Source organism: Dama dama, chromosome 21 (assembly GCF_033118175.1).
Source record: "Dama dama isolate Ldn47 chromosome 21, ASM3311817v1, whole genome shotgun sequence".
NCBI classification, from domain to species: Eukaryota; Metazoa; Chordata; class Mammalia; order Artiodactyla; family Cervidae; genus Dama; species Dama dama.
In genome coordinates, this window is record NC_083701.1 from 24077879 (window position 1) to 24149967 (window position 72089).

At 41.2% G+C, this 72089-nt stretch overlaps 2 protein-coding genes across 2 annotated transcripts; one reads left to right on the top strand and one right to left on the bottom strand.

The window, feature by feature from the left end:
- Positions 1-7087: 7087 nt before the first annotated feature.
- BPNT2 (3'(2'), 5'-bisphosphate nucleotidase 2) lies at positions 7088-27672 on the bottom strand. The gene is made up of 5 exons (XM_061123344.1): positions 27030-27672; positions 18204-18366; positions 17032-17127; positions 14564-14725; positions 7088-12947 (listed from the first exon to the last, which is right to left on the bottom strand). Exons 1-5 carry the CDS (start codon positions 27414-27416, stop codon positions 12676-12678), a joined length of 1080 nt encoding a protein of 359 aa, XP_060979327.1. The 5' UTR covers positions 27417-27672; the 3' UTR covers positions 7088-12675.
- Positions 27673-47999: 20327 nt separating this feature from the next.
- LOC133042295 (large ribosomal subunit protein eL13-like) lies at positions 48000-49382 on the top strand. Its single transcript, XM_061122817.1, has one exon. The coding sequence runs from the start codon at positions 48027-48029 to the stop codon at positions 48693-48695; it is 669 nt and encodes a 222-aa protein (XP_060978800.1). The 5' UTR covers positions 48000-48026; the 3' UTR covers positions 48696-49382.
- The last annotated feature ends 22707 nt before the right edge of the window (positions 49383-72089 follow it).

Genomic DNA, 72089 nt, shown 5'->3' on the forward strand with positions numbered 1-72089 from the left:
GTGGAAATCGCGTTTCATGATCGGAAATGTGGTTTGGGAAAAAAACCACCCTGCTCTGTGTCCAGTGGGATGGGGTCCTTTGTTTCCTGATGTTCTCATGTAAGTCCCCGAGGCAAGGTTGACCGGCGAACAGCGCTGACTGGGGGAAGGCCCCAGAGTCCTACAGAGAGGATGCAGATCATGTGAGGAACTGGGCTCCACCAGCGAACTGTGAGTCATGTTCTCTCTCCATTCGCTCCAAGCTTCAGACTGTCTGAGCAAGACAAATTCAAATGTTGGCAAGTGGCAGAAAACAAACATCAAAGGAATCCAATATTATATGTGAAATGTCATGAGGTCGCAGGATCACTCCTCTTGAAGGAAAGCTTGAATCCATGTTGAAGCACTTTGCAAACTCCAAAATGATATTCTTGATAAGAGCCGCCAAAAGACTTGAAATTGAGGGAGAAATCGTCTTTGCCGTTATTAAGCAGCTGAGACATTTAAGGAATGGTTCTGTGCTTTCACAATATTCCGATTTTAGACGTTTTTTTAATTTTTATTTTTTAAAATAATGATCTGGGGACATCCCTGGTGGCCCAGTGGTTAAGATTTCAGCTTCCAATGCAGACAGGGGCTGTGGGTTCGATCCCCGGTCAGGGAGCTAGGATCCCACATGCTTTGTGGCCTAAAAAACAAAATATAAAACAGAAACAATATTGTAACAAATTCAATAAAATTTTTTTAAATGATCTATATCCAGAAAAGTCTTTAAAGAAATTAAAATAATGGTCTACATTCCAATTTTTAAATTAGGGTGTGCCATGCCATGATCAGTTGTTTCAGTCGTGTTCAACTCTTTGCGACCCCATAGACTGCAGCCCACCAGGCTGCAGGGATTCCCCAGGCAAGACTACTGGAGTGGGTTGCCATGCCCTCCTCTGGGGATCTTCCCAACCTAAGAATCGAACCTGCTTCTCCTGCGTCTCCTGCATTGCAGGTGGGTTTGCTTATTGTCTATTTATAAGAACAAATAAAAAGCATCTTGAAAAATCCAATTATGAATTTATTTAATATCCTTGACTTATGCATCAGTAATTTCTAAGACCCTAAGTCTCCAAAATGCAAAAATATGCTAGAGTGTCATGTCCATAACCAATAAATTCTTGGAGGCACCCCTTCTTACCTATTGTGTAGGAATATTCTTTTAGTTGGAGAGATACTTTTGTGGCTTCTTTTGTGGATCATCTCAACCTGTAGACAGACTAGTGACCTGGCTTTGTGTTGGTTTCCTAGGGCAGTGGTACATTGCTATAAGTCCTCTGAATGTTTTCTCCCTGACACCTGACTTCCCTCTCAGATGTATACACCTTAGTTCAGAATCCCCTCATGCCTGTAAGGCACATATGTCTCCACCCGTCTTCAAATCCCTTTGTTGACATGCTGTAGAACAGGGGAGTCAGGGGTAATCTTATTTCATTATTTGAATTGAACATTTGAGGCCACAACTTCTCCAGAACTTTCAGTGTGTGAGAAAGGATCGGGAATCGCAAGGCTGGGACAGGTCACAGGCCAGATCTCCACATCTGAGCACTGGACCAGGACCCAGAGCTGAGCAACAGGTGGACACCAGCCCCCAGGTGGACCCATGGAGCCGTCCCTGCTGATGGCCACAGGGGAGATCTCATAAAAACTCCTCAGATTAAATCCCACAGGTTCAATTCATTTTTTATTTTGGTGGCAATAACAGTAGCATTAAGAATAGCCTTACAAACTCTCAACCTCTCAGGGGAGAAAGCTATGCAGTTAGAACCTTCATAAATACTTGTGGTCACTTGGTACGGATATGTTAATTCAGAATACTAATGTTTGTAAATACAGAATTGTCACATGTATATATTTTTACAAGAGGATGGGGGAAGCTGGCATTACAGAATTTTAACATAAAACCAAATTAAAACCCAAATATGCATCAGTTGATGAATGGGTAAATAAAATGTGGCATATCCATTTGTTGTTGTTATTGTCGAGTCACTAAGTTGTGTCCAGCTCTTTGTGACCCCATGGACTGCAGTCTGCCGGGCCTCCCTGTCCCTCACTATCTCCAGGAGCTTGCCCAAGTGCATGTCCACTGAGTCTGTGATGCCATCCAACCATTATCCTCCACCACCCTCTTCTCCTTTTGCCTTCAATCTTTCCCAGCATCAGGATCTTTTCCAATGAGTCGGCTCTTCACATCAGGTGGCTAAAGTATTGGAGTTTCAGCTTCAGCATCAGTCCTTCTAATGAATGTTCAGGGTTGATTTCCTTTAGGATGGACTGGTTGGAACTCCTTGCAGTCCAAGGGACTCTCAAGAGTCTTCTCTAGCACCACAGTTCAAAAGCACCAATTCTTCAGCACTCAGGCTTCTTTAAGGTTCAATTCTCACATCCATACATGACTACTGGAAAAACTATGGCTTTGACTATACAGACCTTTGCCAGCAAAGTGATGTCTTTTCTTTTTAATATGTTGTCTAGCTTTGTCATAGTTTTCCTTCCAAGAAGCAAGCGTCTTTTAATTTCATGGCTGCAGTCACCATCCACGGTGATTTTGGAGCCCAAGAAAATAAAATCTGTCACTGTTTCCACTTTTCCCCCTTCTATTTGCCATGAGGTGGTGGGTCCAGATGCCATGATCTTAGTTTTAGTGTTTTAATAGTTATTTGAGAGATGGGATAATCAACTACAATTAGAATCCCTCCAAATAGCACTTATGGTTGTTGGATATGATTAACACACGTTACCTAAAGCTTCTGTTTTCGTAGGGTAGGAAGTGGTCCTTTGAGAGTTATTGTTATTTTCATAAAGTCCCAAACTGAATCACTTCTAGTTATTGTCGCATATCAGTATTTAGATCATGCATCTCATGTAAGCACTTGAGAACAGATGCAGTGTGCTTCCCATGTGGCCCTAGTGGTGAAGAACCCACCTGCCAGTGCGGGAGATGGATGAGACACGGGTTAAATCCTGGGTCAGAAGATCCCCTGGAGGGGAAAATGGCAACCCACTCCAGTATTCTTGCCTGGGATATCCCATGGACAGAGGAGCCTGGTGAGCTACAGCTCGTGGGATCGCAAAAAATCGGACGTGATTCAGTGACTGAGCACACTTCAGTTATTTGCTGTCTTAAACAACCTTTCTTACATCCAGGGCATTCCAGCCTTTATTAATTTCTTTCTCCATTTAAGTCAGTGACTTTTTCCCCAAGAAGTAGACCTTCAAAGTTCTTGACTTACTCAGAGATCTTGTTTCCCAGGACTTCAGGACTTAACTGCTGGAGTTATTAAACATTGTCTCTGAGTGAACAGAAGATGAAAAATAGTGTTCTGGGCAAAAATAAATTTATTCTTTTCTGGCTGAAAACACTTTTTATTCCCTTCACAAGTGATGGAGCTCAAGCACAAATTTGATTGTTACTCTTATTACCATATAAATAGCTTTTAAATTCAATATACCACTTAAATTCATGCAAATTTTAAAGATAGGGGAGGTTCTTCCAGAAACAAAAGACTAGAATATAAAATTTCTTACACTTCACTGACGAAATAAATTATGTGCATCATAGTAGTCCTGACATTTTGATTAGGCTACATATAGGTAATCTCATAAGTACATATTAATTCTCAAAACAGTGATCATCAATTTTAATTCATTATAACTCTCTTGATCATTTATAGTGTTAAGGGAAAGATAATGAACAGACTGCTATATCTGTAGATCATGCTTTTTGTCTCATAACTTTCTGATGTTTTGTAACAACCAAACGGTAAAATATCGATATCCAACAAGATAACTAAAAATAATTTAAATAGTATGTCTTCCAGAAATTGTGTGCCCTCTTACACTAACTTAAAATCGTGTTTTAAAAATTCTTTCATTGCTCAAGATATTTATTTTCTTGAAATCAAAAGGTACTAAAACATGCAAAGAATAAGGAAAATAATACTTAGAAGAAAAAGTAAACCAATGGAAAAGACCCAGAAATGACAGTGTTGATGGAATTATCAGATATAACTTTAAAACAGACATTATGTTCAAAAATAAAACATGAGTAAAATGAGGAGACAGATGGAAACTATAAAAAATAACTAACAGGAAACTTTAGAGCTAAAAATCACACAGAATAAAAAATTCTCTGGGTAGACTTAACAATGGATTAGATACTGCAGGAGTAATAACTCTTGCAAAGGCAAGAGTTGCAAAGGCAACAGAAATGAAATGGGAGAAGGCCTTCCCTGGTGGTCCAGTGTCTAAAACTCCGAGCTCTCAATGCAGGGGACCTGGATTCCACCCCTGGTCCTCTGGGACTAGGTCCCACATGCCACAGCCAAAGAACTTACATGCAACAACTAAGACCCAGTGCAACCAAATTAATTTAAAAAAGAGAGAGAGAGAAATGAAGTGGGAGACGTGACAATAAAAACTGTAGAAATTGAAGCACAGGGAGAAAAAGACTGAAAAAATAATGAGCAGAATCTCTGTGGCCCTGAGCAATAGTAAATAATCTAATGTAACAGTTGTTTAGTCGCTAAGTCCTGTTTTGTGACCCTGTGGACTGTAGCCCTCCAGGCTCCTCTGTCAGTGAGATTTCCCAGGCAAGAAAAGTAATTGCAATCTCAAGAAGGAGATTGTAGCCCTTCTTGGAGGGCTGAATATGATTTGAAGAAATAATAAGCATAAATTTTTCAAAAGCATCCCATCACACATCTAAGAATAGGTCATTACACCTTTTTTTTTTATGGAAAAAGCAGATTGCATATAGATTTGAACATGCTGAATCTCAGTGAAAGATAGGCATTTTGTGTGTTTTTTTTTTCCCATTTATTTTTATTAGTTGGAGGCTAATTACTTTACAATATTGTAGTGGTTTTTGCAATACATTGACATGAATCAGCCATGGATTTACATGTGTTCCTCATCCAGATCCCCCCTCCCACCTTCCTCTCCATCCCATCCCTCTGCACCAGCATCCCTTCCCAGTGCACCAGCCCTGAGCACTTGTCTCATGCATCCAACCTGGGCTGGTGATCTGTTTCACCCTTGATAGTATACTTGTTCCAATGCTATTCTCTCAGAACATCCCACCCTCGCCTTCTCCCACAGAGTCTAAAAGTCTGTTCTGTATATCTGTGTCTCAAGATAGGCATTTTGAAATACCAGTCCAGAATCTAGGAAAGATTCAAACTGGGGTCTCGTCAGTCTGTATGCAGTGGGAAAGATGTGGAACCCAACCTCCACCCCTCCATGATCCACTGAGATTCTCCCCCTTCACCTCCATTTTCCCCTTTAAAAACTGCCATGGCTGAGCAGAATCTTCAGGGTTGATCTCAGAACATGAGACTCCCTTCTCCCCAGCTTGCTAGTTTTTCTGATTAAAGCAGCTTTCCCTTTTACTGACACTTGCCTCTTGAATGACTGACTTTTGAGTGGTGAGCATCTGAACCTTAGTTCAGTAACAGGCATAGCAACAGAAATACCAGAAACGACCTGTAACACTCCTTAAAATTAAAATGTGCTGTGAAGATCACTAGCAACCATGAAAGTGCCTGGTATTTTTTGGCTAGATGTCTTCAGTTTGAAGTGGATACCAGGGATTTAAATTTCATCTCTACAGTGATTTAACCAAAAAAAAAAAAAAGAAAGAAAATGAGAGGGGAAGAGTGGTGCTAGATAAACAAAGCACACCCTTCACTCACTGCCCTTCCAGAGCCAACCACTTACAATAATAAATGCAATTATTAAGGGATATTGACAGAATATCTAATATGAACTCAATACTGCAAATGTCTCAGGGTAAAATCACATGTCTCAGAATTCTAAAAAACGTGTCTAGAAGTCTTTTGCTCCTTTCAGTATTCAAACAGGTATTTTCTTCCTCTTATATTTAATTGTAGCCTAGTGAGACCAGCTGGGCATGGAAGGAGTGGTAGAGAATTCCCAAACAGGCACCACTCAGAAATTCCCAGCTGGGATGGGGCTTACCCGTTGGAGAGCAAGCCCAGATATCTACCCGACCCTGCAGTTTCTGCGCTCAGTTTTGTCAGATGGGAAACACCAATCTGCAGATCTAATATTTTTTCAAGAAATCCTACGGAAACTTAACAAGCAAAATTTCCAAAAAATCATACTTTTGAGAAAAGCCATGCTTTTCAGAAAAAAAAAAGGATTTTGAAAGTGTTGAAAATGTTTTGTTTTTTTTTAAGTGTAGCTATAGAAATTGAAATAATGTTAACAAAAAGCAGCTAGAGAGTCAAGCAGTTTGCCAGTGATGGAATGAAGGGGCCTGCCCTCCTCCAGCCTGATTTATTCATCTTCCAAAGAAACCAGATTAAAAACTAAAACATCTCAAAGCAGGTGGATTACATCATTTTATCATTGACAAGACTTGAAGAAAACAAGCATCCTGGTTATCTTTCTCATCAGATTTTTCCTAACACTACTTCTCTGCCGTTTTGTTCTTCTTTAGTTCTTTCTATCCTCCCTTCATCTTAGTTAAAAAAAAAAAAAAAAAACTTAACATTCAATTGAGAGTTTTGCTAGAGGTATGTTTGTCATGTACGCCCATTTTCAAATAGATGATTTTTTGGTAAATGGTGACACACAAGAGAGTCCCATAAAATTAAGCGCTCAGACAGAAAGCAGGAGAGTTGTTACCAGGAGTGGGGGATGGCATGACTGTCCAGTGGGTAGAGGCTTCTATTTGGGACGAACAGGTTCTTCAAATGGACAGTGATGATAGTGTGTTAGTCGCTCAGTCATGTCTGACTCTGCGATCCCCTGGACTGTAGCCCACCAGGCTCCCCTGTCCCTGGAATTCTCCAGGCAAGAATACTGGAGTGGGTTGCCATTCCTTTCTCTAGGGGATCTTCCTGGCCCAGGGATTGAAACTGCATCTCCTGAATTGCAGGCAGATTCTTTACCATCTGAGCCACTAGGGATTGTAAATGTAAACACTACTCACTGTACACTTTTAAATGGTTGAAATGGTAAATCCGTTATATATATTTTACCACAGTAAAAATTTTTTAAAAGATGAAAAAAAAAAAAGTACAAGCAGCACACCATCTTTCAGACATGACCAATTTATTCAGAAAATTCAAATTTCAGTTTGGCAAAGTATATCCAGGGGCAGAGTTTGGGATAATCATTTCATTCAGAGGCAGCTACATTTTTCTAGAGCTAACTGGCCATGGGGTAGTATTGGAAGGCAAGAAAACAAAACTTTAAAAAATAACTTAGGGTGTATGGGTGATAAACACACGTATCCACAGCGGAAACCAACAAACAAGCAGCTTACACAACTGAGGCATGAGAAACACTGATGCTAGTAGAAATCCTTTATTCCACTTAGTTTGACATACATGAAGCACCTAATTTTTTCCAGATACTGGGCTAGCTGCCGGGGTCGAGGTGGAAATACAAAAATCACCAAGATGTAATCCCTGTTCTTAAAAAGTTTACAACAACCCATGTAAAAATGAGGGCAACAAGGGAGGTGCCAGAAAACTGCTCAAAAAAACTGGAAGGAGGAGGGCTTACCTCTACTTCGCAGTAGAGGCTGAAGCCGGGACCCTCTTAAATTAGGTGATATGCTTGAGGCAGGGGTTGCATGGTGAGTAAAGAGAACTCTAGTGTTGAAGCATGTCTTGGCAACAGGAATGGTCTCGCTCCTCCACAGCCTTCCACGTGTGAGAGGGTAGGCAGTTTTATTTTAACCCCTCTCATCATTAGCCCCCTATAAGAGATTGATAAGGAAGTGAAAAATTATTAAAAAAAAAAATATCCAATTTGGAAGAGGCAGGACATAGACAAGATATACCATTTCTTTGTTTTAATGTAAACTCAACTGCATATCGAGGAACTTAAGTAAAACCATTGAAAGGGGGGAAAAATCCCTCTGGCAGCACCACAGTTCATTATGGCAGAATGCTGTCTCTCCTGTTAAGACTATGAAGCTAAGCTTTGGCTACTGCCAACGGTGGATCCAAGAGTACAAAGGACACTGAAGTCCGTATTTTACACATAAATTAACGTCAATAAACAATTCCACCGTAACTGAACACAGATGATGAAGACGGCTTGGAAGAGATAATTGGGGAAGAGAGGAGAAGTCTCTCTGAAGGCTAACTGATCTAAAAATGACTTGAGATGCTGTATCTCCTACTCTATACAAGAGGAACAACTGCGTAACAGTCAACTATGTATATAACATACATCCCCCAAAGAATTCTAACACAACATACTACTAACCGAACATCACAGTTTCTGCTTTTGCAATTTACACAAATTACCTGAATGTAATACTTTAGGGAACCCTTACAAACACAGTATACATGTTATGATATTATGTATCACCCTTAACTTATGAAAGTTTGATTTATATTATCTCAAAGGAAAACTAGTATTTATAAATCTCATTTTCCCACATAATTCATTACTCATTTTAAAAAATAATTTTAAAAAGTGGCTTCCCTGTAAGCCTTTATCAACGGTAAATTAGAATGCAAACACCTGCCTGGCTTTGATAAAATTAAAAACAAACAAACAAGAAAACAAGTTTTATGACCAGCACCTCATAAAACCAAAAACCTCCCTTTGAAGTATAAAGTTCAATTCTTCTTGCCTTCTTAGTAAATGTTAATCCAAACCCTCCCCAATCTAGGAACTGTTCTGGTTAGTTACATCACAAACATATTTTTTAACATTAAGAAATTTCTGACTTGGTATCATAAATAAACAGCTAGCTTTTAAAACCAAAGTGACTCGGAGGTGACTCGGAGTTCTAGAACAAATATAATAGCACACTAAAATGGTTTAAAAGTAAAATTAAAAATCAAAATCATGGTCTTATTAATTCAAATTAAAAACCAAAGGATTATGTATCATTTCAGACTTATATACATCAAGATGCCAGTTCTTATAAAAAAGTACTTCAGTTGTAAATGCTAGATTATGCAAAAATAATTTTATATTAATTTTATTTAACTTTAATGATTTTCCCCAACTCTAATATTAAAAACATGAAAAGAACTTAAATTTTAATGGCAAAAGTTACTGTTTTCCCCATCTACTAAAAAATTTTTTTTTGTTTTCCCTTATTAACATACAATGCCCTATTGTTAAGGCACAACTTTTTTTTAGAATAAAAATGAAACCATCAATTTATTTTACACAAGTTACAAGGCAGACGTTTTTAGGCATACGCTAAAAACAAATAAGTCTTAAATTAAACCAAAATGAAATATCGTTGCTTCTACTCACAACCAATCGACACACAGCCAAGGTGAGTGGTTGTGGCTAGATTCTAAACAGTTCCCGTTTTAAACCTGCTTAAGATTGTCTCCAGAAAGCCATTTTCAAGCTGTTATCAAGGAGAGGCAAGTTGGGTACTTTCTTTTCTGAGGAATAGGGAGGGGGTGGCATGCCAGCTTTCTTTACTTACGTTGGGCAATGGGAGACAGTCATCACCTGCAAAGCCTGAGTCAAATCCAATTTCTGAATTAAACACCCTGAGACAGGGCAGCGCTTGCCTGGCCTCCCCCTTCCCCCGCCTTTCCTCCTCCCGCTCTTTCCTCAGCCACCGCCCCTACTCAATTTGCACAATATTCAAAGGAAGCACCCAGCAAACAGGAAGAATCTGCACAACTGCTACTTAAAGCACACAAACCACATGAAGCTTATTACTTCATTACATGGCCATAAACTCAATATTTAGAAACAAAGAAAAACACTAAAATTGGGGAAAGGGGACAACTGAATAACAAAGATAAATAGGACATGTCTTGTGGTCCTTATAATCCCAACTGAAGTAGGGATCAATTATGAAAACTAATAGAGATAGCAAACTTTCTCCAGCAGGCAACGCACTTGTATTTTCTGCACTTTCATTCTTCCAAGGATGGGTCAGAAAGGCTTAAGACAGAAGCCTTGGGTTATTCTTGACAGTTACTCTGTGGTTTTAAAGGTTACTTTCCTTTACTTTTTGAGGAGTCTTTAAAAAGTAATAGTCACCTTGGGCTCCGTCAGTATTAATCTCCCCCACTGGAATCCTAGTCTCAGTTCTGCCCTAAGATTTCAGCAGCCAATCACAGAGACACAGGCCTATGAGAGAATTCCAGGGTTAAGTGTTGAGGAAGGGTATATTAGTTAACAAAGAGAAGTAGAAATAAGATAACATATATTAACAAGTTAGGGAGACATGGAACAAGGTAGAGAGAAAGAGGGGCAGAGGAAGGGGACAGCTGATGGATCCTAAGGTTATTTATTGGTGCTACTTTCACTAACTGATGCAGAAAACTCAATTTTAATGGAAAACCATCCTCTAAGGGCAAAGATGAGGGAAAGGGAGATCAGGTGTTGGGTAGGTGAGAGTCACTAAGAGTAAACATTTAAAAAATACTTGTATTTATGGGAGATGTTATCTGTCTCACACAAGAAGGTATTTCTCATGGGTGTGTCCTGGCACAATATCCTACATAAATAAATACTGTTCTTTGAACTTATGTTAGTTCTGTAATGTATACTGACTTTTAGAAATGAAATGTTTTCAAATGAACTTCTTATAAAAGCACTTAAAATCATTAGTACTATGCTATACTCAACAAATCACAAAAATAATGCATTTGTCAGCCAGTATCCTAATTTTTGCACATGACACAAGCTCTCCACAAAGTCATTATCTATGTGTGGTTTAATAAAATTAAAAACTAAAGCCAAAACACCATGCTTGCTAATATGAACTAGTCCCATTTCCTAATATCCTAGTCTCTTTCCCCGAAGTTTGACACATCACAATTAGAACACACACCTACACCACAGGACTCTGGAAATGGCATATGCCTCTGCCATCTCTCCTGAGGAAAAAGATCTCCTCATCTCATTGCAAAGTAAAAAGATGAAGCCACTGGCAGTTGGCTCAGAATTCCTAAAAGTCCTGGTTAAACACCAGGTACTTCAACTGCTAAAACTTGGAATGAATTCTGATGAATGAAACCCTAGCTGTTGAGGCCCACTCCCCTGCAGGACTGGTGGCTGGTTACTGGGTAAAGGCAATGTGTGTATCACACTAGGGCTGATTCCCCAACGAGGAGTAAGGACCTCAGACGGTGTGATCTGCAAGCCTAAAGTTGTAAGCACATTCCACCCGGTGAGGATGCCTGCCCTTCCTTTGGTCAACTTTATCTCCAAGACAAGAAAATAAACGGAAAGTTGACCAAGGGTTAAAAACTGATCTAGGGTTAAAGAGAGACAGAGACGAGAAGAAAAAAGGAAACCATGAAACCCTAAGAAATCCCTCTCCTTATCAGTGTGTCATGGAACAAAACTATGGCAAGGTCATGTGAAATGACGGTACTGTTAAAGTGAAGTTTCTGACTATCATGCCGAGAGAAATCAGACATCCCAATGAGAGACGGCTCACAAGACAAAGTTCGAATTACAGTGACACTGCAAATATGTCACCTTTTCCAAACAGATTGTGCACACCTGAATAGGAAAAAAATTCATCAAAAAGCAAGATCAATCATCATTTTTTTAACCCGAAGGGAAAATACAAAGTATCTCAGGTTACTACTTTGAGAGCTTGGTAAGATTAGATCCATTTATTAATGGCAAAAGCCACCTTAACTTACTCTTGATAATGAGGAAATCTCTACAGACATGGCAAATTTTTTAAAAAGTACTAAAACAAGGCTTTTAAAAATAATGAAGGCTAGTTCAATTCACGTAACTTCAAATAACTCTCAGTTAATAACAGAATAACATTATATTTTTATAACGCCTTATAGCATATTTTACCCCTAATGAGAAAAAGTACCAAAATTCTAACGTTAAACCCTGAAACCTTAATCCAAACCTTACAAGTTAAAGATTAAATGTGGGTCAGGAGGGAAAGGACAGAACCATGCACCGTCCACAGGACAAGTGAAACTGATCATCAAGATGACAAAAATGTTGAACCCATAGGTACAAATACACGTCTCTATAAAAACAAACCAAAATGAAACAGAATATACACACACATAGAAATTACAATGCAACCATCATATATCCATATTCTCTACTACCTGGTGAACCTGTTATTAAAATTTCAAAGAAAAAAACAATTTAAGCTTTTTCTATTTTAATCCATAAGAAATATTCGGTAACAGAGAACTTGTTGCATATTAATGAATTTGCAGCTTCTTGTGCTTTCTATCTGAATTAGGGGTAAAAACCCCCAATTATTTTATTTTCAATGAGACATAACTGTATAGTAGTATTAAACACCTACACAAAACAATCCTTTCTTCAGCCCAATTCTATATGAAAGTATTAACAAACTGAAGATTCATGATATTGTGTGAAAATGGTGACTCATAACAATGTAGACTCAGCTATAGATTTTAATTCACAAATATATATATATGCGCCTTGTGTATGACAACCATACGAAAATAGTCTCAAAAATAAAGACAATACTTGAGACACGAAGCAACCCATTCTCCCTGATCCTGCATCCTATTACAGGGAAAAGAAGTCTCAGATGCTTCATAAATACTTTAAAAAGTTCGGGATGGCCTAAACCATGCATAGTCTCCACCGCTGCTTTGAAGCCTCAGCACGTCAGGCCGACCGTTCAGCTCCGGGTGGGCTGTCACCTGTCGTCAGCTTGGCTTACTTATGTCCCGTCTTCTCCAGGTCTGGGAGCTTTCTGACTAGAGCCTGGTGGTTCATCCTGATGCTGGCCAGAAGCCCCCCTTCAATGCCGTCGGAACCAGTGTAGCTAATTTCTTCACCACTCAGGGTGGTCATGTGCCCCCCGAGGGCTTTCAAGATGGCGTTGCCAGCACAGATATCCCACTTTTTGATGTATGTCACATGGATATATAGATCAGCTTTTTCTTGACTCTTATCAGGCACATCCAAGAGCGCTAAAACTTTATAACCTGCAAGAGAAACACAGGGTTCAGGCTACTGTCTGGAAGAGAGGAAGAAAGGCGTGTGCTGTCTTGGGGATGCTGTTGGCACCAGCACAGGGTATCAGGAGCTCGCTACGCTATCTCTGCAACTGCTAGGTCTAAACTTGTTTTTAAAAGTAGTTTTTTAAAGTCACAGTACAGATGTAAAACCCAAATGAGCAAAACAATACTGCAAAGTATGCAAAGTAGTTTATTAAGCTATTCTCAAGTATAAATAAACATATGCTTATAATTTTTTAAATTTAAATCTACTTTGTGGTTGTCTTCTGAGAGGTGATACCTTCAATACGAATTGTTTCCTATGGACTATACACTGAAGCTAAACACCCCCAGGTCTCCCTTGAGCGTTTAGGAAGAATGGATTAGAAAGGAGAAAGCACAAGATAAAGTTACCATCTTAAGTCTTTTGTGTAATGAGGCAGAGTTTTAAAAATAAAATAACGAAACAAACCCAGAAGAAACTGGGTCAAAAACCTGTTTTATTCTATTCCTGTTGGAAATTTTAGATATCACCTTTCCTAACCAACCAACCAACTATAAAAAAACAATGAAACCATGTTAAGAAAGACATGTATAGGTCAGCAGTAAACTAAAACTGTTAGGCTTAAAAGTTAAAAGCATTACTTTTCTATTACAGTGCTGAAAAAGGTTTTTAAACACAAATGTTTCCTACCATACTTCGCAATTTATTTGAATTAAAACACTTCTGTCATTAGCAAACAACATTTAAAACAGAGTGGGTTAAATCCAGACATGGCCTGTTTTCACACAGCCCTCAAGCTATGGGTATTTTTTGTATTTTTAATCCATGGCTGATTCATGTCAATGTATGGCAAAAACCAGTACAATACTGTAAAGTAATTAGCCTCCAACTAATAAAAATAAATGGAAAAAAGAAAAAAAAAAAACAAGGTGAAGAGGAAGTAAAGGAATATTTAGTGTTATGGAGACAGTGTAAGCAAGGATTATAGAGATGAGAATCAATATTGTATGGAAAAGGGAAAATGATTCAGTGTTGAATTGCTTTACAAAGACTCTGACCCTCCAGAAATATTAGTCATCTCCCTCTCTTTAGCCCCTGAATTCGGTCTTATTAAAATTCAAGAGGTTCTCAAAAAAAATAAAATAAAAATTGAAAAAATAAATAAATCAATCTAGTAACACTAGCCCTTAGCTGTTCTAATAACATTTAATGATGGTTCCTGCCAGCCCCTGCTAAGTACAGGGTTGTGATGGCTGGATCCTTCTTTCTCTCCGTGCGATGGTCATTGCTACACTAACAGCACAATCATTTAAAAGTCAGATCACGTATAACCACCACCAATGTCGGGAAGAGACTTGCATACATTCCAGAGTCAGAAACCGCTGCTGTGAGACTGTTTCCTTTGTGAGGCTGTCTGTACCCAAGAGGCAGGTGTGCCTGAAATCCCGCTCTCGAGATAACCAAGCAGGACACCACGCCTGTCCTAGAAGCCCCAGTGTCCACTCCCACTTCTTTCCAAGGACCAGACTCCAGTGAGCCTCCTGACGTGGGCGTGGCCACGCGGGGCACAGGGCGGGGCCCACACAGAGCAAGAACGTACCAGCTCCACCCGCTGGGATGATCGTAGTCTGGTTTCCAAACGTCTGAAGAGCCACCTGTTTGACCATTCCTGAATGCGAGCGAGACACGACAATCCTTGGGGTCTTCTCATTGTAAGAAGTGCGGGCTTTCACATTTGATCCACCGTCTACCATCGCCCAGGCTGGAAAGTAAATGTAATAGCTAGTAAAGGCACCAAGGCTTCTTAAAACCAACATACCAGGAGTGACTGGAAAAAAACTTCCCAAGAAATCTTTTATCTCCAAACAGGGAGCTTTGGTTTTCCAAGTACAAGGATCATATGTTTATTTTTTACAACAGGCACATATTAAGACAAAACTACAAGGGGCTAGACAACCATGCCCAACCAGAAGAGAGACTTGTAGGTCCTTGCTGAGGAACACCCCGGCTCTAGAGCTCCCTGCAGGGCCGCTGTCAGTCTTCACTGGACCACACTGCAACTCAACTTCCCACCTCCTGCCCTCCCTCCCACAAATCTGACCCCAAGAGATTTCTCTAGTAAACATCCTGCAGATAATAATCACAAGAAAATAATAATCAGAAGAACCCAAAGGGCAGGATCTTCTGTGATAAGTGACCTGATCTCAACAAGTCAATGTCATGGGGAGAAAGGGGACTGGAGGCTGATCTAGGTTCTAGTCTAAAAGAGCTTAACATAGTGACCTAACAACCAAAAGAAATGCTTGTCACTAAACTGGACTGTGGTCTCAGTTAACAGGTTATAAAATCCACTTCTTGAACAACTGGGGGAAATGTGACTATTGGATAAAATTGCTAATTTTATTATTAACAGTACTGTTGTTGTTTAGAAATATGTTCTTTTTAGAGATTAATACTGAAATATATGGGGTAAAAGGTCATGATCTTTGTGATTATCTCTAAAGTACATAGAAAAATAAATGAATGAATAAATAAAAGCAAATATATAAAAATATCATCAACTGTTTATCTAAAGTACATGAAAAGTCATTATCACTTTTTGAAATTATTTGTAATAAAAGTGAAATAAGAAAAGAGAAACAAAAAAATCCTCAATTCTTTTTGGAAATGATCAAAAAACACACAATTGTATCAAGAAGTGAATTTGCAATGCTGTATCTCTAGAGGTCAGTATTGTGTAAGAGAATAAAGAGAATACATCTCAGTAGATAGTACCAGGATAATTTAGATAAGAATCACTGATTTAATACTAAAAATACATATTTCAGATCACATAAGCTCAATGCATTCAATCAGAGCATTTATATGGACAAAATTATTTCAAACACCTTAAAACACAGTTACGTATTTAAATAAATATATGTGAATGATGATGATAAGGCAGTAGTGATAAGCTAAAACAACAGCTAACAGAATGTGTTCAACACTCCATCTATAAGACATGCCAACAGAAAGTCCGGTAGGAAATAATAAGCGGTTGGTACTTTGCTCCACACACTTCAGACACTACAACTTCTTTCTACTAGCTGCAGATTTCCACTGAGTGGATAGACTGTGTCCACATTTATACATCACTTCAGTAAAATGTGTACTATTCAAGCATCTCTTGCTTCTAAGAATGTCCCTCAGTGAATTAATTTTAATTAAATCTGGTAAGATTTTGATCAGCTCTGTTCTAACTGCTGCCAGCAATAATAATACCTAGCTCCCACTATAGTCAAGTATAGCTACATTCTGGTAAATACACAATAGTTGGCAGTTTGTACTGGGCAACAGCAATATGCAGCCTGGATCTGAACATCACTCCCCAAAGAGGGCACAAGCCAAACAAACCTTCGATCCAGGAAAGGAAGGTCACTCACACCTAATTAAGGGCGTACTGATTCTTTTGCAATGTTTGCTGACTAGTAAAAGCACCTTATGTTACTAAGCGTATGGTTGGTGGGTAGATTATATATTTTTATGGAATAAAGGTTTTTTAAAAATGGACACTTTACTATCCCCATTCTCCCTCCTAACATGAACAGATATGGAAACCAAGACCTATCTGCCTCGCTGGTATCAGCTTGCTCTACATTTTTTTTATTGCAGTTCTAATTATCTTTGGGCTAAAGCCACTTCACAGCAGATCCCAGAATGCACACAACCTCACGTGGAAGAGCCCAGGACCGTATCCCCAGCAACAGGATGATGGAAACAGAGAGGACCACAGCTGCTGGGTGTCCACGCCCAACTGCATTCCCTACACACTAAGGATCACTCGTCTTCATTTAACAGTTTCCATCCTCTAACCAAGTTCAGAAAGCTATGCTTTGTCATACATTACTAGTACCAACACTAAAATCCTCACTGTATCCAGTGAAGGGTGAGGTGGGTTGACTCTAATAATTGTTGAATCACAGCTGAAATTTCCACAGGACCATAAATAATACAGGAAATGACTTAATAACATTAATTCTTGGAAGCTCTAGCATATTTGTTTTTTTTTTTTCCTAGCATATTTCTTACCTGTATATTCAGAAAATGGCTTATGTATCACTCCTAGCACAGGTTTACCATTTACAGCCACACACACCATGGTAGTAACATACTTCCGAAGATCCTCTACAAGAAAAAAAAAAAACAACAACCATCCAATAACAACAATTATTAAAATAATGTTAGGACTGAATATGAAAATTGAGTCTCAGACACTCAGAAAAGATCCTGTACAAGGGATATACTCACTAAGTATTGTCACCACTGTATCAGCAAATCAATTTCAGTCTAGGAAAAACCGTTTATAAAGGAAACTCTCGATAGTCCATGTTTCTATCATCTGTTTCTGGAAACTTCTGTTTTAGAATTTGTTACTACTAGATACACATGTGTAGTGCCTTCTCCCTGTTCTCCAAGTAGTTATCCACTGAGTGTCTATTTTGGGTCAATTTCCGAGCTTAAGCACAAGAATACAAAGGAGAAAAAGAAGCCCCCACACTCAGAGAATGTACCATTTAGTTGGACAAATACATAAGCCATCAACTTTTATATACCAAGAGAATAAAGAAAAGGCAGAAATTAGATAACCTCTGGGTAAGATATAAGGCCTGGAAGAAAATCCACAGAAATGAAACAGGAGCTAGAGCTGGATGAGACAAGACAGAAATAGGAAGTGGGGGAAGTAACTCTGATTTTGCCACTTACCTTCCCTGGGTGCCTAGGATTTACTATTTTTAATTCTAAGACTAGATGCGTATGCAATAAAATCTAAATTCCCAAAATCACAAGTCAATAGCATATGGTTTATCTAAATAAATAACTCAATAATGCACACCTCAATATACAAATCAATACATAAACAAACACTTCGATAGACAGGTGTCCAATAGGAACCATTTTGTTGCTGTGACTGCCAGAAACTTCCCTTCACTAAAGAATCAGTCACACAGTGAGCCACCGTCACTGTGAGGAGGATGCCACAATATAGCGCTCAAAAAAGCTTGACAATAACTAACTGATCCACCCCAGAAGCTTCAGACCACAGTGCTTTAACCCAGCTCTCTGTCTTAAATCTAACTGGACAAGTTGTATCCATCTGGAAAAAATATTCACCACCAGGAATATACCACCTGCCCTTGTTCTGGTTCTCTAATACATAAAGGCAATATCCAGTCTGAGATCAATTTTAACTGAAAAGTCACCCGTGTATTCCTGCGTGGCATCCAGTGGGTCAATCCAGACGGTGACGCTCTCTGCCGGCACCTCCTGGGGAGTGGCTATTTCCTTTAGGATGTCTTCAGGAATCTTCCGATCCCACAAGATCACCTCCTGATCAGCTGCATCCACATGTTCCTCCGTATTGATCTGTATCAATGGTTGAGAATGGTTGACAGTTTAAAAGGTTTTAAAGAAAAAAAATCACTACTTGGAAAAAGCACAATAGAGAAAAACAATTTAGACAGAATCTCCCAAATTGAAAGCAGATAAATCAGTATTTTTATTTCAAGGAAATTCTTTGCCAATGAAAATATATAAGAAATTCCAGATATGTTGTCTTCCAGTGCTTTCCAATTGAATATTCGAACTTAGCTTGTTGTATAAGCAGGACAGAGAATCTAGAGAAATATAAAAAGAAACTAAGCATCACAGAAACAAGCTATTTAAAACTTAAAGATATTTAGGGAAAGAGATACATTTAAAAATGTGACAATGGACTGACAATGTTATGGAAAACTGAATACAACAGTAAGAGAAAAGTGATAATGGATTTAAAAGCAGGCCTTCAAAACAATGATAAAGACGTCAATTCTCCCATCTGCAAACTGTAGATTTAAAGTAATTCCAATCAAAATCCCTAAAGGTTTTTTTTTTAATCTCTTCTTAGAAATGGAACAAGCCATTTGGGAGAAAGTAGAAAAAAGAAAAAATATATGTGCATGTAAATGTCATGGTGGGGTGACTTTCCTTAACATATTTTGGCTTTTTCCCCAGCGTCACTGAGGTATAATTGACAAAGCTGAATGTATTTAAAGTATACAAGACGAGATGATATACATGCACATTGTGCAGTAAGTACCACAATTAAGTTAATTAATGTATCTACCACTTCATGTATTTCCGTGGTGAAAACACTTATGATCTACTCTCAAAGCAGATTTCATGTATATAATACAATAATGTAAACCACAGTCACCTCGATGCACATTAGATGCTCAGAACTTACTCATCTTAATTATAAAATGAAAGTGCATACACTTGACCAACATCTCACCCTTTACCCCATCCCCTGGAATATGGTAACCACCATTCTACTTTTTCTATGAGTTTGACTTTAAAAAAAAAAAAAAAAAGATTCCACATATAGGTGATACCATACAGTGTTTTTCTTTGTCTGGTGTATTTCTCTTAGCATAACACCTTCCAAGTCCATCTATGTTGTCCCAAATGGCAGGATGTCCTTCTGTTTAAAGCCTGAATAGCACTCCATCGTACGTGTATCACATTTTAAAAAATTAATTTATGCATAGATGGACACTTACCTTGGTCTAGCTAAAGTTTTGTCAATTTTACCTTTTGGAAAAAAACCAGAGACCTGTATTGCTGGGAGTGCTCACGGGCCACTTGAGGGGATTTAGGGGTGGAGGGGGTTGCAGGTAAGGAGTCAGTGGCTATGGCAAGCTTCCTGACGGCATTTATGAAGAGGTTGCTAGCAGCCCTCTGCTGAGTTCTGAGTCCTGACTTAGGTGCTCCCATGGCTCCCCCCAGCCCTCAGACACACAGACCACCGCAGTCAGCCAGGTGAGGTGAGAAACGAGGCGGCCTCTTGAACAGTGTGCAAGGTGTACATGTACACACTCTTGTGAGTGGAAGCACAGTCTGAGGGGTCTCTCCTGGCACTGAGCTGTACTACCGTGACAGAGGGGCAACGCAAGAGAAGTCAAAATATTCCTCTTACTCTCTTCAACGCATTTTTGGATTTTTTTGCCCCAGCAGTGTGTTGAAACATCTCTGCTATACTCCCAGACTTCCATAAAGGAACTCTTATCCATGGGAGACTGCCAAAATCAATGTTCTATGAGGGAGTGACAGCAGAGAATTCCTCTTCTGCCACCTTGCAGATATTACCAGAAAGCATTTGGGCTACACAGCCCACATCTTAATGACAACACTAGGCCACCTTGGATGATGCAAAAACCACAGAATATACTTAAAACAACAGATGTGACTCTGGGAAAAGAGAAGCAGTTCCTGGGTCTCAATCACTACTTTTGTTGTTGTTCAGTTGCTCAGTTGTGTCCAATTCTTTTCAACTCCATGGACTGCAGCACCCCAGGCTTCCCTGTCCTTCACCATCTCCCGGAACTTACTCAAACTCATGTCCACCGAGTCAGTGATGCCATCCAACCATTTCATCCTCTGTCGACCCCTTCTCCTCCTTCCTTCAATCTTTCCCGGCATCTTGATCACTATAGTTTCACAAAAATGGTAGTGCCAAGTCTGAGTGGCAACCACTGTCCCTTATGATTAAGATCTCTGCCTACAGTTCATCAGCTTCTTCATATTCTTTCAACTGACTATGTGCTAAAAAGGTACAGAAATGTGCTTGACAAAATCTTCACTGAGAGTCAGGTTAGGGAGAAACAAGCAGAGTAAGCGAGTAAGAACATAATAGCACAATTACCTGACCTGCTTTTGAACAAGAGCTATTTGTTACCTGCTACTACCATGCCACACTGACAAATTTAACAAACCACTCCCACCATTATAAACAGCCTTACCAACTCAATTCCTTTCCATGCTCCACCAGCTAGTTAAGCCCTAGAAATTCTACCTCCCAATTCTAAATAACTGTCATTGTGCTTCCCAGGTGGCTCATATGGTAAAGCGTCTGCCCACAATGCAGGACACCTGGGTTCGATCCCTGGGTTGGGAAGAGCCCCTGGAGAAGGAAATGGCAACCCACTCCAGTATTCTTGCCTGGAGAATCCCACGAACAAAGGACCCTGGTAGTCTACAGTCCATGGGCTCACAAAGAGTCAGACACAACTGAGCGACTTCACTTTCTTTCTATAGTTAAGAAAATTCTACTTTGAACCCTCTCTCACTTGGATTTCAAAAATAGCCTTGATTGCTCTTGCCTCCAACTGTGCATTCACTGAAGCATTCATTCATTCAATAATGATTTAATGACTACATATCGTAAACTGCTTTGGGCAATGGGATATAATAATGAACAAAACAGACCAATTATTGCCTTTAGGAGGCTTTCCTTCTCAACCAGGCAACCTGCTATCTTCCTAAATCAGATGGTGCCGCTCCCTGCTAAAAACCTTCCAGTGACACTCACAGTGACCTTTGCAAAAGGGCTGCCAAGGGCTGCTGACCTGAGTCTGAGGACTGCAGGGGAAACAGTGATGGAAAGCGCCCACTCTGGCCAGACACCAGTGTAACCATTTGCATGAGTTATTTTACAACAGTAGGTCCCATGAGGAATGGGAAACAAACAAGCCACCACCAATTGAAGAATCTAGGAAAGGTTAAAAGGAAATGCCACATGTCTTACCAACCTCCCAGGATCTTAGGGTCTTGATTTCTTGTTCCTCAGTTCCCTGGTGAGGGCTGAGACAGGCAGTAGTGATGAGAGTAGAAAGTGGATGGATTCTTGCTGGAATCCATCTTGGTTGAACAATGCCTGCGCCACCAGGAAGGACCCTGAGCCAGTACGACTGGACAGACAACCCAGAAAATAATCTTATCACCATAAAACCCAAGACTGTGAGCCATGCGGCAGACCAGTCCTCCTTAGTTTCTTTACCCTCTTGCTCTCTGCCTGGGCACCCTTCCCAATAAAGTCTCTTGCTTTGTCAGAAAGAAAAAAAAAAACACAAAAACCCTTCTAAACCCTTCTAAAGGTTTCTCATTACACAGAGATAAAATCCAGACTCTTAAAGTACATCCAGGATGATCCGGCTCCAGTACCCTTTCTCTATCTGCACCTTATTTACTCCATCCCAGACTCACTTGGCTTCAGGGAATGTCCTCTCCTGTTCATACACCTTTCCTCAAACCTCTGTATGGTGGCATGCCTGCTTTTCATCGTTCAGTTCTGGGCCCACAGGAAAGTGCCTCAGAGTGGCCTTCCCTGACAAACATGGCCAAAGCAGAACCCCACCCCACAATGCCAGCACTCTTCCCACGTGATCTTATTTATTCTTCTTCAAAGCCCTTGTTAGTATCTGAAATCAACATGTTTGTACATTTGTCATCTACCTTGACCCACTAGAATGTAAGTTCTGTAAATTTAAGGTCAGCTTCCTTCATTACTATAGCTCTGTACTCACTGCCCAAACCAGGGCCTGGCACAGCAGATGCTAAATAAATACTTCGTGATTGACAGCACCAGCCTTCATCAATGTAGTTTCATTTCTTCCCTGTAACACTTTCTATTCAATCTACCTCATCACCCATTACTGTCTGGGTCTCAGTCTTCACCAGGGAATTGGAGAATAAGAAATCAAGACCCTAAAATACAGTAAATGCCATTCATATGACAGTTCAGTTACTCTGGGGCCAAAGAAACTTTGGGTCAATGCTTTAAGAAGGCAGTATTTACCGTATTTCTCCATAGATCATTACATCCTAATAAGTGTTTAGATACACTGTGCTTTCAGTAGGCATTCAATAACTATTTTCTAAATGGATACACAGGGTTCTCCAGCTGTCTTTTTTCTCCTTCCACTGGACAGAAGCCTTTTACTGTCAACTACTACCTCTCAAATATATCCCTAACAAATAATTAAACATGCTCCTGTGTTACACCTTAAAAACAAACATGAAACAAAAAAATCCATAGAACCTTCTCTTGGCTAGAATGTAACACTCTAGTCAAGTTCCTTAGAGCCCAACTTCTTGTCTTTACTTAGTGTCTCTATTCTCTATTTCCTTACTTCTCATCTTCTTCTGCTTCCTTCCCATCAAGAGAACTCTCACAGAATTTACCTATGACCTGCATACAGAACCATTATTAGAAGTATGTGGTCTATCACCACACTGCCTGAGTCCATTCCAGCTCCTCGTTTTACTTGATAGGTGACTTACCTATGTTAGTTACTTCATCTTTCTGAGCTCCAGTTACCTTATTGCTAAAAATGGATGATAAATATATATTCCTATTAGGTTCTTTGGGTGAATCAATGAAATACTCGGGGTAGTGCTTAACCCAGAGTAAGCACTTAATAAAAGCTGGCTGCTATTATTCTCACTGTTTTGAAATTAAATGACTGTTTTCAGTTTTTTGTGATCCTCGGTCCCCAGGCCCTCATTTACCCTTTCACACTTCTCAAGTGTGTACTCCTTTTCTAGCAATTACTCCTGTTGAGAGAGAAGAGTCTAGCTCTCATCTCTGAGGTCAAGGATAGTACAGACCCAAGACTCCTACCAGCTAGGAGTATCATGCTTTATCATCAAATAAATCACTGCCAAAAAGTTTTGACAAGTCAAGGTCAGGAGCCCCTCAAAAAGAGAGGTCCCTAACCAGATCTGAGACACGTGCACCCCAATGTTCATCGCAGCACTGTTTATAATAGCCAGGACATGGAAGCAACCTAGATGCCCATCAGCAGATGAATGGATAAGGAAGCTGTGGTACATATACACCATGAAATATTACTCAGCCATTAAAAAGAATTCATTTGAATCAGTTCTAATGAGATGGATGAAACTGGAGCCCATCATACAGAGTGAAGTAAGCCAGAAAGATAAACACCAATACAGTACACTAACACATATATATGGAATTTAGAAAGATGGTAACAATAACCCTATATGCAAAACAAAAAAAGAGACACAGATATACAGAACAGAATTTTGGACTCCGTGGGAGAAGGCGAGGGTGGGATGTTTCGAGAGAACAGCATCGAAACATGTATATTATCTATGGTGAAACAGATCACCAGCCCAGGTTGGATGAATGAGACAAGTGCTTGGGCCTGGTGCACTGGGAAGACCCAGAGGGACTGGGTGGAGAGGGAGGTGGGAGGGGGGATCGGGATGGGGAATACATGTAAATCCATGGCTGATTCATGTCAATGTATGACAAAAACCACTAAATATTGTAAAGTAATTAGCCTCCAATAAAAATAAATGGAAAAAAAAAAAAAGGGGAGAGGTCCCTGTACTTTAAATCAAAACTATAAGCAGCAGCTCAGTGGCTACAAATCCATTGCAAAAATCTATCTTCAGTCTTCATTCTCATCATTATCTAGAAGGATACAACAAGAGAGAGTGCCACATAAATGGCTGCAGTTACTTTTATTTCTATACTGAAATCAGAATTGCCGATGAGTTTAGGAAGAGGAGGAATGCTGCCCTGAGGACTCTCCCAAGATCCCAAACGAGAAAGGCTGAAGACAAAGGGAATCAAGAGGTCCTAGGTCAAACTCTGAGTTTTCTTAGAACGTGCCCTGCTTTGGAGTGGGGCTTCTCAACCTGAACACCAATTGAAAAATCAGGCCAGATCATCCCTTATGAAGGAGGAATGTCCTGTGCATTCTCAAGACTTTACCCTCTACCTACTGGATGACAACAGCGTGCTGCCTCCAGCTGCAAGAACCCCAAATCTCCAGACATTGCTACATGTCCCCTTGGGGCAAAACTGTCCCCAGTTCAGAGTAAGTGACACCTGCAGTATCTCGTTACTAAGGGGTGAACAGCAGACAGGAGCGCTCAAGCCTCTGACTCCATTTGTGTAGCGCATCAGGGTAAAAAGAGGATCTGAGGCTTCTCAATGCTAATTTTCCCTAAGGACCTAAACTAAGTGGTACTCAAGATCGTCACTGAAAAATTTCAGTGAAATTTTTGAAGGTGAGGCTTCAAAAATAACTCGACATTTAAGACTGTACTTCTGGGTGTTGAAGGAAGAGAAAGAAGAAAGGAAAGAATCTAGGACTGAGTCACTACCTAGACAGCTACATCTGGCCTCTAGTCTAACAACATACTGACAAAAGGAGACAGCTCATCATGATACCATCCTACTCTGATTTCGTCTAAATGAACCTAACTTCCTCTATTCCAATCACCATCCAACTAGAACACAAAAGAAGGACCCGCAAACATTCAGCCACGAGAAAACAAAGCTATTTTACACAAAGGCAGACATCAACATCTGTAAAAAGCTTAGTTTTTGTGTTTAACAAAATGCAGCTTGTCACTCTTGGCAGCAATTCCCTTAGCATTTGTTAGTAAGAGAGAAAACAAATGCAGAATCCTGTGGAAGCTACCCACAGGATTAACGTTTTGGTAGAGGTGGGGTGGGATGGAATTCATGTTTGAACACACATGTACATATGGCTATACATTTTCAATATTTAAAAATATTTTTGAACTGATCTTTTTTTAAAAAAGTCAACTCTACTGTTATATTTCACTATTATTGCTTTCAAACTTTTACAATTTTACATTTTCCCAAGGAGATCATACTTTAGGTTCTAAACAGCCTCCTAAAGGTAGTTCTAAAGGTACTTCATATAAACTGTGAAGCGGAGTGTCAAGAGTCTCAGGGCTCCCATTTGGAAGGTGGGCAAAATAAATTTTACTTCTTAAAGTTGCTGTGAGGACCAAGTCAAGTCTTATGTAGTAAGGACTATACTAGCTAAAACAATAATCAATTAATGATTACTATTACTATTGTTGTAACTGTTTACACCAAGTTTTCTGAAACTCCTGTTTCTCCAACAAACTCTTAGGGAACATCATGTGCTTCAGAGAAATGAAAAAGAACTTTTATAAGCACATCTTATATCTAGATGCAAACACAAGGTAAGTATCACTTGTGATGGTAAAGTGCCAAAGGACAAAAGAAAAACATGAAACATTCTGTTTTGTTGGAGAACTATCATGTCAACTACATCTGGTCCCCAGCAGCTCATGATATGAAAGCCAAAGTTCCTTCCCGCTGCGAAAAGAAAGTTTAAAAGGAAAGAAAAAAGAAAAAGACGAAGAAAGAAAAAGGAATAACAGGAAAGACTGGAGAGAGGGTTACACACGATAATTCTACAAAGACAATACTCTCTTACAAGAACAGTGAAAAGTCAGATACCTTCCCCAAAAGCAGCGGTTTACATTTCACTGTTTATCTAATTAATGAAATTCCACTGCAAACAATTTTTCTTCCCCATCGCCAAAACCCACTGTTAGGTGAGTTAACACCTACACTTAGGAAGTAACCACACTATGTGAGCTCTTCCTCTGGACTATAATACATTTTTTAAAGGTTTATGCATTCAGCAGCAGCTGCACTGAAATGATAAAGTTTAAAGGTATTAACAACAAATCTGAAATGTCTGGATTTCCCTAAGAAAACGTCAATTTCTTCCCCCCGAAACGTTCTTCAATTCTCATTCTTTGGAGTAAGTATGGGCCAGAAGGGTGAAGTCAAGTTGCTGGGAATCATACTCCCAAACACTCCTTGAAGGGCCCCTCAAATATATGCCATCAAGATGGTCCTGATGAGTCCACAGCTAAGGTAAACCGTGGTCACACTAGTCACAAATGCCTTGCATACTAACAGCTCTGAGGCAAGACAGACGTCTACAGTTCCTGGTCTTCAGCTGGCTCCTAGCAGGTCCACCAGAAAATGTGTATCGACACTTCCAGCAACTAAACCCAAGAAAGATAGAGGGCCTCGGTGATTCTAGCCCTAACCTTTCATTTTACAGAAAAGCCCGCAGCAGGGAGTGAAGTTAACTTTCTCAGCCTTCGAATAGCAGGGATACCAGACCCCAGGGCTCCAGATCCCCGGTGCCCAGCGGACGCGCACACCAGGGGAGGAGCCAGAAGGGCCAAGTCCACGACTCGCGACCTCTCCCAGCTCTTCCACCAACTCTTCAGTGTCACCTTGAGCACCTCAACTTGTGTTTCTACATCCCCAGATCCGCCCAATTGGAGCCAGAGCCCGACGGCCACGGGCTGTCGGAGAAGTCCAGGTGCCCGGGCCCGCGCCCACCCGGCCCGGCCCGCGCGGCGCCCACCTGCACGCTGGGGAAGGCGGTCTTGAGCAGGTAGAACATCTTGCGGTTGGACAGCACGTCCCCGCTGGTCATCTTGTCGTCCGCCCCCTCGCGCGTCTTCCCCTTGGACTTCTCGTGGAGGACGTTGCTCTCGCGTACGCGCCGCACCTCCTCGCCGCCGCGCACGGCCGCCAGGACCGACACGGCCAGCATCTCGCGCAGGTCCACCGTGCCCCCGTCGGCCGAGGCCGCGGGCCCCGCCGCCCCCGCGCCTGGCTCGCCGCCCAGGCCGAAAAGGCTGAAGCGGCCGGCCAGGAAGCCCGAATAGAGGTGGTAGAGCACGCCGAGCCCCAGCAGGCAGAACACGGCCACCCCCAGCGGGGACAGGCGGATGCCCATGGGGGCCATGGCGGGAGGCCGGGCGCTCGGGGCGGTGGCCCTCACAGGCCTCCCCGCACTCCCGAGCAGGGCGCCGCACGGTCTATACCGGCGCTAGCTCCCCGGCGCCCGCGCGCCCCATCGCTCCCTCCCGGGAAAGACCGAGCCGCGCTGAGAAGCCCCCTGCCACCGTTCCGAGCGCCCGACTCCCCCGGGGCAGCCCGCTCCCCGCTGCAGAGCCGGCCAGCGGGTCTCGCTTCCACGTTAGCCAACGGCCCGAGGTGAAAGGGGAGCGTGGGTGTGTATCCGGGTTACGCGGGGGGCGGGGCGAGTCAGGCTCCTCCCTCGGGGGCGGGGCGGCCGGCCGGGTGACTGGGAGGCGCTGGACCGCTCCGCCTGCGCTGCTCCGGTCCGTAGGCGGTGTTCGGGTTTTGAAATCTTTACGGGGTGTGGCGGAATTACTTCCGAAGCACAGGATGCCGAGTGCCTTGTGGAAATTCAAATTAAATCTTTCTTTGAACGACACACTGTATGGCCGAAATAGAGTCTTAGGGACAGTCTAAACTTCCCATCACTCTGATTATTGAGGAAAGGAGGACACAACGAGGCGTTTTAAATCTATGCCTTTTCGTCGACGTTTGTGTGGACCGAGCCTGTAGCTTTAAATCGCCTCTCGGCGCTCTTCCCGGCAGAGCGGGGAATTGGGCGGGGCTGAGAAGAAGTTTGGTTGACTTTATTCTGCTGGCACCCCTGTCTGAACGCAGATGCGTTTATGTCTGTCTGTATGTATAGATTTTCCCTTGTACCTTCACCTGCCAGAATGAGCCATCCTCTGTGCAGGTGAAGAACTTACCTTGGTTCTGGGCTTCCAGTGTGTGAGAATACACTCCCGGCTTTCCTCATTGCCAAGTCCACTTTACCCACACCTTCCTCCCAAAGACTGAGAGGGGAGAGAAATTGCCTGCGAGACTCCACTTGATGTAAAGATTGTCCCAGGATGATCAGTCTACAATATGTAATCTTTGAATCAGTGTAAGCCCTTCATATGTACTTACAGAAGCGTTTAAAAGGAGTGACTGCCTTCTACTATGCTAGGGATTTTAGCCATAATAACAAGTATTCACTAAATTTAAATAAATATTATAATAAGTATTAATGTTTATCTTCCATCCTAACAGTGAACATTAACGTGAGCAGTATTTTATAAATGTTAGAATATTTATTTAAAATCAACTTAAAATGTAGCCAGTTTTACTGTTTATGGCCAAAAGTCATTGGGTTTAAATGAGCTTGAATATTAACGACCTTAAAAACTGCAGGTATATAGAATGAATTATGAACATCAGTTGCTGAGCAAGTCATCAGAGACAGGCAGGCTTCTACATATTTCCTTAGAGTTTAGGGCACTGATAGAATTTGCATGTGGTTATACAGATACAATAAAGGAAGACCATAGATTGGTTTCCTTGCTTAAAAATAATCACAGCACAAAATCACGTACAAATACAGATCAGTGTAGTAACAGCCCCTGAGTGCTGACAGCACCAAATCTCAAGGAACCGGCACTGTCCTGGTCAGCTTTGGAGAGCAACTTCACAGTTAAGCCAAGCTGCTTTCCAAAGAAATCTGAAAGTGAAGGTCACAGGGTAATTATGGTTACTGAATCCAGGGATAAATACAAAGACTGGGCTTGAAGTGAAGGCTTAATTAACTTCAACAGAACCACCCCATGAGATCAGCAAAAGATAGGAATTGGCTGTAGTTTTGAAATATTAAAAACATTGTGGAAAGGTCTGGCTGAGACTTGTAAAAATAATCAGCAGTATATTCCAAGGATATTGGAAAGCAGTATTGGGCTATGCTCGCTGGCATTCTACAAAGCCTCAGTGAGACACAGAGAGAGTTACTAAAAGCTCTGAGGCATTTATACTGCAGGAAAGGTGCTAAGAATTGAGAGAGAAAATACTAAGGCACATGCACAGAATGAGACTGTTTAAAGATCCAAGTGTTTTAGTATTCAGGTGACAATTGATAACAGCTGATAGATATTGATAAATGGTAGCATGTAATCATGAAGAGAAACTTTATGACAAGAAGAACAGTTTAACTAGTTCTCTGTGGGACAGTGATGTTGTCTTGGAACCTTCATAGGAATTTGATAAAAAGAAATTTGAATTTTCAGTAACAAGTTGCTAGAAACTTTGTTGTTGTTTTGTCACTCAGTCCTGTCCACTCTTTGCGACCCCATGGACTGTAGCCTGCCAGGCCTCTGTGTCCATGGGATTAACCAGGCGAGAATACTGGAGTGGGTTGCCATGCCCTCCTCCAGGGGATCTTCCCAACCCAGAGATCGAATCCATGTCTCCTGTGTCTTCTGCTTTGGCAGGCAGATTATTTAGCACTGAGCCACCAGGGAAGCCGGCTAGAAGCTTCTATGAACCATATAATGTTCATATATGAAAATTATATGAAAGTAAATATAAAATGATAGGTTTTTGAATTGAGGTGAATTGATCTTTCAAAAATAATCTTCTATAGGGGTTAAAAATGATGAGGACTGCCTAATGTTTCTTCTGTATAAGTATTGATAGCAATGAGAATTGACAAACAGCAGGAACTTCTTTGACCACCTTCCATGTAACTGGCTTGCTTGACCCTGCTCTCTACTCTCCATGTGCCCAAACCTAGTAAGGGTATGTGTTCTTGGGGTACCTGCTCCCTTTCATTCCCTCTAGTAGAACTTTGTGTACATCATGAGTTTTATTTCAACCGCATTTTGCCACTGTGGTTATTATTATAAATACATGTAAGTTAAATATCATGTAAAACAGTCAAATGTGAGTATAAAGCTGAAAGCATTAAATGTCCTGATTAAGATGAGTCACCCAAAACAAAAATTGCCATCAAATTAAATGTTGGAGCAAAAACTGATTATGAAGAAAAAGAACTGTGTAAGTTCAAACAGATGCTGAGGTCAGATTGCTCAACTTTAAACAAACCAAGTTGGTCATTCTGTGAATGGTGCTTTACCCATAGAGTTGACGCTGCAACAATAGCAAAGAAAAGTCCTGCCTTATACTATAAGACCAGTGATTATATATTTACATCTTCGAAGTGCCTAAGGGACTTCCCCGGTAGCTCAAGAGGTAAAGAATCTGCTTGCAGGGCAGGAGACATGGGTTCGATCCCTGGGAAGACTTCCTGGAGAAGGAAATGGCAGCCCGCTCCAGTATTCTTGCCTGGGACATCCCATGGACAGAGGAGCCTGGCAGGCTACAGTCTATGGGGTTGCAAAGAGTCAGACATGACTTAGCGACTCTACAACAACAACAAAGTGCTTAAGATGTCTAGTCTGTTCCACAATTCCCTGCTTTGAGTTTTCTCAATTAACTGACTCACTCTGATGACATCAGACACGGACCTTTCCTGAACACCTGGGTGGTTTTGCTCCCTTCCTACAAGAACCACCTCCCCTTCAGTTTTTCATCAAGTGTGAAATGTCAGACCCACTTACAGAACATTATTAAGATCTTAAGTGATTATGAAGATATTCTGGTTTGTCTGAATGACTCCTGACCCCAAAATTTACCTTAGAGAAATATAACGTGTTTGTGATAAATCTCTTCCAGTTAGATTCCTTGTATTTTCCTCTTTTATTTTTTGTATAAAAGTAAATTTTAGAGGTACAGTTAAATTAACTAAAGGTTCAGGGTAATTGAATCCTAAGTAAAATTAGTTTTTTCTACTTTACTGAGAAAATAAAACAATGAACTGATGGCATTTCTTCATGTTTAAGTATTAAACTTCCAAGAAGAGTATTATTGGTATATGCCTCCCTTAAGTAACTTAATATGATAAAAACAATAATTCTGTTTTTTAATACATCAGTTACATGATGTTTGCTTCTGCCACCGAAGTTCTCTCCTTGGTAAATCATGCTATTCTTGGGACAGTGTCTTTCGTATGTTAAGACTGTATATGGCCTGTGTCTAATACATGATTTATGTCTATTCTTAAAAGTTATTTTCACCAGGATTTAGAGATACTCCATTCAGTGAGTAAGTTTTCCACTTAATATACAGTAATATGTTAGCATTGTAGCCCTTACTGTGGCCCTGATCTTAGCAATAATAATAGTTAAGACTTATTTAAAATAGAGGCAGTCCTGTAGGTATGTACAATAGAAAACTGGATATAATTTCTACCCTTTGAAATTATAATCATGATAATCCATATGATCAACATAAAGCCAGGTACCCATATTGCATACCACTGTATCTGTTGACTTAACTCAGATCTTCTGCATGGTTGAACTCAGTAAATATTTATGAAACTGGATTTTTAACAAAATTGGTCTGTTGTGTAAAGTGTTTCTTTAAATATGAATCTAACAAATACATTAAAGACCCAACATTCATTTCGTCTGTTCAAAACATTTGTTTCACAAGAAAAAAAGTAAGCTGAAATAAATATTAACTTTGGAGCTGTTGAGATGTCAAATATTTGTTCATTTGTGTGCATGTTCTTTATTAAATCCAGTACTTGGCAAAGTATCAATTCAGCTCATAATGTAAAATTTCCCACATTATATTTTATTCTGTAAGTAGTCTGAACTCATATCACACATTCTGTCCATTATCCACCCAAAACCTAAGGTAAAATTATTTTCTTGAAACTCCATTTAATCAAAAAATATACTGTGTAGTATCTGAAATGTTTTGATTTGCAAAAAATAACATTTGAATGCATTCATCAATCATGATTAGAATATATAGTCTATCAAGTTGTGTTTATAACTTTTTACAGAAGAGCCCCAACATACTACATATTGCTGTTGCACAGACTGTGTATAATTCAAGCCGAGTCATGTCACCCAGAATGAAAGAACTCAATAATTTAATATCTTAGCCAATGTGTCCGAAACTTTTTGTCAATGAAAAACATACAAATTTTTTTCAAATTATAGATATAACAAAGAGAGCCTCAGTAAACAGTGCTTACCCTATGACCTGAAATATTCATCCATTTTGTTTGTTTGTTTGTTTGTTTGCACTGGGTCTTCATTGCTGTGTGAGCTTTCGCTAGCTGTGGCAAGTGGGGGCGACTTTCTAGTTGTGGTGCGTGGGCTTCTCGTTGTGGTGGCTTCTCTTGTGGAGCACAGGCTCTAGTGCCCAGGCTTCAGTCGTTGTGGCACATGGGCTTAGTTGCCCTGCAGCATGTGGAATCTTCCTGGGCCAGGGATCGAACCCCCGTCCTCTGCATTGGCAGGCAGATTCCCATCCACTATACCACCAGGGAAGTCTCTTCCATGGTTTTAAGCCCTCTAAATAGATTTCATGATTCTGTTCCCTGGTCACTGTTGGGAGACAGTTCTCTGTAAGCCTCTATGCTTTCTGTTTATCTTTCCTTGGACATATTGATTCCCTTTTCAAGGATGTTATCTTTACGAGGATTATTGTACAGCAGAGAGCCTGGAAAGACAGAGATGGAATCTCCCTCCAGAGAGAAGGACACGTTTGTTTCCTGTGAAAGTGTTAGTCACTCAGTTGTGTCCGACTCTTTACGACCCTATGGACAGTAGCCCGCCAACCTCCTCTGTCCATGGAATTCTCCAGGCAAGAATACTGGAGTGGGTTGCCATTCCCTTCTCCAGGGGATCTTCCTGATTCAGGGATAGAACCAAGGTCTCCTGCATTGCAGGCAGATTCTTTACCGTCTGAGCCACCAGGGAAGACCTTTTTTCCTGTACATTATAGTAAAAATAACTCCTGGCCGGCTTACTGCCAATTTTAAGAGATTCAGGGTCCCTGAGTTCAAAATTCGTCTCCTGTAACACAAGCCACTGTGGGTACAGGAGTCTTGACACTGTAAGTGTCACCCTGTGGGAACTGGGGCTTGAGAAATGAGTGGGAATGCTGATACTCTGAAGGCTGCCACTGCTTTGTCCCTGAGCCAGGAATCTCGTGTCTTCTGCCAGCTTCCGTGAAACTACTAGGCTAGCTTACTAGCTTCCAGTAGAGTGAAATCCCAGACCTCTCCCCACTTCTGACAGTCATTATCTCCATATTTTCCATTAAGTCATAAAGCAAATTTTCACAACTTGATTTCTTCACCTTAGTTTCGAAGCAAATAGAAAATGCATTTTTCTGCAGCACAAACTTATAAATAATACTGGATTCTGTTACAAAGTGTCTTCCAGAGGCACCTATTTTTCTTTTTTTTTTTTTTTCTTTTTTAGCAGAGCTAAGTCTCTTGCTCAGCTGTCATCACCCTGGAGCTTCACTCACCCAGGCTGTCCTCAAAGCTTTCATAGTTAGAAAAGATGAGACACACCCAGATTGCTCTAGGTAATACGGTTTGTACAAGAATATCTGCAGTCAAGAAGATGCTCAGCAACTGAGTCATTCTGTGTCTCAGTCCTTCTAAAACTGGATCAGCAGATCAAGTACTCCAAGGATGACTCATAATCGTGTAGTCATGTAGAATACAAAGCTCCAGTGACCCACTTTTTCTTGCTTGCATCATGTTGACACCAGCCTAAAGAGGTCCCTCATACTAGCAGCGTTTTTCATGCCAAGTTACTTCTCATGCTAAGTTCTGGAATGCACCTACGGGGGTGTACCTGGCACTAGTCAAGTCATTTCAGTCAGAGATAGCGAGATTACTTTCATCTGACATCCCCCTACTTGGCAGAAACCATAGCTACTTGAAGAACTGCCTAATGTTGCTTCCCTTTGCAGAGAGCCATCGACTGCTCTAGCCATCACGTTCCAGCTATTACAGTCCTTCAAGTAACATTTTGTAACATCCTTATACTTCATTACTGAACATCTGCCAGGTGGACATCCAACCAGAGAATTCTAGGAGTTAAAATGCTAGAAAGATAATTTAGCTCCATCTTTTGGTTTTATGGCTTCCAAGGTGTCTTAGATGGTAAAGACTGCCTACAGTGCAGGAGACCCAGGTTTGACCCCTGGGTTAGATCCCTGGGTTTAGAAGATCCCCTGGAGAAGGAAAATGCAACCCATTCTAGTATTCTTGCTTGGAGAATCCCATGAACAGAGGGCTGCAGTCTATGGGGTTGCAAAGAGTCTAGTGACTGAGTGACTAGACTAACACTTTCACATTCTTTGGTTTTTAATCTTCTAAAGCCAAGCCAGATTAAAAACTTTGGCCTCCCACTTCCTCTTCTTCAGCATGATTGCTGAATGCCTGGATGTGGGTAACATTACTGTCCTTGGAAAGGCTGCAGAAGGGTCTGCCCCTCAAACACAGAACCCGGATTTTTAGCTCCCTCCCCAGTGCCTGTCCCATGACTTGGCAGGATCTCCCTCTGCCCCACCCCCATGTCTTTTAGAATGTAATTAAATCACTTTAGATTTGCATATAATCTGATTCAGATGGCACTTAAATTTTTTTCTCATTTCTTGAGTGCTTCTGAATGATACCACTTAATTTTAAATGTTTTATGATTTCTACAATGAGTCACTCATTACTATGCACAACCCTGAAAAACAAATTCTCAGGTTTTATACTCTGCGTGTTCTTCAAGCTTGATGTCAGCTATCTTCGTGTCCAGGAGATACCCTTGGACTTCATGCTCGGAGCGCCTGCTTTCTTAGCAAATGGGGCATCTTGGTCATGGCGTGTAATTTCATCACATCATCGCTCCCTGGACTTCCTCCCTACTGAACTGTGAGCTCCTTGTGGGCAAGACCATTCTGGATTGGTGTCCTGGAACCTAGCACTGCACTTGAGCATGCTCAACAAATGACTTATTCATTCTGTTCACCCCTCTCCCACATTTACACAGTCATTGCTTGCCCTCAGATTCCTCACCAAGCCTCGTTCTTTTTTTAAAAAAATTAATTAATTAAAATATATTTATTTATTTGGCTGTGCTGGGTCTTTGTTACGGCCTCTGGGATCTTTAGTTGTGGCATGTGGGACCTTAGTTCCTCGACCAGGGATCGAACCTGGGCCCCTTGTATTGAGAATGGAGTCTTAATCAGTGGACTGCCAGGAAGTTTCCCTTGTTCTTTACTTCTTATCTCTTCCTCTTCCCATAGGTGAATAGAGTTAACGGTAGCCATCTTCCTGGTACAACACGTTTTCCAAATCTAGCCAAAATGTAATAGGAAGTGAGGGAGGGAGTAGAGTTTACTGCATTTAGTTTCAAGTGTGCATCTCTTGCTCTTTAAGTTCAGACTTTTCTCTTTTAGCCCCTAAAGAGATGGCAGTTATAGCTTTGGAAACAAAAAGCAAAACTTATCTTTGATATACATGGAGCAAGTGGTGGCTCCAAATAAGTGAGTGAAAGGTAGACAGATTTTTCAGGATTCCTGATTCTCTAGGATCAGCTCAGTTCAGACACTCAGTCCTGTCCGACTCTTTGTGACTCCATGGACTGCAGCACACCAGGCCTCCCTGTCCATCACCAACTCCCAAAATTTACTCAAACTCATATCCATTGAGTCGGTGATGCCATCCAGCCATCTCATCCTCTGTCGTTGTCTTCTCCTCCCGCCTTCAATCTTTGTCAGCATCAGGGTCTTTTCAAATGAGTCAGTTTTTTGCATCAGGTGGTCAAAGTATTAGAGTTTCAGCTTCAGCATCAGTCTTTCCAATGAATATTCAGGATTGATTTCCTTTAGGATGGACTGGTTGGACCTCCTTGCAGTCCAAGGGACTCTCAAGAGTCTTCTCCAACACCACAGTTCAAAAGCATCAATTCTTCGGTGCTCAGCTTTCTTTATAGTCCAACTCTCACATCCATACATGACCACTGGAAAAACCACAGCTTTGACTAGATGGACCTTTGTTGGCAAAGGAATGTCTCTGGTTTTTAATATGCTGTCTAGGTTGGTCACAGTGTTTCTTCCAAAGAGCAAGTGTCTTAATTTCATGGCTTCAGTCACCATCTGCAGTGATTTTGGTGCCCCCCAAAATAAAGTCTGTCACTGTTTCCACTATTTCCCCATCTATTTTCCATGAAGTGATGGGACCAGATGCCATGATCTTAGTTTTCTGAATGTTGACTTTTAAGCTAACTTTTTCACTCTCCTCTTTCACTTTCATCTAGAGGCTCTTTAGTTCTTCACTTTCTGCCATAAGGGTGGTGTCATCTACTTATCTGAGGTTATTGATATTTCTACCAGCAATCTTGATTCCAGCTTGTGCTTCCTCCAGCCCAGAATTTCTCATGATGTACTCTGCATAGAAGTTAAATAAGCAGGGTGACAATATACAGCCTTGAGGTACTCCTTTCCTGATTTGGAACCAGTCTGTTGATCCCAGATACTGATCAGGAAATTACCAGCAAAATACAATGATTGTAGATAAAGAAAAAGAAGCCCTAGGGAATGTTTAAGTGGCCAAGCTCTTGGAATACTCACAGGCAGGGGCAGGGCTAACTGGAGGAAGCTAACAGCAAGAGGCCCGGAGGGAACACCTGAGGTGACGGGAGAGTTCTCTGATTGTGGGAGTGGTTACCTGGGTCCGTGTTGTTTAGTCGCTCAGTCATGACTCTTGTGACCCCAGGGACTGTAGCCCGCCAGGCTCCTCTGTCTGTGGGATTTCCCAGGCAAGAATACTGGAGTGGGCTGCCATTTCCTTCTCCAGAGGATCTTCCCAACCCAGGGATCGAACCTGCATCTCCTGCTTATCAGGCGTCTCCTGCGTTGGCAGGTGGGTTCTTTACCACTGAGCCACCTGGGAAGCCTGTTGTTGACTAAATGTGTTTTAAATTAAATCCATTTGTCTTATTTATTGGGATGATTATGTGAATGAAAAACAGTGCCTGCCATATTGGTAAACAAAGGATGTTGTAGCTATCAAGGCATCACATTATGGCAGTCCAATGGTGAGCCCTGCCGGGTCTTAGGATGGAGGCAGGATCCCCGCCTCCCACATCCAGTAGTCTGCCCCTCAGCCACTCCAGATGGTGCCCCCTGAGGAGATTCAGGATGAGAAAGCGCAGGATGCTGGCCCCAGAGAGCTGAGGTGCATCTCAAAGAACGATTTCAGTGAGCCCAGACTCTCGCGTCTTCCTGTACAGTGTGAGTGTTAGTTGCTCAGTCGTGTCCAACTCTTTCAACTCCATCCATGGACTGTAGCCCACCAGGCTTTTCTGTCCATGGGATTCTCCAGGCAAGAATACTGGAGTGGGTAGCCATTCCCTTCTCTAGGGGATCTTCCCAACTGAAACTGGGTCTCCTGCATTGCAGGCAGATTCTTTACCATCTGAGCCAAGAGAAAAGCGCTTAATTCCTTAACCTGAGATGTCTGGTTTTCTTTAGTTAATAGTAATCTTTAGATGTTCCAACTACCTGGTCTTTGTTGCAAAAACTCCTGTATTTCTTGGCTTCCTCCACCCGACCCCTGCTGCCGCCCCGCCCCCAAACCACCTTGACTCTTGTAAGGAGTCTCCGAATTACCTGAGATGCTGAATCTGGGCCTTCAAGTCCTCAGAATTTCTGGAGAATGAAACATAACTCTTAACTCTTAGGTTGTGTTTTTTTCTTTTTCAGTCAGCAGTTCTTGAAGGCTTCTAACCTCATCTTCCTTTCTGACTTCCTCAAGACCTGGCCAGATCAGCAGTGATTGATGACTGACTGACTATATGATTCCCAGTGTCTAGAGAGAAAGAGTGGGTAGTGCCTGACTGCACTGACCACATGCAACAGGAGGTGATATATAAGTTTTCTCCCAGTCTCGGAGTTTTGGCTGAGATTCCAGGGCTGAGAACAATGGGAATGAAGAGTCCAGAGGATCTCAAGAAAGATGCCAGTCAGAGCATCCGCCCAGACCTTCTGTCCAGGTCCCTAGGGGATCAGACTGAGCCACCCTTTCACCTGGACCAGGAACTTGATCAGAGGGGAAGATGGTGAGGATTCCTTTACAGCTTCCTGCTGGACACTGTCTTTACCACCGCCTTCTCTGCCTCAGATGGAATGATAAGGGTTTGGATGGAACTGTTTGGAGAAAAAGGCCTTTGAGCCCTGGGGTGCAGATCCCAAGGAGGAGAAAAGTCTAAAGATGAGAGGTGAGACTTCCCGGGCAGTCTAATGATTAGGACTTTGTCTTCCAATGCAGGGGGTGTGGGTTCCTATGCCTGGTCAGGGAGATAATGAAAACTTTAAAAATTGTCCACATAAAAAAAAAATATTTAAAATAATATAAGTAAAAAATAAAAAGATAGGAGGTTGGTAATAAGATCAGAACTGAGAGAGGGGCCTGCATGGATGGGCCAGGGCTCAAGTCAGGCAGGCAAAGGCCGGCTTTCTGCCATAGACCATGTATTTGTCCAGAAGGTGGTCAGGCCAGCACTCTCTTGAGATGAGACTGCCCACTGTGACCGCGACAGAGGGCCTCTGGGAGGTGAAGCTTCCCCATCAGGGGCTGGAGAGCATGTCACCCTCAGCAGGGAATGCACTGATTGAAGGTCCTCAGCTAGGGCGGTGGGGGGAGATGAGAATCTTCAGAAAACCCACAGAAGTGCCCCAGGAGAGACCGAGTCAGAACCTGGCTTCTATCCCCAAGAGATGCAGCACACACATACATACACACACACACACACACACACATGCTTCACACACAAAGAAGACAGCATCACACCTGCACATGCTTCTCTAGGCCACTGCATCGCACACGCACACACACACACACCATGCACACACACACACACCACGCACACACACATACACGCGTGCTTCTCTAGGCCACTGCTCTTCCTCCTGAGAATGAAGGCCACCTGCGTCCCTGCTTGGGGAGCCGGCCTGATGTGGAGGGAGGGACAGAGAGGTTGACAGCATGCAAGAGGAACTTCCTTAAAGTAGCACTGACCTGTGTACACTACCATGTGTGAAGTAGTCAGCTAGTGGGAAGCTTCTGCACAAGATAGGGACCTCAGCTCAGTGCTCTGTGATGACCTACAGGGGTGGGATGGGAGGGGGAACGGAGGCTCAAGAGAGCAGGGGTATATATATAATTGTGACTGATTCATGTTGTATGGCAGAGACCACCACAACATCATAAACCAATTATCCTCCAATTAAAAAATTTTAAAAATGAAAAATAAAACAAAATTTCCCATCACTGTTAGGAAAAAAAAGAAGCACTTCCTTGAATGTACATTTTCTCGTTTATCCACATATTGAGGAACTCTTTGGCGGGCATGCATTTCAAACATATTTTAAAATGTTTAAATCTATAGGTTTACATGTGCACCATGTTTTGTTTAGACTGATAGGGACTGTATGGAGAACAGGAAGAAAGGTAAAACAGAGAGGGAGAGGTGTAAAAGGGAGGGAGACTGCAGTGGGAGGCAGGTGTGAGTCACAGCTCATGCTTGTGGTCTCAGCTAACGGCTCAGCCTCACTGTATATGACAGTGAGGGCTTCCCAGATGGCTCAGGGGTAAACAATCTGCCTGCAATGCAGGAGACATGGATTCGAAACCCGGGCCACGAAGATCCTGTGGAGAAGGAAATAGCAACCCCCTTCAGTGTTCCTGCCTGGAGAAAATCCCACGGACAGGGAAGCCTGGCAGGCTACTGTCTGTGTGGCTGCAAAGGGTAGGACACAGCTGAAGCGACTTAGTACTCAGCCCTAGCATATTACAGTGATGCTTCTCAGTGGGCCTGTTTCGCATGATGGTTACAAGAAGGCAGGATCCAAAGGTAATCTTTACCAAAGTCAGTTATTTGTGGACCTGGTTTTGCAATTTTTAAATGCAACTGCTTTGATATATCCAAGCAGTTCAGCCCGATCCTGGAAGGCATTTCAAGAGGCACCCCAAGTTCACCCACAGCACCAGGACTCCATAGAAGAAATGTGGTGACCATGGCTAGAAAAAGAAGCAAGTCAGTCTAACAGGTCCAGGGCACCAAGAAAAGTCAAAATATTTTGATTTTTTAAAAAAAATTATGCAGAAAGTTCAGGACCTTTTTATTTTTCTTCTGGGTGGTCCACTACTGAGTATAAGATTAATAAACACAAAAGAGGATAATCTTGACTCAAATGAAGCACTTGGTTAGCATGTAAACCTCCCATGTGGAGAAAGATTTTGTCTTCTTCATGCCCAAGAGACATGCCTTTCCAAGATTTCTCTCCTCATTTTAGTTGCATTTCTCATAAATAAACTGCTAAAATTTTCAGGTGGCTTTGTTGTTGTTCAGTCGCCAAGTCATGTCCAACTCCTTGCGACCCCAGGGAAGCAGCATGCCAGGCTTCTCTGTCCTTCAAAGGTGGCTTTACCTATTTATCACATGTATTTATTCTCAATATAGGACATCATTTTGATGCCATGTTCTCTCTGGTAAATTGGCTCCTAGTAACATCAGGACATGGGAGGCTCTGTATGGGAAGGACATTCCTCAGAGATCAGGATGAACCCAGAGATTTATTTCTTTCAGGATCACTGATGCAGAAAGGGAAGCTGGTTTAAGTCCAGACAATGTGCTTTAAACAAAACACATCTTCAGAGAGCTTGCACCTTCAGTCTAGGAGACCAGTGTGGCTTGGATCCAGGTGACTACCTGGTGACAACATAGAAGGGCTTACACAGTGAGCAGGAGTGACAACTTCATGACCTTGAAAGACCCTGTGATTTACAGCTGGGCCCAATATATTCAGTCTATTGGTTTTCTTACAGACAGCAAAAGATGACTTTCCAATTCAGGGGGCATTATATGTACATATACATGTATATATGAATGGTGACGGAGTACTTCACAATATTCCCAGATCGGTTGTTAGAAATGCCCTTATTCTTTTTTTAAAAAGATTTATTTATATATTTTTTTATTTTGGGAACACTGTGCTGGGTCTTTGACATTGCAAGGGCTTTCTCTAGTTGCAGTGCTCACTGTGGCGGCTTGACTTGTTGCAAAGCATGGGCTCTAGGGGCCTGGGCTTCAGTAGTTGCTGCATGCAGGCTCCACAGTTGCAACTCCCAGAGTCTAGAGCACAGGCTCAGTAGCTCTGGCCATTGGGCTTAGTTGCCCCACAGAATGTTGGATCTTCCCAGACCAGACCAGGGACTGAACCCGCGTCTCCTGCATTGGCAGGCAGATTCTTATCCCCTGGATCACCAGGGAAGCCTGAAATACTCTTATTCTTGAAGCTGAAATCTTTTGTCTTAAATTTGAGTGAACTAAAAGCTCTTCAAGTACAGATGAGAAAAGCCTCTCAAAGTAGGCAGGTAATAGTTAGTGGTATCATTTACTTGACATGTATTATCATGCCAGTTGGGTGTTGCTTATGGGTCATCACCTTGGAGTCAAAACTTCTCTTGAAAGTAGACCAAATAATTTTCACTGAAAGCTCATGAACCACTTTATGAACCACATACACACTTCTTCAATCATAAAGATATGGTTAAATTTGAATTGATTAATGAGCACCTCGAATCTTCTCCCAGAATTCTTAAGTACTGCTCATAAAAAGCTTAGTGTTATGTTGGGAGCATGAGGCACCCTGGAGAGTTGATTCTTGCATTTCTCATGGAGCATAGAGCTTTTGACATATTATGCTAGTAAGGCTGGTGCTATGGTTCAAATGGGTTTTTAATTAAACCTAACAGGGAAAACAAAAATGTTGGATGGAAGAAACAATCACTGAATAATGAGATTTGTGGTAGAAAAATCATAAACCCCACTTCATGCTTGAACTGAGTGGAAAACATTAACAAGTACATTTATAATCAGCTTCAATGACTGCAAAACCTCTCTGCATAGAATAAAAGAGACTAGCAAAGCCAATAAAATTTATCATTTATAATAAGAGACATAAATGGATGTAACTGAGCTTACATAGCAGCTATCAAAAGGTCATAATTCTAGCTATTGATATGTGAACAGTACATCTTCCTTTCCTCTGTATCTTGAATTAATCTGGTATTGTACAGGGGGTGTTAGGTACCCAAATCTAATATTCCTAAAATTTGACTTTCTTATGGCAAAGTATTTCTTCTATCTTTTCCTATATACAAGTGTCACAGCAGAGACACTTCACGCTTATCACACACTCAGGTCCAGCCCTCCATTTCTCCTTTGTGGTTGTGATGGTACCATAAGTTGACTCTGGCAAATGGGGAGTGGAAGGAAGTGAGCTATGTCACCTTCCTGGCCTTTATTATTTAAAAAAAATAATTATGTATCTATTTGGCTGCACTTGATCTTAGTGGCGGCACTCAGGATCTTGAATCTTCTTTGCTGCATGCCGGCTCTTAATTGAGGAATGTGAGGTCTAGTTCCCTGACCAGGGATCACACCCAGGCCCCCTGCATTGGGAGTGCAGAGTCTTAGCTGTTGGACAACCAGTGAAGTCCCTCCTCCTGGCCTTTAAGGTGTTAGAAAGCCCTGTGCCTCCTCTGCCACGTTCCCTTCCATGTGGGTTGGCTTGACCACGGTTGAGGAGATAGAGCTCCAGGTACAATCAGCCTGGATCCTCGTGTCACTGTTTAGAAGTGGCTTCCCTACACTAGGGCTTCCCTGGTGGCTCAGAGGGTAAAGAATCCACATGCAATGTGGGAGACCTGGGTTCGATCCCTGGGTCGGGAAGATCCCCTGGAAGAGAGCATGGCAACCCACTCCAGGATTCTTGCCTGGAGAGTCCCCATGGACAGAGGAGCCTGGCGGGCTCCGTGGGGTCACAAAGAGTTGGACATGACCAGGTGACTAAGCACAGCGCACAGAGCACTGCAGAACTAAGGGGCTCCCAGTGAACTGCAAGTGGCCAAAATTTTACGTGCTGATCTCCTGAGATTTCTGTAGATTTGCTATAATAAATTCTTGGGGAAGTATCCCTTGACTGATAATGTGAACAGGAATCCCCAGAATCCCTAATTATTTTATTGGTCAGAATTTTAGAAAATTCTTTCTGCAACTGAGGGTTCCGCATTAAGCATCTCCTATTTTTTACTATAGAGCTTCTCTGGTGGCTCAGCATCTGTTATGTAAATCTCATAGTTGTCAACAAGCCCATCCCATCCAGATAACTTTTCACCATCCTCAATGGGGATGTCTCCCACCTCCCCCACCTTGGGAGCATCCACAACCAAGAAAAGGTGTATTTGCCTCATGCTGGGCACCAGGTAGGGAGTGTTAGTGAAAGAAAGCAATGGAATGTCATCTGGCAAGGGAACTCCACTGTGGAAATACATAAGCGTATGCTCAGTCCCTCTAGCAAGCCATGCAGAGGATGCAGATACCCAGACACAGCTGTATGCACCCTGGGCCATGGGAACCTGGCAACAGGACCTAGGAAAGTCCTAGTGCAGTCCCATAAATATATCAGCATTCCTTATCAAAACCTACCATGATGCTCAACACACGTTAGCTGAATACCTTCATTGAGGGAGTACTATTTAACCCAGAGCCATCTAAATTGACTGTGACTGAATCCATGAAATTAAAAGATGCTTGCTCCTTGAAAGAAAAGCTATGACAAACCTATGAAAGTGTTAGTCACTCAGTCATGTCTGACTCTTTGTGAGCCCATGGACTGTAGCTCACCAGGCTTCTCTGTCATGGAATTCTCCAGGCAAGAGTACTGGAGTGGGTTGCGATTCCCTTCTCCAGGGGATCTTCCTGACTCAGGGATGGACCATGGGTCTCCCACATTGCAGGCAGATTCTTTACCCTCTGAGCTACCAGGTACGCCCACCACAAGCCTAAACAGTGTATTAAAAAGCAGAGACATTACTTTGCTGACAGAGTTCCTTATAATCAAAGTTTGGTTTTTCCAGTAGTCATGTATGGATGTGAGAGTTGGACCATAAAGAAGGCTGAGCGTCAAAGAATTGATGCTTTTGAACTGCGGTGCTGGAGAAGACTCTGGAGAGTCCCTTGGATTACAAAAAGACCAGACCAGTCAATCCTAAAGGAAATCAACCCTGAATATTCATCGGAAGGACTGTTGCTAGAGATGAAGCACCAATACTTTGGCCACCTGATGCGAAGAGTCGACTCACTGGAAAAGACCCTGATGCTGGGAAAGATTGAGAGGCAGAGGATGAGATGGTTAGATAGTATCACTGACTCAATGAACATGAATTTGAGCAACTTCAGGAGACAGTGAAGGACAGAGAAGCCTGGTATGCTGCAATTCATACCCTCTAATAAAAAAGAAAAAAAAAGAAATAAATACCAAAATAAAAAAATAAAAATAAAAAAGAATTGGACACAACTAAACAACAGCAAACATTTGCCGGAGGGCCATGGAAGGTGAGCTGTTTTAAAAAGAAAGCATTTATGTTGTATGTAAAGCACAATAGGATACGAAGCCAGGATGGTAAAGGCCCCCAAAATCTGTGGTTCGGAGTTGAAGGAACCAGAGAAATAAACTCCGACTAGTAGACATTCTCATCAAGTATTCTGAGACCTGTCAAGGGTAAGAGAAAGTAGATTCAGCTCCAGGGAATAGAACTTGGTCTAAATGCTGTGAGCGCCAAGGAAGTCATTTTCAGCTCAGTGTAAGGAAAAGTCTCACATTGATATAGGTTGTCTCAGGGAATGACATTTTCCTCACCGTAGGAAGAATTTAAAGAGGGGCAGAAAGACTTAACCACACAGGTGGTTGAACTAGATAAATACTAAGATTCCCTAGGAGTGGAATCGAGATAAGTGCAAAATAAGTGTTTATGTTGACTCAAGTTAATACCTGTGATATTTCTGTTCACATAATTAATACGTTTTCCTTCTGTGTCTTGATAAACAGGAGAAGTTCTTTCTGTTTGAATCCACTTAATCCGCTGACAGATGGCTTTGTTGACAATGACACTATTTGTCTCTGACACTGTTTCTACACATTCTAACCATGCAGACACAGGGTTCACTATGACATCAAAATGAAAGAGTCTCTGGTCCACCCCTTCTGTGGCAATAACAATCCTTCCTCATAGGCAATAAAGAAGGCAGAGTGCCAAAGAATCGATCTTTCAAACTGTGGTGCTGCACAAGACTCTTTAGAGTCCCTTGGACAGCAAGGAGATCAAATCAATCAATCCTAAAGGAAATCAATACTGAATACTCATTGGAAGGACTGACGCCGAAGCTCCAATACTTTGGTTACCTAATTCAAACAGCCAGCTCATGGAAAAAGACCCTGATGCTGGGAAAGATTGAAGGCAGAAGAAGAGGGTAACAGAGGATGAGATGGCTGGATGGCATCATTGATGACAATGGACACGAACTTGGGCAAACTCCAAGAGATGGTGAGGGACAAGGAAGCCTGGCATGCCGCAGTCTATGGGGTCATGAAGAGTAGGACCCAATTGTCATCCAGTTGTCACCTGAGCAACGACAATCATAGACACAAAAAATATAAAGCAGTTTCTGGGTGCTAGGCACCGTGTGCTAAGCACTTTGCCTGTGGTGCTCTGTTTAATTTGCACTATAATCTATGTAGTCAGGACTGTATGACCCCATTTTACAGATAAGGACACTGAGACAGAGCCTCATGGGGTTTACTGAAAGCCACACAACTTAAGTACCCAAGAGGAATTTGGATCCTGGGCAGTCTGAGTTTTAAGCCAGTGCTTTTATCAAAGACACATTTTAAAAGGCAGAATCAAATGTAGAGAAAAAAAAAATCCAGCAAGTGGTTAAGAACACATGAAATGTGGTCATTTCCCCATGGTGGAAGGAGAAAAGATTCACGTACTTTTCCTTGAAGATCAAAATAACCCAAGCACTATTTGTTCATTTCAGTAGATTGTGATGCTAATGCAGGTTATTTTAAGAGACAAAGTATTTCACAACAAAGACAATGAATGGAAATATTTAAAAAACAACAACAACAAAAACTGTTTTGCTGAGCTCTTTGAACTCGATTGCTCAGGAAACAAACAAGTTTGAAAAATTGAAGATTTCAGTTTACAGATGATGGTTAAAATCTCATACACTGCATGCCTGTGGAAAATATTTTTCATGTTGAAGGTTTTCAGTCATCTGATAGGATCATTGTATAGTTATGTAATATTTTAGGGTCCTTCAAAGCTGGGCGTGTTGCGGCTCTGTTTCCAGACAGAAGACTCAAGGGTCCACGCTGACAGACCTCATGGGTGGCATCCTTATCCCTCCAGGCTCAGCAATAGGATTGTTAATCCTTGGATGGACCTTCTTGTCACAAGTAGATGGTGCAGGTCTGTTATTAATAAAAGTGGATTTAAAAACAAAACTGATAATGCTACTTTTCCACTGTGAAAAAGTCATTAAAGAAAGCTGGCTTGAAAAGGGGCACAATTTTCCATGAACTTAATATTTTCAAAACCGTTGAAAAAATATTAGGTCCAGCTGGTTTCTACTTGGGGCCAGAGAGTAAATAGTTTAGGCTCTGTAGGGTCCTGGACAGTCTTGTTGCAACACTTTAACTCCATCACTGTGGTGTGAGGGCAGCTGGACAAGACAAAAACAAATGAGGAGGCTGTTCAGTGACAAAACTTTGTGTTGTTGTTTAGTCACTAAGTCGTGTCTGACTCTTTGTGACCCCATGGACTGTAGCCCGCCAAGCTCCTCTGTTCATGGGATTTCCCAGGCAAGAATACTGGAGTGGGTTGCCATTTCCTTCTCCAGGGAATCTTCCCGATGCAGGGATCAAACCCACATCTCTTGCATTGGCAGGCTGATTCTTTACTCAAGGGAGCCCAGCCCTTGAAAGCCAGTAGGCGAGGCTGGTGAGACGGCTCCTGGCACAGCTTCTTCCCTTCCTCCTGCATCCCTTCTTTCTTTTTGTACTTCTCAAAGAGTACTGGCTTGCAGCAGGAGAGTTTAATATACACAGAATGTGCCAACTGCTTTGATGATTATAAATAACTACCAATGAAGGGGGCACTGGTGAAAGTGTTTGATGCTTGGGTCAGGAAGATCCCCTGGAGAAGAAAATGCAACCCACTCCATTATTCTTGCCTGGGAAATCCCATGGACAGAGGAGCCTGGCAGGCTATAGTCTGTGCAAAGAGTCAGACACAACTGAAGTGACCAAGTACACATGCAATGAGAAAAGTCCATTTCTTTCTGCTGTATCCTCAGTCCCTAAGGAGTGTTACAGCATGCAATAAGTGCTATGTTTTGCTTGTTGGATGAAAAAAAGGAATGAATATGTGCTGTGTCCAGGGTAACTCACCTTTTAATCCCAGTCAGGTGTTTGTACTCACTTTTCTCTGCCTGCCAGCCCCAGGCTCCTCAGGTTTGGGCTTGGGTTTTTGTCTTTATAGGAAGTGTGTGCGAGTTTCTGAGCTAGAGATGGTTTCTTGTCAAGGTCTCCTTCTTGTTAGTGCCCCTGTATGTGTTTTCTGAACCATCTCTCTGTGTTCTTGGCCTCTTGTTTCATTCTGGTCCTTTCTGCCTTATTCTCGTTCCCCAGCTTGTAGGCCTCTTGCTGCTGTTTCTGATCCTTTGAGCCTGGCAGATGACTGTACTGGTCTTTGTAGCCTGGCTGGCCTGACTTTTATGACCAGAAGAATTATACTCCAATTAAAAAGTAAATAAAGAAAGAAAAGTAAACGAAACACCTGAGGGTAATATAGATGGCAATATCCAGAACTGAATACCAGCCCCACCCATCAGGTTGTCTCTGCTTACCAGCCTTCTCAGTTCACTGCCTTGAAATCAAGAATCTCCTACTCACTTTCCTGGCCATGAGCCCTCAGAGGAGGCCTTTCGGCCGCAGCCAGGCGCCCAGCCGGAATGGCAGGATCCTGAAGCCCCACTTCCACAAGGACTGGCAGTGGCGCGTGGCCACGTGGTTCAACCAGCCGGCTCGCAAGATCCGTAGACGCAAGGCCCGGCAGGCCAAGGCGCGCCGCATCGCCCCGCGCCCCGCGTCCGGTCCTCTCCAGCCGGTGGTGAGATGTCCGACGGTCAGGTACCACACGAAGGTTCGCGCCGGCAGGGGCTTCAGCCTGGAGGAGCTTAGGGTGGCCGGCATCCACAAGAAGGTGGCCCGGACCGTTGGAATCTCGGTGGACCCGAGACGCCGGAACAACTGCACGGAGTCCCTGCAGGCCAACGTGCAGCGGCTCAAGGAGTACCGATCCAAGCTTATCCTGTTCCCCAGGAAGCCCTCGGCCCCCAGGAAGGGAGACAGCTCTGCTGAAGAGCTCAAACTGGCCACTCAGCTGACTGGACCTGATAGGCCCATACGGAACGTCTATAAGAAGGAGAAAGCCAGAGTCATCACAGAGGAGGAGAAGAACTTTAAGGTATTTGCTAGTCTCCGCATGGCCCGCGCCAACGCCCGGCTCTTTGGCATCCGGGCAAAAAGGGCCAAGGAAGCCGCAGAACAGGATGTTGAAAAGAAAAAATAAAGTGCTGTTGACAACTTATGATAAATCTGCAGTGTCCATGTGACCTTTGTTGTGTAAGGAGCCAGGGCCTGGGGAGACCTCCAGGGGGACCTGAGGTGTGTCTGACCTTTGTCACAACAGAGTTGTGAGGGAAGCGCTTTGGTACCTGGGAGGCTTGTGCTTAGTGAGTGTTCTTGTCTGGATCCTCCAGCCCAGGAGGTGCTGTGTATTCTTACCTGGGAATTTTCCATGGAAAGCCTACAGCAAGCCAGGTTTCCTTCTCTGGATGCACTTTGAAAACTAAGTGCTGCGATGGTTTGGATGATTGTAATATTCAGATACCGGTAGAGAATGATAAGGATGGGAAATACAAGTAGAGTGATGAAAATAAGATAAAAAATGTGATGATGGCACCATGGATGACTGTCCTTGCATGACGCCTGGAAAGAGAGTGTGGGGGATGGGCCAGAGCCGCACTGTCACTTCTCTCTAGGGCTCCTTCAAGAGCTTTCCAGACCTTAATGACCAACTCGTGTTTGATAAAAACATCTCAGATCTTGATAACAAAAGAAAACCACCTGATTTTTCTACTATAGGAGGATTCTGCCAGTGCTCTGCCTTGAAAGTATGAAAGTTGAAGCTGTTACCATGAGACAAAGGACACAACAGATGATATAAACTATGAGGTGTCACGGATTTCTGTTTGTTTGACAGAGACCAATAGAAACTCTATACTGCGATGATGATGTCTTACACCTTGCAGTGGCTGTAAAATACAGTTTTACCGAAATGTTGTGTTTAATGAAAAAGGATTTTATAAAGCTTCCATTTTAAAATATAAATTTAAATTGTTGTTGTTGTTGTTTAGTCTCTAAGCTGTGTTCGACTCTTTTGTGACACCATAGATTGTAGCCTTCCAGGCTCCTCTCTCTGGGATTTCCTAGGCAAGAATACTGGAGTGGGTTGCCATTTCGTCTTCCAGGGGAATGTTCCCAACCCAGGGATCGAACCCTTGTCTCCTGCATTGGCAGGCAGGTTAAAATTTAAATAAGCTAAAATTGAATAAAACTAAAAACTCATTTTCTCAGTTGCTCTAACCGTATTGCAAGTGCTCGGTAACCACAAGAGACATGCTCACTAAATAGAGGCATATTTCAGTGTGATTTACAACTTCTCACTGATATCATGCCGTGTATGAATGAGCTAAATTTGAAGCACCAAGGAAGGAAAATCTTACTCATGACATAGGAAAATTTTTTTCTATTTCTTTAATTTTGGATCTATGTGAAATGATGGATGCTTATGGGACTTCTTGTGATAACCATTTCATGGTGGATGTCAGCCAAATTGTGATGCTGTACATCTTAAACTTATGCAATTGTAATAAACTAGAAGAAAAAAGATAGAGGAAAAAAGTCAATAAGAAACAAACAAGTACCTATAACCTAGAATTAATAAAAGCTGGCATTTGGAAAAAGTGGTATAGATTCTAAATAATTTGACGTGTATGGATTTTTGTAATTTTTTAACATATAACTTTGTTTATTGGTTGATTTACTTATGGCTGTGCTGGGTCTTCGTTACTACAAGGGCTTTTCTCTAGTTGCAATGAGTGGGGGCTACTCTTCCATGTGGTGCTCGGGCTTCTCACTGCTGTGGCTTCTCTTGTTTTGGAGCACAGGCTTTAGGGTGCCCGGGCTTCAGTAGTTGCAGTTCCCGGGTTCCAGAGCACAGGCTCAGTAGTTGTGGTCCACGGGCTTAGTTGCTCTGCGGCACGTGGGATGTGGGATCTTCCTGGACCAGGGATCAAACCCGTGTCTCCTACATTGACATGTGGATTCTTTACCCTTGAACTAGTAGGAAAGCCCTACATCTATAGTTCTGATGAATGTTTTCCTCACCTGGATATTTATGTGTTCAGGTTGCCTGTGAGCTTGTGTAATTGAGGAAGGAAAGTTTGTAATTGTATTCATGGAGGCTTCATCTGGCCTCGATTTTATCCCTATAAAATGCTGCTGCCTCTGGAAATGAGGAAGAGAACTCCAGGCTGTTCTAGTTTGAGATTTTTCTAACTTAAACTTTTAAATGTTCACATTTCTGCCACTTAGCCCACAAACACAAATGCACATCCCAGGGATTTTTAAGAACAAATAATTTTGATAAGAGCTCTTCAATCGTTTTTTTAACCAAACTCTTCACAATTTAATCTTGGGAATACAGATGCAGAAAAATAAGGGATTGGGGCCAGCTATGACTTTATCAGCCCCGATTGTCCAGAATTTGTTGTGGATTGTTCTTGGCAGGTATTTTTAGGCAAAATCTGTTTCTTAGAAAAACACATGGAGGTGCTCCCTTCTTGTTTCATCTACACAATTTTTGTTGACATTAATGTGACACTACATAAAAATAAGTAAACACAAAATACCAGCTAATAGCTGATAGCAGTAGAGACAGTAATTTACATAAATAGAATTTACATGAATTCTTTCTGCCACCTTCCAGCAAATAGCCATAAAGCATTCAGTTGTTGAAGCAGTTTAACTCATTGGAGGAAATCAGTTTCTCACAAAGGGGGCTGTTTTCTTTCCCTCCTTTTGAGATTGAAGAGGGCTCTACATCACTCTTAAGAGAGGAAGTGATTCCTTTAAAAAAGGCATGTATCTTGAAATGTAACAAATAAGGCATTTTTCAGATGGTAAAAGGCTCTTGGAGGATCATGACATCTTTGGAAGTATAATGCTCTGTTCATTACCAGCCACTCTGAAAGTGAGGTGAGGAAAGTCAAGTGTGCTGAGAAATTGTCTTGTAACCTGTCCCTGTTTTCTTTGTAAAAAGTTTCTTTATCCTCATCCACACCATTGCTAAAAATCTAAAATGAAAGGCTTATCAGCATAAAGCAATACCTTCTGTGAAAAACACAAAGACCTTCATATTTTTATAGTAGCAATCAACTCAAATCAGAGAAATATGGAAAAATACAATTTTTCTTTAACAGCAGCTCAATATCATCAGCCGTATCTCTACAACTTTAGGTTTTTTTAAATTTAGTAATCTCTGGTAATGATTTCAATAATAATAATGTAATAATTTCTTCATTATTGCAGGTGTTATAATTTAAAGTATTTAAGATTTGTTTCTATTAGACATGCTAAGTCATTCAGTGTGTCCGACTCTATGTGACTTCATGGACTGTACCCTGCCAGGCTCCTCTGTCTATGGGATTTCCCAGGCAAGAATACTGAAATAAGTTGCCATTTCCTTCTTCAGGGGATCTTCCTGGCCCAGAGATTGAACCCACATCTCTTGGATTTCCAGCATTGCAGGCAGATTCTTTACCTGTTGAGCCATCAAGGAAACTGAGACATATATCTCTCCTCCATTCAAAGCATGACTATCGTATAGGTCGTATGCAGTTATTATCTGGGCGAATTTAGGCTATGGTTACATTAGATCTATGTGATATATAATGAAATTTAAAGACTGAACCCTAACCATTCAATATAATAAATTTGACTTTGTATTCATGTAATGTAGAAAAATGCAAAGTATTTACACCATTTGATTCACTCTGTCTCAGGATTAATTGTGATGTTGCTTAATTTCACATTCTGAATATCGTTGGTTGTGGTTTCATCTCTTGGTTTTATCTCCCCCAGGCCAGATTTTATATGAGCTGGAACTCTTGGGTTTGCTACTGTAGACCTAAATATAAGGGTAAAACGAAGCAGGTCTGAAATTGTCAAAGGCTGAGTTTATTTGAGACTAGCAGAGCAATTGCTTTTCAGGACATGCAAGTGGTAGCAAGGCACAGGCGAGTCTGTTGAGGGTTTGGGGTAGGTTGTATTTATGGGCAGGGAACAGAAAGAAGGGTCAGTTAGAGTCTGTTAAAATCAAAACCACACAGAGACCAGCTTTGAAAATTTTCTGAGCGGACAGACCCAGTCCAGTCATACAAACAAAGCTCAATTCAGCTTATTTTGAGAGACCAACCCTACCTGGGTCGTTTCTTGTTTATGCCTCTGGAGACCAGAAACAAACTTTCCCGAAGTTGATAGGGGGCAACCCCTGACCAACTCCATGGCATTTAAGAAAATGCCAGTATTGTCAATTGTCTATAAAGCAGGCGTTTACAGGAAGTGTATCTCAGTCCTTTTTTTTTTTCTCCAGGGGACACATTTGTGAGATTTTCCATTTTGAATCCTCTGGTTCCATTTTATACTGAAATTCTTTTACTGCACCCACCACCATCGTCTTTAGCTTCAAAAATATACTGGCCTCCCCACTTCTGCTCTTACTCATTTATAATATAATGTCCACATGACTTTCCACTTAACTCATAACAAAATCCCAAATCGTGCCCTGACCTGTAAGGCTTGCGTGATCTGGCTCCTGCCTGATTCTTCAAACTTATCTCCTTATGTTTTCTCTTCGCTAACTAGTTCCAGACACCTTTCCTGACTGCTGGTCACATGAACCATGCTTGTATAATCTGTTTTTTCAGAATATTTTCTGTTCACTCTGCCACAGAAAATACTCTTCCTGCAGACCTCCCATCACCTGCTCCTCATGTAATTTGTATCTGTTTTTTGATGCTAGGTCAAGAAACCTGCAGTGGTCCTGTGGTTGAAATAGCCCTTTTCACACCAATTTCTATATTCATACTCTGCCATATTCTTCATGTCACTTATCTCTACCTGACATTATATACAATGCTTATTTGTTGTACATGTGTCATATGTATTTGTTTACTAGAATGTAAGCTCTATAAGGGCTCTAAGTATTTCTTAAATACTTTTTACTGTTATGTTTCCATTAAATAAAACAGTGTGTACATGGGGAAGTTGGGAATGGAGAAACAGATGAAGGAGAGGAAGAGGAACAAACTGCCAGTTACTAAATAAATGAGTCATGGGTATAAAATGTACAGTGTGGGGAACAGAGTCAATAACTATGTATGTATACAAATAATCTTTGTATGGTGACAGATGGTAACGAGGCTTATCAAGGTGATTGTAAAATGTATAGAAATGTCAAGTCACAACATTGTGCACCCAGGACACAGTGTTGTCGACCAGTTATACTTCAAAATAGACAAACTCATAGAAAAAGAGACCAGATTTGTGGTTACCAGAGGCACGGGGTTACATGGGGGATTGGATGAAGGTGGTCAAAACGTATAAACTTCCAGTTATAAGATAGACGAGCACTAGGGATGTGATGTAAAACATGAAAAATGCAGTTAACACAGCTAAACGTTATATATGAAAGGTGTTAATAAAGTAAGTTCTAAGAGGTCTCATCACAAGGAAACAAATGTTATTTTTCTTTTATTTTGTATATATTTATTTTGTATCCATATGAAATGATGGGTGTTTGCCAGACTTATAGTAATCATTTCATGATGAGTGTAAGTCAAACCATTAGATTATATACCTTAAAATTATGTAGTGTGTTCATGCAGGCCTGCTCAGTCATGTCTGACTCTTTGCAACCCCGTGGACTATAGTTCACCAGGCTCCTTTGTCCATGAGATTCTCCAGGCAAGAATACTGGAGTGGGTTGCCATGTCCACCTCCAGGGAGTCTTCCTGACCCAGGGATCGAATCCAAGTCTCTTATGTCTCCTACACTGGCAGGCAGGTTCTTCACCAGTGGTACCACCTGGAAAGCCACCACAGCTAGGAGAGTAATCCACAAATCTACAAATTATTATCTCCCTCAGTTTTCCTGTCACGTGGACAAAAAAAGCTCATAGTCTACCCTAGGACGGGTACATTTGTTGCCAGACAGAATAGCATGTAGTCCTGGGCATTCAGATTCTGCAATGGCCGCGGCACTGATCATAGTGTGAAAAGATGCCTCAGTGACAGGAGAGAACAATGGTGTGACTGTTACCATTGTCACCAAGCAATAAAGCTGTGGTTCTTGAATACTGCCACTGTGCAAATCTAACATGTACTAAAGTGCACCAACAATTATTTAATTATGAAGTTTCACATTAGTGTTACAATGAAAGTAAGTCAGAAGAAGAAAAAGTCACCCTTTGGATGAAGTAGGAGGTTTTAATTAAATGATGTTCACTTACAGGAGGTTTGTGTCCGTAGCTGGGGATTTAAAATGAACAAAACGTGATCCCTTCTAAAAATGATTGCAGCTGAGGATAATGCCCTTTTGATAAGATGTGTGACAATTCACACATAACATTTTGCTTTTTGTGAGATACTTGGCATTGCTTTCAGTAAGGAAATATCAATTATTGGTTCCTTGCAAGGGGCTTCCCAGGTGGCTCAGCCATAAAGAATCCAACTGCCAATGCAGGAGATATGGGTTCAATCCCTGGGTGGGTCAAGATCCCCTGGAGGAGGAAATAGCAACCCACTCCAGTATTCTTGCCTGGGAAATCCCATGGACAGAGGACATTGGTGGGCTACAGTTTATAGGATCGCAAAGAGTCCAACACGACTGAATGACTAAGCACACATACACGAAAACTTACAAGGAATTAGCAAAGAAAAATTTATAAAATCCAATTCTACCTACAAGGGAATTGTAGCAAAAGAACAATTACTGTATATCACACCATTTCAGTTTTGGATCTTCAGAATGCAATTATAATCGAATTTCCACATTGTTAAAACCTGAATTTACATCTACCATAACAATTTATGTAATTGTTATGGATATTTTTACTCCCAAAGCACAGATTTTGCAACAGAAATGGAAAGAAACTTCATATCACCTCATGATGCTACACTTAGTGGTATAGTAGTGTTAGCCACTCAGTTGTGTCCGACTATTTGCCACCCCATGGTCTGTAGCCCACCAGGCTCTTCTGTCAATGGAATTATCCATGCAATAACACTGGACTGGGTTGCCATTTCCTTCTCCAGAGGATACACTTACCTCTAAGTTCAGTTCAGTTCAGCTGCTGAGTCATGTCTGACTCTGCGACCCCATGAATCGCAGCACGCCAGGCCTCCCTGTCCATCACCAACTCCTGGAATTTACTCAAACTCATGTCCATCGAGTCTGATGCCATCCAACCATCTCATCCTCTGTCGTCCCCTTCTCCTCCTGCCCTCAATTCCTCCCAGAATCAGGGTCTTTTTCCAATGATCAACTCTTCACATGAGGTGGCCAAAGTATTGGAATTTCAACTTCAACATCAGTCCTTCCAATGAACACCCAGGACTGATCTCCTTTAGGATGGACTGGTTGAATCTCCTTGCAGTCCAAGGGACTCTCAAGAGTCTTCTCCAACACCACAGTTCAAAAGCATCAATTCTTCTGTGCTCAGCTTTCTTCACAGTCCAACTCTCACACCCATACATGACCACTGGAAAAACCATGGCCTTGACTAGACGGACCTTTGTTGGCCAAGTAATGTCTCTGCTTTTTAATATGCTATCTAGGCTGGTCATAACTTTCCTTCCAAGGAGTAAGCGTCTTTTAATTTCATGGCTGCAGTCACCATCTGCAGTGATTTTGGAGCCCCCCAAAATAAAGTCTGACACTTGTTCCACTGTTTCCGCATCTATTTGCCATAAAGTGATGGGACCAGATGACATGATCTTAGTTTTCTGAATGTTGAGCTTTAAGCCAACTTTTTCACTCTCCCCTTTCACTTTCATCAAGAGGCTTTTTAGTTCCTCTTCACTTTCTGCCATAAGGGTGGTGTCATCTGCATATCTGAGGTTATTGATATTTCTCCCGGCAATCTTGATTCCAGCTTGGGCTTCTTCCAGCCCAGTGTTTCTCAAGATGTACTCTGCATATAAGTTAAATAAGCAGGCTGACAATATACAGCCTTGACGTACTCCTTTTCCTATTTGGAAGCAGTCTGTTGTTCCATGTCCAGTTCTAACTGTTGCTTCCTGACCTGCATATAGGTTTCTCAAGGGGCAGGTCAGGTGGTCTGGTATTCCCATCTCTTTCAGAGTTTTCCACCTAACTCTAAATACCGTCAGATGATTTCCTCCATGGATTTCCAAGGAAAGCTCTTACACCCTGTGTCCTGCCAGGTAAGAAACATGCTGTGCTTAGTCACTCAGTTGTGTGTGACTGTTTTCGACACCATGGACTGTAGCCTGCCAGGTTCTTCTGTCCATGGGGATTCTTTAGGCAAGAATACTGGAGTGGGTTGCCATGCCCTCCTCCAGGGGATCTTCCCAACCCAGGGATCAAACCCAGGTCTCTCACTTTGCAGGTGGATTCTTTGCATTCTGAGCCACCAAGGAAGCCCCAGTAAGAACCATAACCAGTTGAATAAGCTTTTGCTTTTCTTTTTTGAAGCCATAGCCAGTTTGCTGGTAAGAGTGTCATCATATTAGCTAACAGAGGTACAAAATCTATAGGTTCTTTTCAATTTTACAGAACTTGCTAGAGGGCTGCAATACAGCAAGAAAAGAGGCTACATCTGTAGCAACTGGGTTAAAACCTCCTGAAGCTGAACAATAAAGAAGTTGTTATTGGAAAGCTCCTTTTAAATGTGTTCTATATTTACGTGGTACAAGAATAGACACAACTATTTTTAGATTTCTTCATATTTTTAGACTGACAATTTTTCTTCTCTTTGAAAAATTTTCTGAGGCCAATGCCTGAACTTGAAATAACTCAAATACTGTTTTTAATGGCACGAAAAGGCTCCTAGTAAATTCGCAAATATCTAAGCCAGAGCTTTGGTTCTGACTATTAAACATGTGGCTACTCATTTCTTGCATGGGAAGATGTAATCTATAAGCACCAGAGGTACAGTGTAAGTACTTACCTTTAAGTAAGAATTTAGAAAAAAAAAAAAAAAAAAAGCATAATATTTTTACCTTGCTATCCCCAAGAAGTAACTTTGGAAAAATGCTAAGAATAGTGTTTGGCTGGATCTAGTGCTATAAGTAATAGGAGTGAGGCATGGAGGGCTAATTAGCTGAGTTTCAGATCCTTTGTGCTTAAAATTCTCTTCTGCAGAAGTACACACATAGTCTCTGGAATTACTCCAGAGGGTGGGACTCTCGATTCAGAGAGCAGCTCTGCTTGTTCTATTTTAAACATTGACATTCCCCATACAATTGGGTGCAAAATTTAAAGAAAAATGTAAGCCACTCTTTTTACCGTTAAATACCTATGACTTGTTGAAGTGAAACCCTGGGTAGAATGGAGTGTTCGCCTCCATTTGGAGCAGCCTGCACTCTAAAAGTATTAATAGATTGGTTCTCCTCTTGAGTAGTGTTAATCTCTGGAAAGATGGTCTTGGTGTTTAATGAAGTTTCTTTATGCAGGTTGGATGCTTGGTTGGAATGCAAACATTCATAACCCCTGTGGTAATGTTTCTTTTCTCACTCTCTTGGAGTCTCACTCTGCACACAGGAAGTAATCAGTCAAAACTCTAGGAGACAATGCAGATATTGGGGTCTGTTTTTGTGCAGAGTCCTCTTTCTTTTGAGACTCTCTATCCAAGTTTCTGTCACTTGAGTCTCCCTAATAGATGGTTACAAATCTCCCCAGTTCAAGAAGACCTCTAGGGGCTTCCCTGGTAGTCCAGGGGTTAAGAATTTGCCTGCCAACACAGGGGACATAGGTTCCATCCGTGGTGCTGCAGAGCTATAAGCCTGTGAGCCACAACTACTGAGCCTGTGCTCTAGAGCCTGGGAGCTGCAGCTACTGGAGCCTGCGTGCTCTAGAGCCCGTGCTCTGTAACAAGAGAAGCCACTGCAATGAGAAGCCTGTGCACTGCAACTAGAGATTAACTGTCGATCGCCGTAACTAGAGAAAGTTCATGCAGCAAAGAAAATCCAATGCAGACCAAAAAAAATTGGGGGAGGAGGACCTCAGGACTCACTCTGCATTGCAAGACCCTGAAAGATAGTGCTCCCTAAATTTCACCCTCTGCAGCTCACTAGCTCACCATTGTCCTAGCCCCACCCCCATGCAGGGCTCCACTAAGTGCCCACAGCCAGACAACGCAAATGACTGATAGTAAGCTTCACTTTACCTGTTTCTTTCCTTTGGGGTCACTTAAGCTCCTTGTTGTTCAATGTCTGAAAAGTTTTTTTTTTTTCAGACTTTTCATCCAGATTCTTAGTTGTTTAAGGCACGGGTGTGAATCTGGCTCCTGTTCTTACATTTTGGCCACAGTGAAATCCCCTCAGTTCAGTTCGGTCACTCAGTTGAGCTCCACTCTGTGACCTCATGGACTGCAGCACTCCATACCTCCCTGTCCATCACCAACTCCCACAGTTTACTCACACTCATGTCCATTGAGTCAGTGATGCCATCCAACCATCTCATTCTCTGTCGTCCCCTTCTCCTCCTGCCCTCAATCTTTCCCAGCATCAGGGTCCTTTCCAACAAGTCAGCTCTTTGCATCAGGTGGCCAAAGATTTGGAGTTTCAGCTTCAACATCAGTCCTTCCAATGAACACTCAGGACTGATCTCCTTTAGGATGGACTGGTTGGATCTCCTTGCAGTCCAAGGGACTCTCAAGAGTCTTCTCCAGCACCACAGCTCAAAAGCATCAATTCTTCGGTGCTCAGCTTTCTTTACAGTCCAACTCTCACATCCATACATGACCACTGGAAAACCCATAGCCTTGACTAGATGGACCTTTGTCTGCAAAGTAATGTTTCTGCTTTCTAATATGCTATCTAGGCTGGTCACAACTTTCCTGCCAAGGAGTAAGCATCTTTTAATTTCATGGTTACAGTCACATCTGCAATGATTTTGGAGCCCCTCAAAGTCTCCCACTGTTTCCACTGTTTCTCCATCTATCTGCCATGAAGTGATGGGACCGGATGACATGATCTTAGTTTTCTGAATGTTGACCTTTAAGACAACTTTTCAATTCTCCTCTTTCACCTTCAACAAGAGGCTCTTTAGTTCTTCACTTTCTGCCATAAGGGTGGTGTCATCTGCATATCTGAGGTTATTGATATTTCTCCCAGAAATCTCAATCTCACAAGCTGGATTCCAGCTTGTGCTTCATCCAGCGCAGTGTTTCTCATGATCTCCTCCGCATAGAAGTTAAATAAGCAGGGTGACAATACACAGCCTTGATGTATTCCTTTTCCTATTTGGAACCAGTCTGTTGTTCCATGTCCAGTTCTAACTATTGCTTCCTGACCTGCATACAGATTTTTCAAGATGCAGGTCAGGTGGTCTGGTATTCCCACCTGTTGAAGAATTTTCCACAGTTTATTGTGATCCACACATAGGCTTTGGCATAGTCAATAAAGCAGAAGTAGATGTTTTTCTGGAATTCTCTTGCTTTTTCCATGATCCAACAGATGTTGGCGATTTGATCTCTGGTTCCTCTGCCTTTTCTGAAACCCGCTTGAACATCTGGAAGCTCACAGTTTATGTATTGTTGAAACCTGGCTTGGAGAATTTTGAGCATTACTTTACTAGTGTGTGAGATGAGTGCAATTGTGCAGTAGTTTGAGCATTCTTTGTCATTGTCTTTCTTAGGGATTGGAATGAAAACTGACCTTTTCCAGTCTCGTGGCCACTGCTGAGTTTTCCAAATTTGCTGGCATATTGAGTGTAGCACTTTCACAGCATCATTTTTAGGGTTTGAATTAGCTCAACTGGAATTCCATCACCTTCACTAGCTTTGTTCATAGTGATGCTACCTAAGGCCCACTTGACTTCACAGTCCAAGATGTCTGGCTCTAGGTGAATGATCACACCATCATGATTATCTGGGTCGTGAAGATCTTTTTTGTACAGTTCTTCTGTGTATTCTTGCCACCTCTTCTTAATATCTTCTGCTTCTGTTAGGTCCATACAATTTCTGTCCTTTATAGAACCCATGTCTGCATGAAATGTTCCCTTGGTATCTCTAATTTTCTTGAAGAGATCTTTAGCCTTTCCCATTCTATTATTTTCCTCTGTTTATTTGCACTGATCACTGAGGAAGTCTTTCTTATCTCTCCTTGCTATTCTTTGGGACTCTGCATTCAAACGGATATATCTTTCCTTTACTCCTTTACTTTTCACTTCTCTTCTTTTCAAAGCTAGTTGTAAGGCCTCCTCAGACAGCCATTTTGCTTTTTTGCATTTCTTTTTCTTGGGGATGGTCTTGATCCCTGTCTCCTGTATAATTTTCATGAACCTCTGCCTATAGTTCATCAGGCACTCTGTCTAGCAGATCTAGTCCTTTAAATCTATTTGTCACTTCTACTGTATATTCATAAGGGATTTGATTTAGGTCATACCTGAATGATTTAGTGGTTTTCCCTACTTTCTTCAATTTAAGTTTGAATTTGGCAATGAGAAGTTCATGATCTGAGCCACAGTCAGCTCCCGGTCTTGTTTTTGCTGATTGTATAGAGCTTCTCCATTTTTGGCTGCAAAGAATATAATCAAACTGATTTCAGTGTTGACCATCTGGTGATGTCCATGTGTAGAGTCTTCTCTTATGTTGTTGGAAGAGGGTGTTTGCTATGACCAGTGCGTTCTCTTCCCAAAACCCTATTAGACTTTGCCCTGCTTCCTTCTGTACTCCAAGGCCAAATTTGCCTGTTACTCAAGGTGTTTCTTGACTCCCTACTTTTGCATTCCAGTCCCCTATAATGAATAGGACATCTTTTTTGGGTGTTAGTTCTAAAAGATCTTTAGGTCTTTTTAGAACTGTTCAACTTCAGCTTCTTCAGCATTACTGGTCAGGGCATAGACTTGGATTACTATGATATTATAGATGGTTTGCCTTGGAAATGAACAAGAGATCATTCTATCATTTTTGAGATTGCATCCAAATACTGCATTTCGGACTCTTGGTGATTATGATGGCTACTCCATTCCTTCTAAGGTATCTTGCTCACATTAGTAGATATAATGGTCATCTGAGTTAAATTCACCCATTCCAGTCCTTTTTAGTTTGCTGATTCCTAAACTATGAACATTAACTCTTGCTGTTTCCTGTTTGACCACTTCCAATTTGCCTTGATTCATGGACCTAACATTCCAGGTTCCTATGCAATATTGCTTTTTATAGCACCAGACCTTCTACCACCAGTCACATCCACAACTGGGTGTTGTTTTTGCTTTGGTTCCATCTCTTCATTCTTTCTGAAGTTATTTCTCCACTGATCTCCAGTAGCATATTTGCTACCTACTGAGCTGGGGAGTTCATCTTTCAGTGTCCTATCTTTTTTCTCTTTCATACTGTTCATGGGGTTCTCAAGCCAAGAATACTGAAGTGGTTTGCCATTCCCTTCTCCAGTGGACTACATTTTGTCAGAACTCTCCACCATGACCTGTCTGTCTTGGGTGGCCATACACGGCACGGCTCATAGTTTCATTGAGTTAGACAAGGCTGTGGTCCATGTGATTAGATTGGTTAGAAAATCCACTGAACCCTCTTAAAAATTGGAGTAACTGGCTTAAAGACTTGGCAAATGATGTTTAAAAATCCCTAAAAACAAAATACAAGAAAAATCAAAGCAAAATCCACTAATCATTAAAAAGATAAGTTGCTCAAACTCATCCCCATTCAGTGATACATGAATTTACTTCCTAAATTCTTAATGTGTTTAAAATGTATTTAGGTTTTAGCATAGTGAAAATGTTTGCAGATTTATGCCTTTCAGAAGAATAAATATGTTATTTTAAGCATATAAAATATGTATGTATATGTAGTAGCAAAGACATAATTCTGTGTGTTTTATAGTGTTATTTAATGTAAATGTCACAATAATGATAAAATAGCTCATATGCATGCATTCTTTGTGGCTTCCCTTGTGGCTCAGACAGTAAAGAATCTGCCTGCACTGCGGGTGACCTGGGTTTGATGTCTGGGTCAGGAAGATCTCCTGGAAGAGGAAATGGCAACCCACTCCAGTATTCTTGCCTGGAAAATCCCATGGATGGAAAAGACTTGTGGGCTACAGTCCATGGAGTCGCAAAGAGTCAGACATGACTGAACGACTTCACTTTCACTTTCTTTCATGCATTCTTTTACGACTTCAATCAATATTCACATATGATGTTTCTTGCAATTCTAATATAAAGCTTACAAGATACAAAATGTGTCACTACGCTTAGAAGACAGGAATCTTAATTCCAAATCATTATCACACTAAACAAATGCAAATATTTAAATAGCTCTGAAGTTCCCCTGGCTCATGTAAGTTACTCTGTACTGTGTGTGTGTGTGTGTGTGTTTGTGTATGTGTGTTAGCCGCTCAGTCATGTCTGACTCTTTGTGACCCCATGGACTGTAACCCACCAGGCTCCTCTGTCCATGGGATTCTCCAGGCAAGAACATTGGAGTGGGTTGCCATTTCCTTCTCCAGGGGATCTTCCTGACTCAGGGATTGAACCCAGGTCTCTGGGATTGCAGGCAGATTCTTTACTGTCTGGGTAGAAGCTGCACATAATAGTGAAAACCAGTTAGAATGAAAGAGGAAACCGAGAGTTTGTGCCTAAATAATACTTGAGCATCTACTTGTCTATGGGGCTCATCACTTTTCAAATGTAAATACAGGGTGTGAAAGTAGATGAAACTTGATAGGGAAAACCAAAAGGAGCAGTTTTCCCCAGCTTGATTCATCTTTTCCAGTTGTAAGTTAGAAAAGCATAATAAACATAAAACTAATGATAGCTTTTAATTAGATACTTGCTATATGTTCACCCCTGTGCCAAGTACCTATCATAGAATTTAATCTTCACATCTGTGCTTGTGGTATGTATAATTATTAACCACTTTTACAGATGCACAAATGAAAGCTTAGCAAGATTAAGAACCTCATTTAAGCTTACGTAGTTAATAAGTGACTGAACCTGCCTGAGATCTGACTTGAAGTTCTTACTTTCAAGCCCATACTGTTCATTATAACACTACCTCAGAAAAGAAACCCTGTTTATGCCCACATCATGTTGAGACAAAGGTTCTTCACTTTTTTCTTTGCCACTTCCCAGGTTATTTCAATTATCAGGGACTTTCTCATAAAACTTATATGACATTACCTAAGCAATATGAGGGCTTCCCTGGTGGCTCAGAGGTTAAAGTGTCTGCCTGCAATGTGGGAGACCTGGGTTTGATCCCTGGGTGGGGAAGATCCCCTGGAGAAGGAAATGGCAACCCACTCCAGTATTCTTTTTTTTTTTTTTTTCTTTTCTCTAACTTGCTTTATTGCAAGAGTACAGTATACAATGCACATAAATTACAATATGGCTTCCAGTCAAAAGTCTAAGTTATTCATGGATTTTTGATTGCATGGGGTGTCGGTGACCCTAACCCTTGCATTGCTAAAAGGTCAACTGTATTGAAAACGAATTTGGATTGGGTTTGATGTCCTAGTGCTCTCATGTTTTCTGATTTGAATCTCCCTCTCTTTTTCTCTCTTATTTTAACAGCAGGAGTTTTGTTGTTGTTTTTGTTTTCTTTTTTGACTGTGCCACAGCCACATGGCTTATGCGATCGTTTTTTTTTTTTTTTTTTTTTTATTAGTTGGAGGCTAATTACTTCATAACATTTCAGTGGGTTTTGTCATACATTGATATGAATCAGCCATAGATTTACACGTATTCCCCATCCTGATCCCCCCTCCCACCTCCCTCTCCACCCGGTTCCTCTGGGTCTTCCCAGTACACCAGGCCCGAGCACTTGTCTCATGCATCCCACCTGGGCTGGTGATCTGTTTCACCATAGATAATATACATGCTGTTCTTTTGAAATATCCCACCCTCACCTTCCCCCACAGAGTTCAAAAGTCTGTTCTGTATTTCTGTGTCTCTTTTTCTGTTTTGCATATAGGGTTATCGTTACCATCTTTCTAAATTCCATATATATGTGTTAGTATGCTGTAATGTTCTTTATCTTTCTGGCTTACTTCACTCTGTATAAGGGGCTCCAGTTTCATCCATCTCATTAGAACTGATTCAAATGAATTCTTTTTAACGGCTGAGTAATATTCCATGGTGTATATGTACCACAGCTTCCTTATCCATTCATCTGCTGATGGGCATCTAGGTTGCTTCCATGTCCTGGCTATTATAAACAGTGCTGCGATGAACATTGGGGTGCACGTGTCTCTTTCAGATCTGGTTTCCTCAGTGTGTATGCCCAGAAGTGGGATTGCTGGGTCATAGGGCAGTTCTATTTCCAGTTTTTTAAGAAATCTCCACACTGTTTTCCATAGTGGCTGTACTAGTTTGCATTCCCACCAACAGTGTAAGAGGGTTCCCTTTTCTCCACACCCTCTCCAGCATTTATTGCTTGTAGACTTTTGGATAGCAGCCATCCTGACTGGCGTGTAATGGTACCTCATTGTGGTTTTGATTTGCATTTCTCTAATAATGAGTGATGTTGAGCATCTTTTCATGTGTTTGTTAGCCATCTGTATGTCTTCTTTGGAGAAATGTTTGTTTAGTTCTTTGGCCCATTTTTTGATTGGGTCATTTATTTTTCTGGAATTGAGCTTCAGGAGTTGCTTGTATATTTTTGAGATTAATCCTTTGTCTGTTTCTTCATTTGCTATTATTTTCTCCCAATCTGAGGGCTGTCTTTTCACCTTACTTATAGTTTCCTTTGTAGTGCAAAAGCTTTTAAGTTTCATTAGGTCCCATTTGTTTATTTTTGCTTTTATTTCCAATATTCTGGGAGGTGGGTCATAGAGGATCTTGCTGTGGTTTATGTTGGAGAGTGTTTTGCCTATGTTCTCCTCTAGGAGTTTTATAGTTTCTGGTCTTACATTTAGATCTTTAATCCATTTTGAGTTTATTTTTGTGTATGGTGTTAGAAAGTGTTCTAGTTTCATTCTTTTACAAGTGGTTGACCAGTTTTCCCAGCAACACTTGTTAAAGAGGTTGTCTTTTTTCCATTGTATATCCTTGCCTCCTTTGTCAAAGATAAGGTGTCCATAGGTTCGTGGATTTATCTCTGGGCTTTCTATTCTGTTCCATTGATCTATATTTCTGTCTTTGTGCCAGTACCATACTGTCTTGATGACTGTGGCTTTGTAGTAGAGTCTGAAGTCAGGCAGGCTGATTCCTCCAGTTCCATTCTTCTTTCTCAAGATTACTTTGGCTATTCGAGGTTTTTTGTATTTCCATACAAATTGTGAAATTCTTTGGTCTAGTTCTGTGAAAAATACCGTTGGTAGCTTGATAGGGATTGCATTGAATCTATAGGTTGCTTTGGGTAGAATAGCCATTTTAACAATATTGATTCTTCCAATCCATGAACACGGTATGTTTCTCCATCTGTTTGTGTCCTCTTTGATTTCTTTCATCAGTGTTTTATAGTTTTCTATGTATAGGTCTTTTGTTTCTTTAGGTAGATATACTCCTAAGTATTTTATTCTTTTTGTTGCAATGGTGAATGGTATTGTTTCCTTAATTTCTCTTTCTGTTTTTTCATTGTTAGTATATAGGAATGCAAGGGATTTCTGTGTGTTAATTTTATATCCTGCAACTTTACTATATTCATTGATTAGCTCTAGTAATTTTCTGGAACAGTCTTTAGGGTTTTCTATGTAGAGGATCATGTCATCTGCAAACAGTGAGTGTTTCACTTCTTCTTTTCCTATCTGGATTCCTTTTACTTCTTTTTCTGCTCTGATTGCTGTGGCCAAAACTTCCAACATTATGTTGAATAGTAGTGGTGAGAGTGGGCACCCTTGTCTTGTTCCTGATTTCAGGGGAAATGCTTTCAATTTTTCACCATTGAGGGTGATGCTTGCTGTGGGTTTGTCATATATAGCTTTTATTATGTTGAGGTATGTTCCTTCTATTCCTGCTTTTTTGGAGAGTTTTAATCATAAATGAGTGTTGAATTTTGTCAAAGGCTTTCTCTGCATCTATTGAGATCATCATATGGTTTTTATCTTTCAATTTATTATTGTGGTGTATTACATTGATTGATTTGCAGATATTAAAGAATCCTTGCATTCCTGGGATAAAGCCCACTTGGTCGTGGTGTATGATTTTTTTAATATGTTGTTGGATTCTGTTTGCTAGAATTTTGTTAAGGATTTTTGCATCTATGTTCATCAGTGATATTGGCCTGTAGTTTTCTTTTTTTGTGGCATCTTTGTCTGGTTTTGGAATTAGGGTGATGGTGGCCTCATAGAACGAGTTTGGAAGCTTACCTTCATCTGCAATTTTCTGGAAGAGTTTGAGTAAGATAGGTGTTAGCTCTTCTCTAAATTTTTGGTAGAATTCAGCTGTGAAGCCATCTGGTCCTGGGCTTTTGTTTGCTGGAAGATTTTTGATTACAGTTTCAATTTCCTTGCTTGTGATGGGTCTGTTAAGATCTTCTATTTCTTCCTGGTTCAGTTTTGGAAAGTTATACTTTTCTAAGAATTTGTCCATTTCATCCAAGTTGTCCATTTTATTGGCATAGAGCTGCTGGTAATAGTCTCTTATGATCCTTTGTATTTCAGTGTTGTCTGTTGTGATGTCTCCATTTTCATTTCTAATTTTGTTAATTTGGTTCTTCTCTCTGTTTCTTAATGAGTCTTGCTAATGGTTTGTCAATTTTGTTTATTTTTTCAAAAAACCAGCTTTTAGCTTTGTTGATTTTTGCTATGGTCTCTTTAGTTTCTTTTGCATTTATTTCTGCCCTGATTTTTAAGATTTCTTTCCTTCTGCTAACCCTGGGGTTCTTCATTTCTTCCTTCTCTAATTGCTTTAGGTGTAGAGTTAGGTTATTTATTTGACTTTTTTCTTGTTTCTTGAGGTAAGCCTGTAATGCTATGAACCTTCCCCTTATCACTGCTTTTACAGTGTTCCATAGATTTTGGGTTGTTGTGTTTTCATTTTCATTCATTTCTATACATATTTTGATTTCTTTTTTGATTTCTTCTATGATTTGTTGGTTATTCAGAAGCGTGTTATTTAGCCTCCATATGTTTGGATTTTTAACAATTTTTTTCCTGTAATTGAGATCTAATCTTACTGCACTGTGGTCAGAAAAGATGACTGGAATGATTTCAATTTTTTTGAATTTTCCAAGACCAGATTTATGGCCCAGGATGTGATCTATTCTCGAGAAGGTTCCGTGTACACTTGAGAAAAAGGTGAAGTTGATTGTTTTGGGGTGAAATGTCCTATAGATATAATTAGGTCTAGCTGGTCCATTGTGTCATTTAAGGTTTGTGTTTCCTTGTTAATTTTCTGTTTAGTTGATCTATCCATAGTTGTGAGTGGGGTATTAAAGTCTCCCACTATTATTGTGTTACTATTAATTTCCTCTTTCATACTCGTTAGTGTTTGCCGTACATATTGCAGTGCTCCTATGTTGGGTGTATATATATTTATAATTGTTATATCTTCTTCTTAGATTGATCCTTTGATCATTATGTAGTGTCCTTCTTTGTCTCTTTTCCCATCCTTTATTTGAAAGTCTATTTTATCTGATATGAGTATTGCGACTCCTGCTTTCTTTTGGTCTCCGTTTGCATGAAATATTTTTTTCCAGCCCTTCACTTTTAGTCTGTATGTGTCTCTTGTTTTGAGGTGGGTCTCTTGTAGACAGCATATATAGGGGTCTTGTTTTTGTATCCATTCAGCCAATCTTTGTCTTTTGGTTGTCATTCAACCCATTTACATTTAAGGTAATTATTGATAGGTGCGGTCCCATTGCCATTTACTTTGTTGTTTTGGGTTCACGTTTATACAACCTTTCTGCATTTCCTGTCTAGAGAAGATCCTTTAGCATTTGTTGAAGAGCTGGTTTGGTGGTGCTGAATTCTCTCAGCTTTTGCTTATCTGTAAAGCTTTTGAATTCTCCTTCATATCTGAATGAGATCCTTGCTGGATACAGTAATCTAGGTTGTAGGTTATTCTCTTTCATTACTTTCAGTACGTCCTGCCATTCCCTTCTGGCCTGGAGGGTTTCTATTGATAGATCAGCTGTTATCCTTATGGGAATCCCTTTGTGTGTTATTTGTTGTTTCTCCCTTGCTGCTTTTAATATTTGTTCTTTGTGTTTGATCTTTGTTAATTTGATTAATATGTGTCTTGGGGTGTTTCGCCTTGGGTTTATCCTGTTTGGGACTCTCTGGGTTTCTTGGACTTGGGTGGCTATTTCCTTCCCCATTTTAGGGAAGTTTTCAGCTATTATCTCCTCGAGTATTTTCTCATGGCCTTTCTTTTTGTCTTCTTCTTCTCCTATGATTCGAATGTTGGGGCGTTTCACATTGTCCCAGAGGTCCCTGAGGTTGTCCTCATTTCTTTTGATTCTTTTTTCTTTTTTCCTCTCTGCTTCATTTATTTCCACCATTTTATCTTCTACCTCACTTATCCTATCTTCTTTCTCCGTTATTCTACTCTTGATTCTCTCCAGAGTGTTTTTGATCTCATTTATTGCATTATTCATTTTTAATTGACTCTTTTTTATTTCTTCTAGATTTTTATTAAACATTTCTTGCATCTTTTCAATCTTTGTCTCCAGGCTATTTATCTGTAACTCCATTTTGTTTTCAAGATTTTGGATCATTTTTATTATCATTATTCTAAATTCTTTTTCAGGTAGATTCCCTATCTCCTCCTCTTTTGTTTGACTTGGTGGGCATTTTTCATGTTCCTTTACCTGTTGGGTATTTCTTTGCCTTTTCATCTTGTTTAGATTGCTGTGTCTGGCCACTCCAGTATTCTTGCCTGGAGAATCCCATGGACGGAGGAGCCTGGTGGGCTAGAGTCCATGGGTTCGCAAAGAGTCGGACACAACTGAGCGACTTAACTAACTAACTAACTAAGCAACATGAAGTAGACTTTAAAACTATCTCGTATAAACTTTGGTGCATGCATGATAAGTCGCTTCAGTTGTATCTGACTCTTTGCAATCCAATGGACTATAGCCTGCCAGGTTCCTCTGTCCATGTGCTTCTCCAAGCAAGAATACTGAGTGGATTGCCATGCCCTTCTCCAAGTATACACCTTGGAGAAGTAACCAAATCAAAAACATGAAGATGTATATCATAAATTTGAAAAGAAGGAACTGACTTTTGGTTCCAGTAATTTTTAAAACCTGGCCAAGCCCTAGGCCCTGTGTCTTAAAGCCCTGAATATGTTGAATAAAATATAATAATGATGTATAATGTATATCTCAGATAGTAGGAGTCAATGGAAATACACAGGTGCTAGAAGTAAAGAACAGAAACTAGATTATGGATTTCTATCAAACTTTCAAATAAACATGGACTTCTGGCTCTTTCTTCCAAAGTCAAACCAGAAGAAATAATAAAAAGGAAAAAGAAGAAGATTTGAAAAATTTAAACCTTCCCAACACAGGGATCGAACCTGTATCTCCTGCATTGGCAGGCAAATTCTTTACCTTTTGAGGCACTAGGGAAGCCTGATCTTCACACTACACATTTCCTATTATTTTCTTCCAGGTCAAGCCAACTGTTTAGAAGTGACATTAAATTCTGTTTCTGGTTCAATTTTTTTACTTAACACATTGTCTGTGTACTCCATTGTATGGAAGGTTAAAGTTCATCCATCGATATGCTCTTCAAAGTAAGCTATAGAGTAATAATACAGCCGCGCAAAGCCCCATATTCAGTGGCCATATCAGACCTCTATTCCTCCAACCATTCTGTTCAAACCCCCAGAAAGGACATATTAAACTCATGAGACCACCTTCTCACATACCAGTAAAGTAATTCTCAAAATTCTCCAAGCCAGGCTTCAACAATACATAAACCATGAACTTCCAGATGTTCAAGCTGGTTTTAGAAAAGGCAGAGGAATCAGAGATCAAATTGCCAACATCAATTGGATCATGGAAAAAGCAGGAGAGTTCCAGAAAAACATCTATGTCTATACTTTATTGACTATGCCAAAGCTTTTGACTGTGTGGATCACAATAAACTGTGGAAAATTCTTCAAGAGTTGAGAATACCAGACCACCTGACCTGCCTCTTGAGAAATCTGTATGCAGGTCAGGAAGCAAGATGGAAATGGACATGGAACAACAGACTGGTTCCAAATAGGAAAAGGAATACATCAAGGATGTATATTGTCACCCTGCTTATTTAACTTATATGCAGAGTAGATCATGAGAAACACTGCACTGGATGAAGCACAAGCTGGAATCCAACTTGTGAGATTGAGATTTCTGGGAGAAATATCAATAACCTCAGATATGCAGATGACACCACCATTATGGCAGAAAGCTAAGAAGAACTAAAGAGCCTCTTGATGAAAGTGAAAGAGGAGAGTGAAAAAGTTGGCTTAAAGGTTGACATTCAGAAAACTAAGATCATGTCATCTGGTCCCATCACTTCATGGCAGATAGATGGGGAGACAGTGGAAACAGTGTCAGACTTTAATTTTTTGGGCTCCAAAATCACTGCAGATGGTGAATGTAGTCATGAAATTAAAAGACTCTTACTCCTTGGAGGAAAAGTTATGATGAATTGAGACAACATATTAAAAAGCAGAGACATTACTTTGCAGACAAAGGTCCATCTAGTCAAGGCTGTGGTTTTTCCAGTAGTCATGTATGGATGTGAGAGTTGGACTGTAAAGAAAGCTGAGCACTGAAGAATTGATGTTTTGAGCTGTGGTTTTGGAGAAGACTCTTGAGAGTCCCCTGGACTGCGAGGAGATCCAATCTCCAATCCTAAAGGACAGTCCTGAGTGTTCATTGGAAGGACTGATGCTGAAGCTGAAACTCCAACACTCTGGCCACCTGATGCGAAGAGCTGACTCATTGGAAAAGACTCTGATGCTGGGAAAGATTAAAGGCAGGAGGAGAAGGGGACAACAGAGGATGAGATGGTAGGATGGCATCACCGACTCAATGGACATGAGTTTGAGTGAATTCCGGGAGTTGGTGATGGACAGGGAGGCCTGGCGTGCTGCAGTCCAAAGGGTCACAAGGAGTCGGACACGACCGAGAGACTGAACTGAACTGAATCAAATTTAGTAGTAGAAAATTCCCCAAAGGATGAGTAAGTCTTCAACAAAAGAGTCCAAAATTTATTTCTGTCAACGCTTTTCTAGGTTGACGATTCTATCACTGCAGTTGTTGTTCTTGTTAAGTCACTAAGTCATGTCTGACTCTTTGCGACCCCAGGGACTGCAGTACTCTAGGTTTCCCTGTCCTTCACTACCTCCTGAAGTTTGTGCCAACTCATGTCCATGTCATAAGTTCACTTAAAACAGCTTCATCAGCTTTCACGTGTGGAATCAAGAAGCCTATACAAAGATGTGAAGAATTGTTAGTAAATGAGGATGCAGTTATGCACACAGCCTGTTTCTGTTGTCCACAAACACTAACAAATTTGTCCAGACTGTTTTCTCCAATTCTAAACAAACTATTTTAACAGAGCACTGAACTTTTCTTGGCTAGTAGCAATGATTTGTGTGTGCTTAGTCACAAAGTCATGTCCGACTCTTTGCAACCCTATGGACTGTAGCCCACTAGGCCCCTCTGTCATGGAATTTCCAAGGCAAGAATACTGGATTAGGC

Excerpts from the sequence above, each read along its gene's own strand:
- BPNT2 (XM_061123344.1), bottom strand. The coding sequence starts at position 27,416 with ATGGCCCCCATGGGCATCCGCCTGTCCCCGCTGGGGGTGGCCGTGTTC. Across the intron at positions 18,367-27,029 it reads CCGCCTTCCCCAGCGTGCAG|ATCAATACGGAGGAACATGT; the intron begins GTGGGCGCCGCG and ends CCATTGATACAG. Across the intron at positions 17,128-18,203 it reads TGCCACGCAGGAATACACGG|AGGATCTTCGGAAGTATGTT; the intron begins GTGACTTTTCAG and ends TTTTTCTTGTAG.
- LOC133042295 (XM_061122817.1), top strand. The coding sequence starts at position 48,027 with ATGAGCCCTCAGAGGAGGCCTTTCGGCCGCAGCCAGGCGCCCAGCCGG.